The following is a 71,391-nucleotide window of genomic DNA, read 5'->3' on the forward strand; positions in this document are numbered from 1 at the left end:
CATAATTTTTTCCAGCAGAGCACAAGGTCAACCACTGTATGGTGCCCATGGAGATGAAAGGTATAAGGGCCATGCTCAAGGGCCCAACAGTGGCTGTGTGGCAGAGTTGGGTTTTTAACCATTTTTAACCCCTATACTCATATATAGTGTAAAATTACAATATACTTACATGCACTGAATAATAAAATACCAGTATACTCATATATACTGTAAAATTACAATATACTTCCATGTACTGAATAATGAAATACCAGTATACTCCTATATACTGTAAAATTACAATATACTTTCATGTACTGAATAATTAAACACCATTATACTCATATATACTGTAAAATTACAATATACTTCCATGTACTGAATAATGAAATACCAGTATACTCCTATATACTGTAAAATTACAATATACTTTCATGTACTGAATAATTAAACACCATTATACTCATATATACTGTAAAATTACAATATACTTCCATGTACTGAATAATGAAATACCAGTATACTCCTATATACTGTAAAGTTACAATATACTTTCATGTACTGAATAATTAAACACCATTATACTCATATATACTGTAAAATTACAATATACTTTCATGTACTGAATAATTAAACACCAGTATACTCATATATACTGTAAAATTACAATATACTTTCATGTACTGAATAATTAAACACCATTATACTCATATATACTGTAAAATTACAATATACTTTCATGTACTAAATAATTAAACACCAGTATACTTATATACACTGTAAAATAACAAAATACTTACATGTACTGAATAATTAAACACCAGTATCATCATATATACTGTAAACTTACAATATACTTACATGTACTGAATAATCAAACACCAGTATACTCATATACACTGTAAACTTACAATATACTTACATGTACTGAATATTTAAACACCAGTATACTCATATAATTATGCTGCTTATGGTAAGCTATGAATTTTTTTGCAGCAATTTCTATAAAAAATGAAGACAAACAAAAACAAAAATAATTGCTACAAACCACCAATTTTTCATTTCTGTCTTGTGTATTGTGCTGTTCTACATGGTCTACAGTTTAGTTACTACAAATCAGCCAATCCACTGTCCACCTCTGGCACTCTTTCAGTTTAGTTACTACTGATTAGCCAATCACAGTGTGGAATGTAGTTGACACATAGGTAAGTTAATGGCATTTCCAAATTAATATGAGGTTAGGAAATAGATCAGCAAACCGATGCAGTGTTAGACATGTCATTGCACAATGTATCCACAAAATATTGGCAGTGCATAGTCCACATACCACTAAGACTGAATCTTTTAAACTAATAGGTTGAGGACAGAAAAGCATTGTGATCATTTCCTTAAGAACATATATACTTTTGCTTGCTCAGTATCACTATTGACTATGAAAACACATTTTTTTCAGGAATGCTCTTGTAGAACATGTTGAGGCTAAGAAACAAATATTTTTGTAGAAAGGTAAAATGGAAGAGATTGAAATACATAAAGACTATAAGGCATGGCAACCAGAAGCCAGAGCTTAAGAAATAAAAACTCTAAATTTGTGAAAATGTAGAGTAACAAATATTATAATATATTATAATATATGCCCCTGAGAAGGGGTAGTGGTAGATCAGTGGTTAAGGTACTTGACCAGTGATCAGAAGGCCTCTGGTTCGCCCCCCTATACCAAGTTAATGTGGGTCCCTGAGTAAGGCTCTTAACCCTCAATTGCTGGCAATATATAAGTTGCAAATATAAGTTGCTTTTGATAAGTGTTTGTTAAATGTCTTACTACATTCAAACACTCATTGCTGTCTTGAAATTCAGCAATGAGTGCTACAAACTTACAGATACTTGGCAGTCATGACAGTATTAAAAATTGGTTGAGGCAGGACTGGCTATATTTTAATTGTATGCACCTGTCAGTAGTGTGTTGATAAAACAGCCTATTGGAGTACTGACATACATTTGTCTATTTAGTGTAGTGCATTGTAAAAATAAGTAGTTGTCTTTGAGAATTTAATGTACTGCATATGTAGCTACAAGCTAAATGTACTGATCTAAATGTACTGATCTAAATCACTCATGCTGTTTCGTGCCAGCCAGATATAATTAGAGATGTGAAAGCTTTGAGTCAAGTGAAACAACTGACATTTAGTTTCAAATCTAGATCAAATCAAGCACGTAATGCTTAGGTTGTTATTGTAAACACAATAGCTGTCTACTGTAGCATAAACAATAAAGCTGATATCATAAACTCAGGCATTTTTATTTTTTGAAGTTGTTTAAAGCTAATTTAAACAAAGCCAGACTCTGGTGACATGCGGTTGTATTGGTAACAGCAAGACTCACGTGTCACGTGTCACGGTGAATGCATGAATGCATGAATAGTACTACGTTTCCACAACTTTTGACACCCTGTATTTATATATACACATACAAAGGGCAATTGCTATGGAAACATCCTGTCAAAAAATCTACCCCATTGCTTATTATGTTGCCATGGTTGCCACCCCAGAATAGTCCTTCGTTGGCCCGTCCCTCCCGCGTGTTGGTGAGTCATAATCTGCAGGGGAAACCACAATTCAATCCATCTGACATTGTGTGTTCTTCTTTCATTTCATACTAAAACTTCAGACAGGCCTCTCTGAATCACAAGACCCTATAAGAGAATCACCCGACAGTAATAAACTCACAAAACACTGTGGCCATAGCAACTGCCAAGACTAATAAACACCTCTTCTAGGGGAAGCCTGGCTATACTACAGTATACTTGGCATCTTATATGGGTAGATATCACATGTTCGTTTTAAAGAATGTAGGTAACATAAAAGAAGCGGGTCAGCTTCTCTTGTGCAGAAAATGTGTGGCAAATGAGAATCATATCCACATACGCTTCTGTACTCCGCCTTTGTGTGCAAGAGAGAAAGAAAAGAAAAGAAAGGTACATTCCAGTGGTGTAGGAAGTACTGTTCTCTGAAGTAGTTCAACTGGAATGCTCTTTTAGATAAACTTGGGGCAAGCCCTGCAAACAGCACCTAAACAACTGTGAAACAGAGTTAAAATGGTAATGTGGGAAATGTTTACAATACGCAGTGTTGGTTTTTCATTGAGGCGACAGTTTAGACTATGGAGCATTTGTTAAACTGAAAAGTGCTCTTTGTGTGCTGTCATTTAATTGTTTGCTCTTATTTGTTCTTTTTAAGAAGCTTGTGATGGCAGTTCTTGATTCCACAGTTCTCCTTTTGTATTCAGTAAAAAAAACAGTAAATGAGGCTTGTAAGTGGCTTCAAAAATAGGATACAACACTGACCAAAAGCTTACATTAACAACTACGTTTCAGGGCACTGCCCGTGAGAAGTTTTTGCATGGGTTATCTCTCCCCTCCCTAAACCACACAGAATTTTATATTCCAATCTATATTTTTCAATCTAGATTACATACATAAGTGAGTGTGGTCCACCCTGTGATAACCTGGTGTTCTGTCCATGAAGTGAAGGAAGCAGTTAAACGTACGTGACTGTTAAACGTTAGCTAGAAACATGCAAATTTCTGTAACAACAAATACATCGTTGATTTACTGTCACAACAAGAAGTTTACCAGTTTATAAATTCACTGACTGCATTACTTTTGCAAGGAGAAGTGCATTTCCATTGTTTTTAGTGCCCACGTTTATCCACTTTGCATACAACAGGTGTGTCTAATACCAGGAAAGCTGCTCCTGGATTTACTTGTCGTTAATTTTTGCTTGATGACACTTAAATATATATATATATATATATATATATATATATATATAAAAATATATATACACACCAATCAGCCATAACATTGAAACCACCTCCTTGTTTCTACACTCACTGTCCATTTTAGCAGCTCCACTTACCAAATAGAAGCACTTTGTAGTTCTACAATTACTGACTGTGGTCCATCTGTTTCTCTGCATGCTTTGTTAGCCCCCTTTCATGCTGTTCCTCAATGGTCAACTACAGAGCAGGTATTATTTAGGTGGTGGATCATTCTCAGCACTGCAGTGACACTGACATGGTGGTGGTGTGTTAGTGTGTGTTGTGCTGGTATGAGTGGATAAAACACAGCAATGCTGATGGAGTTTTTAAACACCTCACTGTCACTGCTGGACTGAGAATAGTCCACGAACAAAAAATATATCCAGCCAACAGCGCCCTGTGGGCAGCGTCCTGTGACTACTGATGAAGGTCTAGAAGATGACCAACTCAAACAGCAGTAATAGATGAGTGATCGTCTCTGACTTTATGTCTACAAGGTGGACCAACTAGGTAGGAGTGTCTAACAGAGTGGACAGTGAGTGGACACGGTATTTAAAAACTCCAGCAGCGCTGCTGTGTCTGATCCACTCATACCAGCACAACACACTAACATACCACCACCATGTCAGTGTCACTGCAGTGCTGAGAATGAGAGAATGATCCACCACCTAAATAATACCTGCTCTGTATATATATATATATATATATATATACAGTATATATACTGTATATATATATATACTGTATATGCAGCTAGTACAGCCTAGTAAAATTTTTTGAGTGTTTCATTGGGAATTTGTGGCCAGGAACATGTCAGGACCCAATGTTGGACAAGAAGGTCTGGCTTACAAACAACATTCTAATTAATTCCAAAGATGTTTAGTGGGGTTGAGGTCTGGGCTCTGTGCAGGACACTGAAGCACAGTCATGCTGGAACAAGCTGTTAACACAAAGTTGCAGGCTTACATTGTATTTTATATAATGGATTTCATAGAATTGTTAGCAATAGGCTAAAACAAACATAATAATGAGAAGAGTGGACCTACTTTTGGCCAAAAAGTGTACTAGTTTATGTCTCACTTGAAAATTACAGTTGTTTGACTGTAATTAGTTTGAGCAGACTGTGTTTATCTATTATTATTACTATCTGAAGATCAAAGAACATTTTATGAGTTTTTATTAGCAAAAATCGAATTAATTCTAAATCAATCACAAGCTCTTTGGTGCAGCTGTAAACATGTGGGTGGTATGATTATGTTTTGGAAAAACTGTAAGCCTCCTAGCCTTGTAAGCGAACACATTACCCCATGATCTATCAAATGATTTGAAACAGCACCACATGCTTCTTTTCATGCAGCTACATTGACCTAAATGAATCATAAATACTGTTGATCGGATTAGAAATAATAAAGCTATTCAATTCAAACCTACACAACAGGTTTTTGTGTGCGCTTTTTGCAATGAATTATTGTTCGATTTTTTTATTTTTTAAGTTGTTCTTTATATCCTCTGAAGTTGATCCTGGGACACACCCGGCGAATTCAGCCTGCTCGGCCCCTCCTTGGTGTTTTCCTTTGCTTCGTTCGGTGTATGAGTGGCACGGCCTGTATTGTAGTCATATGAGATGACTCATCCTGACACACCAACGCTTTGCTGTAGTGCACACAAGCAGACACACCTATACTCTGCACACCAGGAAACACACCCGTTCCCATATCATATAGCATTTTTATAGCATATAGCATTTTTCCGAGTTAGAAAGCATTGTTTTTCATGAGGATTTTAGCTGCATGCAGTATACAGTAATTAAAAGGACAGCTGGGATTAATCTCTTTGCTTTTTGCAATGGATTTTGTAAACAGCCTTCATGCGGTTCTTCGAAAAGAGCACATATGTTTTGTTTTTGGGCAGCACAATGGCATAACTGCTAGAGTGGATACACCAAAACAACATAAGTCTTAAGAACCTGTGGTTTGATCCTCCTGGTCATCGACTAAGAAATGTTACATTTTATATCAATTGCTGTTTGGGTTTGGGTACTGATTTTTTACTACCTCTTCAAAACATGCAAAAAGTACATCGGCTTCTCTAAATTGCCCTTAGTGAGGGAGTGAGTGAGTAAGGGATTTTTTAAGGGTGTGTTGCATTGCAAGTGATTGACTCTTTGTTCTGGGCACATTTCTGCATTGCTCCCAGTGTTCCCTTGTGGTGTCGGCCCCACCTAAATCCTGATCAGGATGAAGCGATTACTAAAAATGAATGAATGAAATTCGTTCTGACCAGTTATCCTATATATTTGCAAATTCCCAAGCACTAAAAATGAGCAAAGTCATACTAGAATTTAATAAACTAGATTTTATAACATTGGTCATGTGGAATCTGGGGTGGCAAGGAGGCACAGCTGGTAGAATCGGTACTGCAAGGCAACATGGGTCAGTGAGACCTAGGTTAGAGTCTAATGATTGTGTGGATTTTTGCATGTTCCTATTGTGTCTACAAGGTTTCCTCTGTACTCTCTCATTTCCTCCCACCTGCCAAAAACATGCCCAAATTGTTACAGTTTTTTAGAATGGTGCTGGAGCCACCTTGACATTGACCAGAATAAAGCAGTTAGTGAAAATAAATGACTTAATCACATTAATAATGTCTCAACAGCTGCACAAGCTTTCTCTTTTCTTCTCCTATGTACAAAGAAACATAATGTATTTTCTTCTTTTATTCAGGCCTTTATGAATAATAACTGCGCCATGAGCATTTTTTTATTTTGTCCCATGTTAACCCATAGCTGCTTGCCACACCCTACCACTTTTTGAAAGACAGCCAGTTTAATAACTCCTTCTTTGTTTATTCAATTCATCTGCTGTTTGCTGTTTCTCTGTGTTGAATGTGGGTGTGGCGTGGATTTGTTGAAGGACTACCATTATGCCAGTCTCTTGCACACACAATGACACACATATACAAAAAGTGGTTTATACTGATGACTGTATGTCTCTGCATGTGTAAGCCTATGTCTGCCTGTAGCAACCACACTTATCAATTATTGAGTAATACAGGGTTTCCCAAAATGTTGTTGTGCAATTATTATGCAGTGCACTGTTATTTAGCACCCAAACTACTTTTATATTTCATTTTGAATGTAATGGTTTAAATATATTAAATTGTATTTCTCCAGTTAAAAATAAACAAATGATAAATTTCGTTTACCAACATTAAATTTTAAAATAGAAAAAATAATTGTAATTATTTTCTAATGAAGGATAGGCCATCTTTTTATGGGGTTTGTCAGTATGGCAAAGACTGTCCTTATTTGAAATTTAAAATAAAGTAAAAGCAGCATTTTGCACAGAGATATAGGGGGTTATTTCAAAGGCTCTTAACATACTAAATGGTCAGCTCAATCAATGATGAAGAAGTGAAGAATGTAAGAAACTACATGCTGCCTATGTCAGGCTGCTCTGTCTTAACCTAGTCAATAAACTAAAAGGGTACTTGTTAGAATGGCATCAGTGACACCAATGGTCACAAATTGTTGGCTATAGTAGCCTCATTTTAAATATGTATTCATACAGGTATACACTAATGTGATGGAGTGGACCTGTCCAGGGTGTTCCCTACCTTTCGCCCAGTGAATTGCACCCACCGCCACCATGACCATTATAAAGTGTTGTTAAAACTTACAGTGAATGATTGGTATGAAAGGTATGCACTACAGTACAGTATATAGCAAAATATATGTTTATGCCCCTACTAATTATTAAGTTTAGGTGTTTGCATGTTCCACCATGTCATTGTCACTGCAGTGCTGAGAATGATCCACCACCTAAATAATACCTGCTCTGTGGTGGTCCTGTGGTTAAACAGGTTAAAAAGATATGTAGAGAAACAGATGGACTACAGTCAGTAATTGTAGAACTACAAAGTGTTTCTATATGGTAAGTGGAGCTGATAAAATGGACAATGAGTGTAGAAAGGTTTTTGGCCTCTTCCCAATTTCCTCTATTTTTGCATATTTGTCACACTTTGGTGTTTCAGATCATCAAACTAAGTAATCATTAAAAACTTATTTAAAGCTTTCATTCATTCATGTAAAAATGCCATTCAGCCCTACTTGGTCCTATGTGAAAAAGTAATTTCCCCCCTTGCTACTAAATCTACCAGTTAATCAAATTCAATTGACAATTCATACTTAAATTAATTAGTTCCACCAAGGTGTGATTACTACCAGACCTGTTGATTTAAATATTACTTAAATAGAACCTGTCTGGCAATGTGAAGCAGGCTAGAAGGTCTCAAAAGTAGCACATGATGCCACATTCTAAACAGATTGAAATACAAATGAGAAACAACATCATTGAAATCTACCAGTCTAGAAGGAATTATAAAGCCATAACTAAGGCCGTGGGATGCCAGCAAACCCAGTAAGAGCCATAATTCACAAACAGAGAAAACCTGGATCAGTTCCCAGGAGTGGCCAGCCTAGATTCCACTAGGAACACATCTACGACTCATTCCGGAGGTCACAAAAGAACTCAGACAAACATCTAAATAACTGAAGGCTTCACTTACCTCAGTTAAGGTCAGTGTACACAATTCCACATTATAGAAGACACTGGGCAAAATGGCATACATGGGAGAACCTCAAGGCACAAACCACTGCTGACCAACACAACACAAAGTCTCGTCTAACATTTGCCAAATACATCTAAATGACCCCTCTATTAGAAAATCTAAACAAAAAGTCAGCCTGTCAGTTTGTAACTCAAGCTTGGGTTATGCAGCAGGACAATGGTCAAAAGCACATTAGCAAATCCCCCTATGAATAGCTCAAAGAAAACTAAATTCTGACTTGATCCTGACTTGAATCCCATTGAGATGTTGTGGCAAGATCTTAAACAGGAAGTTTGTCCTTAAACCCTCCAATGTAGCTGAAAGTTTTTATCTTATAATACACTGGTTGGGTGATCTAAAACATTGTGACAAATTAGCAAAAATGGAAGAAATCTTACTTTGGATTTTGTGACAGTTTGAGGTAGATCTGCTCCTTGATGGAGCCCCTGTGCACAGCAGTGAGGTCCTGAGATACATGGTTTTATGGGTTTGGTGTGAAGGACCTCCAGCACAGAGCCTTGTCCTTAACCCACTGAACACCTCTGAAATGAATTGAATGTACACCGGCTATTGGTGCTGGATTCTATAAAGTTGTTTTGAGACAATGTCCATTGTAAAAGCGCTATACAAATACATTTGATTGGAATTTTGACTTGATTGCAAGCCAGCATCAATGCTTGAGCTTACAAATTCTCTTTTTACATTTCCCCTCAGACACACTCCAAAATTTTGTGGACAGACTGAAATCTGTTATTGCCACAAAGTGAGAGGGGTGACTCCATGTTAATAGTCATGGTTTTGGAATGGGATGTTGAACAAGGGCAACCGTTTACATACTTTTTACTTTCACTTTTTGTCTTTTATAGTCAAATTTATACAAATCCAAGCCTGTGACAATCATCTAAGAAAGAAAGAGGCCACAACGTGTCTACCAGTAGCCGTTTAAGTTCACCTCAACTTCACCTTAATGCTGGATTACTCTTATCTAATCTGACACGAATGTACTTGTTGCTTTTAATAGTAGGCTGTGATACACTGCATTAGCATTTAGTCATTGTATTCAACTGCAAAAACTGTAATCAACACCCTGACACATTCTGACAAATTATGTTCGTTCAGTTCATAAAACATCGACTATGGTGTCAGACCTTGAAAACTTAAGGTCGTTTTAAAGCATACAAATGTTTGTGAACTCATTTAAACTGAAACTTAAAGTTCATGGTTGGCTGTACATATTACTCATAAAAGGTGAGATAATATTTATTCATGTTATAACAATACTAATAAATAACAAAACCAATCTGTCTAAACTCACTCACTCACTTTCTTAACCGCTTATCCAATTAGGGTCGCGGGGGAGGGGATGCTGGAGCTTATTCCAGCTTTTCAATGGGCGCAAGGCACACAGTAACACCCTGGATGGGGCACCAGTCCATCGCAGGCAGACACACATACACACACGTACACGCACCCACTTACCTATAGGGCAATTCAGTGTCTCCAATTAACCTGACTGTATGTTTTTGGACTGTGGGAGGAAACCGGAGCTCCCGGAGGAAAACCCCGCAGACATGCGGAGAACATGCAAACTCTACACAGAAAGGACACGGACCGCCTGGCCTGGGGATCGAACCCAGGACCTTCTTGCTGTGAGGCGACAGTGCTACCCACCGAGCCACCGTGCCGCCCTCTGTCTAAACTAATACTCAATTGTACATTACATGTATTTGCACCATTAATTGTTAAACCTTTAATAGTACAAGCTTAACATTTAAATGAATTATGTGGAATATAAGATGTTATTTGTGATTACATCTACAACACAACATGCAATAATAATAATGGGTTTATAATAATGGGTCTTTATAATGGGTTTATTGAACAAATCTAAATCCAAAAAAGTTAGGACAGTGGATAAAATGCAAATTAAAACAGAAAAAACTGTAAAATGTCTTTTACATGTACTTAACTGCAAACAAATTAAAAAGCTTCAACTTTATTGCTTTTTGTAGATAAAGGCTTATTTAGAATTTGATGCCTGCACCCCTTTACAAAAAAGTAGCCACAGAGATAATTAAAAACATTCATTCTTTCATTCAGTGTCTCTTTTACCACCACTTTATCTTTGTCAGAGTCGCAGTGGGTCTGATTCATTGGACAAAAGGCAGGAAGCACCCCACACAGGTCTCCAGTTGATCACAGGGTAGACACACACACACATTCACATTTAGGGTTATTTAAGTAGCGCTAATTGATCTGAATGCATGTGTTTGGACTTGCAGGAGAAAACCGAAGCAGCAGGAGGAAACCTACACAGGGAGACAGGGAGAAATGTGCCACTGTCCCGATTGAAACCAAGAACTTTAATCTAAGCAATCTAAGAATAAAAAAACACTAAAATGTCTAAAATAGATGATTCTGTCATGATTGGGTATAATAGCTTCAATACTGTGAACACACACTGTGCAAATTTCAGTTTCATGTAGCAATTACAGTTGAGACTGAATCTAATGCAAGCAATTGGGGGTTAAGAGCCTTGCTTAGAGTCCCAACAGTGGCAAATTGGAAGAGGTGGTTAAACCAGCAACCTTCTGATCACTAGTCCATTAGATTACCCAGTGAGCTACCATTGCGTAGTTTATAACTAAAGATTCAGTAAATTCTTAGAAGTCTATACAATAATAAATACCTATGATGATACTGCAGGGCGGCACGGTGGCTCAGTGGGTAGCACTGTTGCCTCACAGCAAGAAGGTCCTGGGTTCGATCCCCAGGCGGGGTGGTCCGGGTTCTTTTTGAAAATAATGGACACCATGTTCTATTTAAAACAACTGTCATAATATGGGTGTGTGTTAGTTTTAACAGTATGACTATCTTGCAAACATATCTATCCATGCAATGTTAAGCCAGACTGGTGTCTTTATGGTGAGCAAATGTGTAGTGTTACAAAGTGCAATATGTGACAATGGAGACTTACCCTGTAAGAGCAGCTAAAGTAATACATCAAGCAAGAACGCCAATTATTTTCACTTTCACAACAATGATTACACAAAACACTTAGAAAATGCAGTGTAACACAGGGTTAAACATACTCCCACAAAACTGTAGCTAAAACAAAATGTATTGCCTTTTTGCTGTTTTTAATTTGCAAATCATGACTGTCTGTTCCTTTACATATTGACTATTGGTTAAACTTTTTTGGAAATGGGGTTATAAGCAAATACACTAACCAAAATGATGTTTTAGAAGAACTGTTGAGCACCAGGAGTCTTGTACGCAAGAATGGAGAACAATTCCACTTGCAACAATTAGTGCTATTAGTTCCCAAACCATTAAAAAAAACTGTGAAAGGTGATGGAACACAGGGGTAAACATGTCACTGCCCTAACTTTTTTTTGAAGTGTGTTGCAGGAATCAAATTTAAAATGGGTTTATATTATATTTCTGAAAATGGGGTTTGTAGTTTTGTAGCAGTTTTTTAATGGGGTTTGTAGTTCTGGTTAATTTAAGTAATCACATGCAAGATGACCACAACCCAACGCGAGTCCAGACCTTTACCTACAGAATACGTTATTACTGTTATAAAAGTTATATTGGTTATTCAGTAAAAGGGTTTACACACTTTTTCCATGTAGTCATAAACTAATCATTAAAAAGGTTTTACTCCAGGTTTTTAAACATTTTATACGTATTAAAGAATTTATCTTAAATATGCAACATAAAACGAGCACACATTATTAACTTAGTTGTACAGCAGAGCAATACTCACATGATCTTGGAGAGCTTAAACAATGGAACATTCTGTGCAAGAAAGCAGCTCGAGGCCTTGCTGAGAAACTATTTTAATAGGCATAAATAACTCAGACAGCAGAAGCAGGGCTTAGAAACTGTACCAACCTTAAAAGTAGTCTATTTCTCGAAGTTAAATTACTTACAGAAAAACATGGATAACATGAAAAGCAATTTAAAACATTTTGATTAGCACTACAGTGTAAGTCAGATATTAAAAGTAGACTGTCTTGTTGCATGACATTTTCCAAAACATCTTTTATAATAATACTATGTACAATTTGCATGAGATCTTTTTCATTTTCATGTTTCATGTTTATTTGCAGCATCAATATATACAGCTGGATTTATTGTAATGTGACCTTGAAAGTTTTTTGTTATAAGCACAAAGCCAAAATGTACACAAGTAAATAACTAAAACTAAACTGCTGTTGCAGTTTAAATCTGGCTTTCAGTCTGCCAGACCTTCTGTCATAGTACGTGCCTTTTGATGGTCTTTGTAACTGCTTTTACTAACACCTTGGCTTTCTTGGCTCACCTTGTTTTTCTATAAAACTTTGACTTTTGAGGGTTACATCTGTCTGCCTGTCTTTTTTAGTGAATTGCCTTTTTCTTGTTATTACAGTAGTAATATACTGTAACAATATCATGTATTGGAATATTGTCAAAAGTCTGAACTGAAGAGTGTAGTAATGTTGTCTGTTTCAACACTGCTGTTAATATATATATACATATTATATATTAATGAAATTGATAAATATATAAAAAATTCAATCAATCTGTGTACCTTTTAGTTATGTTGAAAGTTGATCTGTGACGTCCAGAGTGAGAAGAAATATTAGTTCCACTACAATTTTCTCAGACTCCATCACCAACATCTTGATATGATGATTTATTGTAAACGGAATGCTAACCAGAAATATTATAGTACTTGGAGAAAATGTCAAATTCATCATCGTGCAGTTAGTTATTTGTGTATATTATATATTTACAAAACATGAGTGGTTTGTTAGTGCAGTAGGTAGTGTTGAAAAATGAGTTTGAGCCTTTGATCATTTCTTTGAGCTTGAGTTTGGTATTTTCTTTTTTGTACATGTAGTTGATTTAATATACTCTGGTTTCCTTCCACCTTTCTGTAACCTGCCCGTAGGCTTGTATATTTGCCTCTAGGTGTGCGTGAATGAGTAAATAGGGGTAATGTGTGATACCCCACTTCAGACTGCCCTATCCAGAATGTATTCCCACTCTGCAGCCAGTAATACTAAGCAGGGAATGGATCTACCATGAAAAAAATCATTCATTTAAATCTTACATGACACAGTGAATGTGAATTCGAATGCCTTATTTATATATTTAAACTGTGTTTAAAAATGCAGAGTCTACATTTAACTTCTCATAATATTAGTTGAGTGTTGGGGTCATATTTAAATGTTGGTGGTCATTTAAATTAAACTTTGCTAGATTTTGATCGTAGCTTGATTCCTTACCACATTTTCTCTATAGATACCATTTATACTGTACACTATATACAGTACAATTATTTACAGTTTTTGAATCACACACAAATTCTACCACTTCTGAATCAGATGCATCAATACCATTTATTTCAAACCATCCTTGTCAATTTAGCAAAGATCAATCATAGCAAAGGCCTTTGATAAACTAATAAAAAGGTTCAAACAATGCTGTCCATTAACAAAAGCAGTTTGTTGTTTACAACCTGAGAGGGGGCAGATACAGTGCTATAAACAACCCTCAGGGGTGCTAAACAGGGGGTGGACCTAGGGGAAATTCCAAGGTCCCTAAGCATACAAGAGCTCAAGAAGACCAAAATAAATTTGTCCTGGTAAATACAAATATTCTGAAATGGGAGACCTGATGCATAAGCTGACATGGTGCCCAAAATATATTTTGGACATGCCCGCTAACATTGCAACCAGATCTTTAGTTGTTTATTTACAGTTTATGAATTGTGGTATGTTGTGGTAACTCAAGAATGCTTTGTGATCATTGGGATTTGCACTGGGTTAATAGTAAGAATTGTAAATGTAATGTATATGCTTCGCCACCACAAATTTTTATTCCAATAATCTATTTCATTGCAAGAAGCCAAATCTATGAGACTATATTAGATCTGAAATACAACTCTAAATCAGAAAAAGTGGGGACAGTATGGAAAATGCAAATAAAATAAAAATGCAGTGTTTCTTACATTTACTTTGACTTTTATTTCATTGTAGACAGGATGAACCTGAGATATATTTAATGTTTTATCTGCTCAACTTTATTTCATTTATTAATAAACATCCATTCCTGCATTTCAGGCCTGCAACACATTCCAAAAAAAGTTGGGACAGTAAAGCATTTACCACTTTGTAATGTTGCTATTCCTTTTCACCACACTTAAAACACGTTTTGAGTGGCGGTTCATGATGCAGTGCCGTCAGAGGGATAGAAGATCACAGGCGTTCAGCTTAAGCTTAAGCTTAAGCCCTTGGCCTTTATGCACTGAAATTCCTCCAGATTCCTTGCTTGGTTTAGGGATATTATGCACTGTAGGGAGAAATATGCAAATCCCTTCCAATCTTACTTTGAGGTTCATTGTTTTTAAACATTTCAATCATTTTCTCACACATTTGTTGACAAACTGGAGATCCTCTGATCATCTTTGCTCATTAAAGACTCAGCCTTTCCTGGATGCTGCTTTTGTACCAAACCATGATTACAATCACCTGTTTGGAATCACAACATTATTTAGTTTTTTCATTACTCATTACTAGCCCTAAATTGCCCCTGTCCCAACTTTTTTTGGAATGTGTTGCAGGAATGGAGGTTTATTAACCAATTAAATGAAGTTGAGAAGAAGAAACATAAAATATCTTGGGTTCTAACTGTCTGCAATCAAATAAAAGTCAAAGTAAATGTAAGGAACACTGTGTTTTTATTTTATTTGCATTTTCCATACTGTCCCATCTTTTTCTAATTTGGGGTTGTAATTTCTCTTAAAACTTTTAATTGCAAAAACAGTTACAAGACTTTTTAAAGACATATGTAATGGCACTATTCTATGTGAGTTGGGGCTTTTTAACTCTCTAGTAGCACTACTTTTGAAATCCAGTGTAGGCCTACATCAGAGTAACAGTTATTCAGAAAATGCACTTAATAGTTATTAAAGCAATTTCATAATACAGGTTATTGTTTTCTTATATACTTTTTGACCACCACTTGCTCTGTAAAATGTTCCTTAAAGAATGTGTATGTTTATCTGACATATAGTTACTAAGGTGAAGTTAAACAATTTATGGAGGTGGGCTGTTTTTTTCTTGTTTTACAGAATGACAGTTTTAGTATGATAATGATAGTAAAGATGCCTTCTTAGGACAATCCCATTACAAGAGCAAATAAAAGGAAACATGCTAAAACCACTGAGCGGAATAAATCAATGGACCAAAAAACAACCAAAAAGAGTGGTGGGAAAAAGTCAATAAAGCTAGTCTTCACACAAAAAATAAGGTAAACAAAATAACTTTCCTTAACCTTATATAAACACAAAACATCTAGGGCCCTTGGGAAACTTAAAGGACCTAATGGTTTGGGGTTTGCTTTTTAAAAAACATCCACACAAAAATTTTAAAGCTGTTTATTAACAGTGCATTTGATGTATTGCATTTTTAAATAGCACTAGCATTTTTCTTAATTAACTTATGATTTGGGGTGCTAATATCTAAAGAGTGCAATATACAAACCAGCAAGAATGTGAATCGATTCATCAACCCCAGCAGCCTAAGAAAAACTGAGTGGGATATTGAATGTGTAAATGAATACAAATGACAGATAGGTACTAATTTGATGCTCTTTTTGCACCATGGTGGCAGTAACTCTGCAGTAACTCTGGCAAGTGTGAGACTACAAGTGTGAACATTGTGTCCTGCCATGATCTCTTGATCTTTCTGTTTTACACAGTATAGACACAGAGTAGATATTTATATATCCCAGTTTATATGTGACAATAATATACATAATTCTTCCTTTGTAATTCTATCAAATTTCAGATATTTAGTCCAGAAAAGCTGTATTATAGTCTTAACTGACATGCTATTACATGACCTGTCAGGGTGCCAAAAACTCACATTGACATGCCTACTAACTTTGTAACAGATCCCAGACAGACACTCAGTCTACAGTGTATATACTGTATGACTATATTGTAATAAGTAGGTATTTAAAGTTCTGTTGATTTTGTTAGTAGTATACACTGATCAGCCATAACATTAAAACCATCTCTGGTTTCTACACCCACTGTCCATTTTATTAGTTCCACTTACCATATAGGAGCACTTTGTAGTTCTACAATTACTGACAAAAAAACACCTGATATCAAAAGAAGCACAGAGCATATAATATACCCCACTTAAACTAATATACCCCACTCTATATTAATTGTCATTTATGCATGTATTTTTATAATAATTATAATAATTTAGTCCTTTCAGAGGCTAGACTGCAAGCACTTTTAACGTTAGTCCATTTGCCAGATCAGAATATCAGTGATTGTTTTGATTATTTTCACCATCTGTGATATGACGGTATTGAGATGTATTGGGATGTAAGTGATTTCTGCAACTCTTTTTTGTGATGGAATGACTGGAACACAAAAACACTTGCATACTTTAACTTAAAGAATAAGTTAAAATAAACCAAAGCTTGCTTAAGTTCATCATGAATATGCTGCACAGTCTTGTTGACCCAAACCATTACTGGCTTTCTTTTCTTAAGCATCAAAGGATTTAAACTCAGGAAAATCAATGTCTCTGAGGGGTTCAGTCCTCATCCTAACATCAAACATCTGAAGCAAAATTGTTATACCGCAATCACCAGTACTCCAACTACTCTAACTGAACATGAATTGGCCAGAATCACTGTGTTTCTGAGAATATATTAAGTCTGTAATTAATTCCTAAAACTATACAGTCTAAGCACATAAAATAATTCGACTTCAAACCATGTACCAACGTCTGTTTAGTCAGGATAACATTGAGGATAGATAAGTGATAAAATGTGTCATTGTTGTTGCAGAAACATTACCAACCTGTTAACAACAGGATGAGCTGTATGATTCAACATTTTGGGGGTGACTCGGTGGTGCAGCTGGTGGAGTAAGGAATGCAGTGCAACAGGTTTGATCCTGGTCACTGGTCACTGTGTGTGAAAGGTTAAGCCAGAGAGATCATGACCCTTTTTACAATGAAGAATTTATAAGTAAAGATGAATAAATGTAAATTTTTAATTGCCATATCTAATTATGTCTGAGAGACTTTGTACCCTTTTAGTCAAAAGTGCATTTGTGAGGTCAGACAGTGATGTTAGAGGAGAAGGTGTGGCTCATAGTAAGTGTTTCAGTTCGGTTTTGAATTAGGTTGAGGTCAGGGCTCTGAGCAAGCCACTGGAGTTCCTTTACACCCAAGTCTAAACCATGTCTTTATCAACCAACAGAAAAACAATGCTGGAAAAAAAAGTCTCTGCCAGTATGTTGCCTTTAAACAGGAAGCACATATTTTACAAACCCCATTTCCACTTTCTAAATATGCAATAAAAACTAAAAACTGCAATTTGTTAAATCACTTGTTCCTTTACCTGATAAAAGTGCAAAGTGTTTTCAGAGACAAGTCTTATTTGTAAATGCAATAAACAATAGAATGTGATGCCTGCAACACACTCAAAAAAGTTGAGACAGATGCAAAATTAGACTAAGGTTATACAAGTAACACTGTTCTGGAAGGTTCCACAATTAGTAGTTTTACAGGTGACAGGTGAGGCCATCAGAATTGAGTATAACAGAGCCTCCACCAAAGGCGTAGTCTTTACAGGCAAGGATGGGCTGTGGTTCACTATTTTGTGCCAAGGAGAATAAGAGAGTTGTCAGTCAGCTCAAACACAAAGTTTCTCAGCACGAGATGGCAAAGAATTTAGGTCTTTCACCATCTACAGTTCATAATATCCTTAAAAGATTTTTGGAGTAAGGGAAAATCTAAGTGCTTAAAGGCCAAGCAAAAACCGCTGATGAATGTGTGTGAAAAGCAAGCTCTTAGATAGTACTGTTTGAGAAACTGTGATGCTACCATGAGGGACATAGCCACATGGGCTTGGGAGTATTTTAAAAAATAAATGTCACTTAACACAGTCCACCTCTGCATCAAAAAAACTGAAACTGTATTATGCAAAAATAAGCCACATATTAATTTTGTGCAGAAACGCTGGCAAGTTCTCTGGGCCTAAAGTCATCTGAGATGGACTAACAGACAGTGGAAATGTGTTTTGTGGTAGGACAAGTCCATGTTTTAGCTTGTTTTTGGAAAACAAGACCATCCATACTGTTACCAACGAAATGTGCAAAAATCAACATCTGTGATGGTATGGGGGTGCATTAGTGCATACCACATGGGTGATCTGCATATATGTGAAGGTACCACTGATGACTTGGTATTTTGGAGAGATGTATGCTGCTGTCAAGTCATCTTCTTCCAGGAACTCCATGTCTATTTCAGCAGGACAAAGGCCTCATTCTGGATGAGATACATGAGTATGGCTTCTTAGACATAGAGTGCGTGTGCTTAACTGGCCTCTCTGCAATCCAGATCTGTGTCCTATTAAAAATGTATGGTGCATTATGAAGGAGAGAATTAGACGATAGCAACCACGGAGTGTAAACAGTGGTAAACATGCCTGTGTTCCAGTTTTCAAGTGTGTTGCAGGCATACATTTTTAAATTTGTTTATATTTAACAAGTTCATTATTAACACACTAAAAATATTTGTCCTTTTGTGTGTTAAATAAAGGTTCAAGTGAATTAACAAATTACAGATTTCAGTTTTTATTGCATTTTTAGAAAGTGTCCCAACCTGTTTGGAAATGGGTTTTGTAATTTATATAATGTTAGCAATGTGCGTGACACATTATTCAGAAATGCCACTTAAACTCGATATTTAAAAGGATTGCAGTCAGAGAAGAACACCAGCTCAGTCAAACAAAAATTGACAAGATTAATAACTCAGCACTTGCCAAAACCTGTAGCTGCAGAAAAATAATCAATAGTGTATAAAGGCTTTACAAACCAAACATTAACTGAGTCAGTCCCAAGAAATGACCGTGGAGTCTGAGAACCTGCAGGCCTTTGGTAACATATTCTCCTTCTAACTAATTAGTTTAAATTTCACAATGGCTCTGACATTGGTTTTGGCTATCATCATCTAAAAAACATTGTTTATTAATTACATTAATATTTTTCATAATTGTCATCATTATTGCACCATTATCTGTTATTTATTTATATATTTTTCTTGTGAATTGAAAGTATTCTAGTTTCCATTATTCCCAATTGAACACTTTGTTCCTAATAGATACTTTGTTTCTTCAAGTGGCATTGGTTTTGTTACATGAGGTTCATGCTATTCTCCTGTCAGTCTAATGACCATTTTTACTCACAGTCCCCAGCCACCCTTAGGATTTCCTTATTATATTACACTATTATTTAACATTTGTTAAAAACTGTCTTTAAAAAATGGTGGGCTGTTCCCTTTAACTTACTGATTATACTGTACATATGCATAACATTGCTAAATGTAATTGTTTCATCAATCAATTTTACTGCATAAAATACCCCACATGCATTTTTTTTAACCTCATCTATCATTTATCATTTACACTTGTCTCTAGTCTTGTCTCTCTATATCAGTTTTGCTTATTTTCACCATCTGTGATATGACAGTATTGAGATGTATTGGGATGTAAGTGATTTCTGCAACTCTTTTTTTGTGATGGAATGACTGGAACACAAAAAGACATGCATACTTTAACTTACAGAATAAGTTCAAATAAACCAAAGCTCACTTAAGTTCATCATGAATATGCTGCACAGTCTTGTTGACCCAAACCATCACTGGCTTTCTTTTCTTAATTCAAGATTCAGGAGTTAAAGGATTTAAAGTCAGGAAAATCGATGTCTCTGAGAGGTTCAGTCAAAGTCCTGATCCTAACATCAAACATCTGAATTAAAATCGTTTACTCAGTACCATGTACTGGCCAACACTACACTTGTCTCTAGTCTTGTCTCTCTTAATTACTTTTTTTTAAGAGTAGGAATGTCTTTTTGTATTTATTGCACTGTTGTTTATCTGCACTTTGTATATCGTATTGTCTTGATCTTTTTGTTCTATGTTGCACCCTGGTCCTGGAGGAACGTTGTTTTGTGTCAATATGTACTTATATACAGCTGACATGACAATAAAGCCTCTCTTGAACTCTTGAGCATGCCACATCATTTTGGTCGTAGTGTGTATAATAGTGTTGAGCTTTGCTAAAATTGAATTTAAACAGTTTTACCTCTAATAATTTAATTTGAATATCACTGCTTAAACTTGTCTAAAAGGCACTGCAATACCTTCGTGTTGGTGAACGGTGAGTGCGTGGCGACAGCAGGCCTGACAGAAAGTGTGGGTGGGTACGGAGCGACCACTCCCTGCTCCACGTTCCCTCCCTCCCTTCTTCCCTCCTTTCTAGTCAAGGTCTTTGGCGTGCCTCGTGTTCAGCCATTCTCCACAGCCTGAAGTTAGGAACCGGCAGCCAGCCTGAAGAGAGAAATATTCAGAGAGAGAGAGAGAGCACAAATAAACAGAACAGTAAAAGTGAGGAGAAGTTTGTTAAAAGTTGGACGGTGGGAGAAAACTTTTGCGGCTGTGGCAGAAAGGCATGAGCAGCGGAGGATGCTCATGCCGAGGTGGTGAAACTTTTTGGAAAGCACTGAGCTTCTCCAGGTAAAGAACATAAACTTTTATAAGTTTTGCGGGTTTGAGAATTTTAATGGTTTAAGTTTCTGTTGTATTTTAAAAAACTAGAGAGCGAGAGCGAGTGTTTGAGTGCAAAGTTTGGTCCGTCATTAATGCATTGCTAAGAAGTCTTGGAAGAGGTGCGACTGTTCGTGTTTGTAACTTATGGTCACGGTGTTCCGTAAATTCCCCCTCTCTTCTTTCACGCAGGATTTTTTTTAACTACACTTTGGTCTGTAAACATAGCATTTGGTCTATTTACCTCAAACGGAGTGTTTGTGTACTTTCAATTTATATAAAGCTAGTTTTCACGCTGTATAAAATACTGGTAGTGTTAACAGCATTCCATACAGCGGTCGAACTTTCTAATGTAAACGCTATACAGCTACTTTCATTGCTCATATACACTCCTAAAGCATTTACACGATAAAATGTATTATTTTTTTTAACTTGTATATTATAAAAAATTTGCAGCGGTGTTTATTTGGTGAACATATAATAATTTAAAACGTAATAATGTTTGTTAGTTGTGTAGAAAACGGACTGTATGGAATACTGTGACCTTGCGTTAGTGGGTGTGTTCCAGGTTGCACAATTGCCAGATGCGTTGCGTAGTATTAAACCCACGGCTTTTTATGCAGCTTATTATAGTTTTAAATTCTGATTTGTTTCCAGACAGTGTATATTATAAATTTATATGTATTTTAGGAATAGAGAAAGCGCCTAAGTTTGTTCCTAAAAGGTGATGAAATGCCAAAACATCCCCCCAAGCTTGTGCCAACTAATTGCAAGGGAAATTTTCTAATGCTTTGCATGGCATGCAAAGACTGTCCCCACACCCTGGAGTATAGAAAAAAAAAGTAGTAGTGTTGGGTCTGAATGGTTGTGCGATGCAAAAAGTTTGCCTGAAAAACGCAAAAAAGTGTGTGCAACCAGCAATATGACTCCCTTCTTTATACAAAAAGTGTTTTTTTTTTGCTTTTCTGGTTATCCTTTTTTCCTTAGTCTCTTGTACAGTTGACCAAATGTGGTCATAGCCTGTTGCACCTCAGTACAAAAGTTAGAACCAAGAGAATTGCATGTGCCTCACTTTTCTGAACTTTTTTTGCCTTAGACTTACTAAACACCTAGTGTTTGTGTTTTAGCACACATAAAACATCTAAAATGTATAGGCTTTTGCTATTTCTCCCTGTTTTCTGCCTTCATTATTCCTGACATTCGGTTGTAGGCAGGGTGTGGGAAGGGGGATGGAGCACTGAGGGTGGGTGATGGAATGTAGTGGTTTGGAAAGACTTACTAATTGAAACCAGGTTCAAGCCTAAGCGAGGAAAAGTAGGGCTTGCTTAAAGAAACATAAATGAGAGGTTTTATTCATCCGCCACTCTTACTTTAGATTACTTTAGGTAGATTTGACATGTCTAAGGTTTTAATGCTCTCTGTATATCCATTTAAAAGTTAAAAACCAGAGATAAACGAGGTGACTCCTTAACGTCAGGAAAAGCTTAAAATCAGTTAACATGGACTGTTTAGAATAGTAAAGCATTGTTTTCTTTGTGAAAAAAAAAAGTGGATCTGCTTGGATAAGGAACTGCATATTTTGATCCCATCCCCCACTAGTGCCACACCCTTCTTGTTTGTTCTGGCAGTGAAGTATGAATAGCAATGTGTGGGTTATATGATCACAAATGTACATATTTTGTTATATATATATATATATATATAAATCAACTGTACCCAAAAAGTTAAATCACACATGATGTACTGTTTAACATTTAAATGCCAAAATATCAATTATCATTTTGGTTAGTTTTGGCATAATATTTATACTTAAACATCATAGATCATAGCACAACCGGATGGAGTGCGTGACAGTTACATTCATGTGTGATTACTTGCCGCTTGCTAACTGTCAGGTTAATCTGAACACCTCTAATAATACAAAATGTATTTATTCATTTTGCAAATACACAAGTTGCTTGCAAGAACATTCTTCTGCTGGGTGGCATTCAAATCCTTACATACCGCAGCTTTTACATTGTTTCTTCTTTGTTAGTTAAAGAATAATTCCAATAATTTTTATTTACTAGTGCAATTCATTACAGTATCACATTTATAGAACGGCTAAGCATGAAGTTTGAAAATTATTTAAGCTGTTTTGTGTTGTTCTTAATATGTATTAACGGGCCGCTTGGGTGGCACGGCAGAAAATTAGGCTAGCCCACTTTCACTGAGATCCAGGGTTCAGACCCCCACCAGCAATATCGGCTGATTGGACGTCTAAATACAGACATGATTAACTGTGTCTGAGGAAGGGATGGCCGAGGCCCTGCCGTCCTGTCTGGGGTGTGTTATTGCATTGTGCCTGGTGATTCCGGGGTAACCGAACCCACCGCAACCCTGCCCAGAATAAAGCAGTAGATTAAAACATGAGAATGAAATAAGTAGTTTTAAAGGATGGATTGCATATATGTTAGCAGCATGGCCTTTTTGAGTTAGACATCCACCTGGTCACCACCTTGCATTAAAATGATAGACAAATTGTCAGAACGGAATGCATCATCATCTTGTTTGGAATTTTTATTACAGCTCATGTTTGTGTAGCTGCAGATGTTATATAAACGCAGAAATCCCCGGTTAGCTTTCTTTCCCCTAAACATTGTCTGATCATTGTGATGGGTCTTGAAACAACCTAAATATTAATCTAGAACTTTTGTCATGCAACATCATGCTCTTCTGTCTCCTGCTGTTTGATTGTGTATGCTGCACATGCATATGAGGTATTTATTACTAAGCTTTTTATTAAGTGAATTTAATAAACACATACTAGTCTTGTTAGTTGTCTAGTTAACAGAAAATATAATAGATTATTTTTTTTATGATTAACAATTTCTCATTATGTTCCTCATTGGAATAGATTACTCTGTAAGGTGTTTTCGTGTTGAGTTGCAGATTGAGCCACTTTTGTGCAATAGCGCAGAAAGCTTTTACATAGAGACCACCTTTTGTTTTTGATAGTGTAGATAGGAGGGGCACTTGTGAGGAGTTGTTTTTATATCAGCGTGAAACGGAAAGAGTTTGGACTCATGCACACTTCCTCTGTCATTTCCTTGCAGGCTTGTCGAGGGTTTGCCATATATAACAGAAGGACAGAAGTATAGGAGGAACAGGCTTGTTAACCACCAACTGTTAAATTGTTGTTTGCTTTATTTCTGATGTTTGTACTGCATGCGTTTGTAATCCTTTTGTAGTTTATTTAGAATATCCATTACGGGTAAACCCTCAAAAAAGCATTGAGACTTTAGAAGCTTAGAAAAGTCTGATGATCTCTGACTCATATTCAACTCATTTTTTTTTGTCTCCAAGAATATGAGATGTTTGCTGTTGTTACATCGCTATGGTTTAGCTTGTCTGAACTAAGCCATGGTTGAGAAATACTGACTCTGAATGTTAGGAACAGTTGAGCAAAGACCACAGCAGCATCTTGATGACTCAGAATTACATTTTCCATGAAGCTAGACTCTGTTGTAAACAGTAATCTAATGCCATGGAGCCCAAAGTAATTATAGTTTTGTTTCTTTTTTTCATATGTTTAAACAGTTTTCACATTTATTAGTAGATGAAATGCAATTAGCAGCTTTATTATCCATCATGCTTATGGCTAAAAAAAGAAGCCATAAAACCAGTTCATGTGCATTGCAAAACTGCCATAGAAATAAAGATTGACACCTTTGCTTTTAACTGTTAGTTATTAAAGGGTGTGGTAGCGTTATGAACAGCCTGAAATTGTGGATGCAATAACTGCAAGATTGAACTTGACTAAATGATCTGGTTGATCTTCTGCAGCCTCTTGTCATAGGTGCTTCTAAAAGCTTTGAAAGACAACCACATGTTTACAAACTGTTGTACTGATTTATGAACGTTTCATCCATAAAGTGTCATAGTGTATACAGACTTAAGTTATTGGAAAACCTTATTGTGTGTTATAAGTGCTGGTCAATATGACTTTGTTTCTGATGGTATAAGTGTGCTATATAAAGTATACAATATCCGTGCTTGCATAGATTAATTTCCAATTTCAAATCCATATATGATTTTAATTATATTGCCCAACTCTACTTTAAAGTATTGTGTAGTTTTTTGTAACTTGCTTTCGATTAAATGTAAGTATAATGCTAAAAATTAGTATTAGGGTTGCAGATGCTGCCAATACCTTTTATAGTTAACTAAAAAAACGACAAGCCCATAGTGTTCCATCAGAATTTAAAACACGTCATTGTTTTATATCAACAAATCACACATTTTACTGATTAAAAAAAGTGTAGCATAGCAAACGTGGCAGTAATGTAGAACAGTAAGATGAACACTATAATACACTACAAGCAAGGAGTTGAGCTTTCGGAATGTAGATTTTACACAGTGCATTACAAGCCCTAATCAAGCATGCTTATGAACTAATAAGGAAGCAGTACTTGTATTAAGACACTTGCTGACAGCATTAGTGTGGTTTTTATAAGAATTTCTACCTTCATGCTGGCTCATGGTACAAAATATCCACATCATTTTAGTACAAATCACAAAAACAAAGAGCTTTCACTGAGATCTGTGTTTGCAGAGTTTAACATGCAGTCAGGGTCAGGGGCTCAAAACAGCTTTAGCGTTTGTAATTTTGATATGTAATAGTTACATTCCTTATTTAAATTATGCAAATGCGTTAAAAAAATCCTTTCCGGATTAGTAACTCTGAACACGACCGTACACACAGCTGGCGCATACTCACTGAAGGTGGGTTTCAAATCAGAGCTCTTAATCTGTAGAGTTCTATAGCTGCATAGCTGCGCTCTCAATTATAATCAAGCACCAACTGTTGGAAACGAACAGTTAAATTGCATTTTTAACCATCATTAATCAAACTACTTTATTACCCACGTTCTTCAGACTTACATTTAGGTTAAAATAAGTAGGTAAAACATAATACAAATGCAATATTTGCATGATACAGCTATTTGCTATGATGAAATATTTTTCATTAGGACTTTATTACACCTAAATAATTGATCCGTTTTTGCAGGTACACACCCAAGATAGGCTGATTCATTACAGGGCAGCACTCCCTGACTCCATTTACTTACTTACTTAATTACACATTGTTACAATTCACAAGTTGTTACAGGTTTATTAGGTGTGAGCAAATTGGAGTACCTGGGGGTTTGTTTTATTCTCTAAAAAACAAGCTTATGTACTTTTATAAATTACAAAAAAGTGTCACTAAATTATTTTATTTTCATCAACTGCTTAATCCTGGTCAGAGCCGTGTCAGGTCTGGTACCACCAGGAAACTGTGAACGCAAGGCATAAATACCCTGGACAGGGGGCCAATTCATCACAGAACTTGCCCTCATACACGGCCAATTGTGTCTGTGTAGATGCCACTAAGATTCTAACCAGGATCTCGGTGGTGGTGAGCTAGTATAATAGACCATTGAACTACCTAAGTGCAGTGTCACTTACATTAATCATGCAATCATCAGTAAAACCTAACCAAATGGGTGTCCTGTTTTATTAGTGCCTATACTTAGGGGTTGAGCAGAGTGATTGGGCAAAAACATAAGACATTGCTTTAGGGTTAGTCATGGTAGGAGAGGCTGGGCTTTCTTCCAGCTGGCCTGACTGCTCTCTCAAGGAATGTGTAAGACTGGAGGCCAGGGTGGGGCCCTGAGCTCTGTGAGCTTTAGAGATGGTGTGCTCACGGCTGCTCGTATTCTCACCATAGGGTGTGTCCTGTACTTTAAATGCAGTGAATAAGGATATACCCTAGCAGTTTGAACATTTTGTGATGGAGCTGTTTGTCGCATTCTTTGAGGTTTTACCTTGTAACCTTTCCTTGTGATATTTGACACTAATTTATTGCCCCAATGATGTCCTTTTCAAATCAACATCAGATTTTTCACCATAAAGTACATACTGGCCCATTGCCTTGATTTACTTGCTTCAGCTATATCATGGTGCCGACAGAATCAAAAAGTAAGCAGAAGTCTCTTGCATGTCAGTCTTTGAAGTGTACACAGCTGCTCTGCCATGCGTTGTTCTGTGCAAACACTGTGACATGCTCACCCAGCCTGGCCTTTATCCCCATCTATCTGTATCTATTTCAGTCACGGCTTCAAAAAACTGTCTGGGTAATGCAACTATGCTTAATACTGTATAGTTTGTGTGGGACATTTTTAAAAGGCCTGTCTTGTCTGTATTGATAAACAATATGCTCTGTTGTTGCCAACAACTTTGACTCTTAAACCCTGCCCTTCTTAAAATACCTTTCGTAAATCTAGCTCATTATTGTGTAACGTGATCAGTTGTGTAACCTCACCTTCACATCAATAACCGTCTTTAATGACAGTCTTGGCTGCTTCTTGTACATGGGTCCATTTAATGTAGTACAGCTAACAAATTAAGCTTGTTCTCTTCAGAATCATTGCTGCTTTTGTTAACTTGCTTATAAAATTATTGTCACCTGTGTTGTGTAAATACATGAAGGTGCCACAATAGAAACAGGAAAGACTAAGTAAAAGGTGGGAACCTTTGATGCATCTTAACTTTTGACTTCCTGTTCATTTAAATCATCAGACCTTAAGGGTAGAATCTAAATACTTAGTTTTTTTCGGACCAATTGAAATAACCGGTGTTAAAAAGGTGATTGGTTCTTGACCCAGTAATGAGGTGTGCTATATGCACATGATAAAGATGTACAATATTAAAGTATATGTCTAATTAGTACCTTGACCCTCAGTATTTTGACCTTTATGGGTGTGGTGTGCAGATTGGGATTAAGCTATTCGATTAAGCCATGCCAAGAAGATGGACAGAAGTGCATTTACTTGCATTCTGAATTAACAATGTAAGTCAAATAGTGCAAATATAAAGAGAAAAAAAGAGTATCTAGCATTTCTGTTAATTGTATGCTCAGGTAATTGTACAGCTCTTTAATACAGAGTATGACTGCATGTGCAGTGTATTTATGCTCTTTCTGTAAATAGCCATTTATGTTGACTTGTGAGTGGTCATTAAAAGGTAAAGCTAAACCATGCTGGATATTCATAATTACTGTTCTTTTGCAACACTTGGGCAGGTCTCTACTGGCTAATACTTGTCGGTGCTAACTCCACCATTTGTGTTCAGTGTCATTAAATGAGATGGGAACCTTTTCCCCCCTTCAGTTGCCTGAGGAGTTTTAATAAAAACTGTTTTTATAAAGGAACTTGTAGAAACCTCTCCTTGGTATATATCTTTAATTTGCTTTAGTTGTTCCATCTTGTCTATTTAAATTTCAGACTGGCACAAAATACATAAAGTCTACCTTTTTTTGACAGTATGCTTTTGATTAAGACTAGAAAATACTTAATATCCGTCGACATATAATCTTATTTATATATATATATATATAATTTACATTTTACCAGAATTAACCATCTAACAGCCAATTTAGTGATAAAATTGTCTAAAAACAATCTAATATCGGTGTGCCTTTTAAAATGTACAAATGTTTTAAAAATGAAAGATCTGAAGGTCTAAGTATGCTTCAGAGAGACTACCTGTGTGTGTGTGTGTGGGGGGGGGTAATGATCTGTATTTCCTTTAAAAAGTGTAACATTTTATGTAAGTCTAATGTCGTGATATCTTGATGCCTTTTCCTTTGCAACTACTGAAGTATTACATGAATGCTTGTTGACTTGGTAGTTGCTCATCAGATAAATAGGCATCATATTTTAAATTTTATTATTTGATTGCGTGCAAATACATATTTTTTTTATAGTTACACATATTAATCACTTACTATGACTTAACATGGTGCTTACAGCAAAGGGAGTTAATTCGCAGCTACACCTTGGCACCACTTTGTTTAGGTAATGTGTGTTCAGTGTACTGATAAGTCATCTATTGATGGGCGAAGTGGCACAGTTGCAGTAAAAGAGTCTTTCAGCTGATAAGCTTTGCTTTGACTAGCTGCTGATATTGGCATTGGTTTTAAGACATGAACACCGAGCACTAAAGCAAACACTCAACTATAGTGCACTTGTTTAAAAGCATTGTGTACACAAGCCATCCTCATGGACCCCATATGGTCAACATTTTGCTCACTTCACCTCAGAACATGCCTTTGTTCAGTATTTAGGGGTTATTTTCGTAGTTGGGGGTACAGTTTAAGAGCTGTAGGACAAGAAATGTGGATAATCTTGGTGTCATGACCTGGTTTGTGACACAATTAGAGATAAAACTAAAATAACTGGACTGTTGTTGAAGATCGTGTTTGATGAAACACGTTTCATGATGAACATAGGAAAAACGGACGTTTATATGCAGATTTGCTTGATGTTTGCTGTTTTGCATGCTGATCAGGCTTCACATGGCAAATAAGTGTCAGCATGTTTGTTGGTCTCCAACTTCACTTTAAAATATAATTATAAATTATAAATCTGATGGAAATTTCCATGACCAGGTTTTAATAAGCAAACGCAAGAAATGTTTTGCAACATGCTTTTCTTTCATCGTTATTTATTTTATTGTTTTTTAATGCTCTAGATAAGAGTTGGATCAGATCCAACGCAGTATGTGCATGTGTTTATTTTATGGGAGTATTTCAGATTCTATTTACCCTGCTTAATAATTAATCCATTCAATTGAACACATGGAAATTAAACAGTTGTTGAATTAGTTCTGTTTAGTTAATAACTAAAACATTGGAATGGAGGAACGTTTGGGTGTGTTCAGGCTCAGATAAACCCCATGGTTCAGGCTTGTGTAAAGGAATGCTGTTTGTATTGTGTTAGTGCAGAATCTGGTTCAGTCACTGTCGCCCTCTGAGGGCAAAGCAGAGAAAGTGGAAAGTAAAGGGTGGGGCCCTGTTTTAAAGGAAAAGGGGGAAAAAGGAGTTTCCTACGCTGTTCCAGTAGCCTAAAGCACGAAAGATAAAGGAAAGGCAAGGTCTGTTACAAATATAACAAGTAATATTAGTCATCACTTCAATGTGTGCTCACATGATCAGATCGGGGTGCAAAAAAGCTTTTTTAAAACATAAGTTATGTATTTCATGTCATGCTAATGTGTTTTTCCTTTATTTTCTTTAGGAAACAGTAAGACAGGAGTGGCATTCAGCGTGTCCGACTGTTCTTGAGCACTCGGTAGGTTTTGTTTTCTTTAAAAGCACAATTTTTTTTACTAGATTTGTTGCATAGAAATCTTTTGTGTGTGTGAAATGGTTGTGAAAATGGAAACTGTTTAAATAAAGGGCATCTGATTCATCCATTTTTATGTATCAAAAATGTAGTCTTCGAAAATAAAGCATTGCTTATTTATTCATTTATTTAAAAAAATTATGTTGCTTTAAATATATAAAATGCCAATTAAATAAAAACAAACTTTTTAAACTTAGTCTAGCATTTGTCTAGAAGTTATAGTTGTTTAAAATCTTATGTCAACCATAATGATTGAACATTTGTTTATTTTTGTTTAGTCTTGATTAGTTCTAATATCTATTTGCATTATTCATTTGGCCTGCACAAAAAAAATGGTTATTTTGTTATTAGAATATCTTTACTTATAAAAAGGGACTTTAAACCCTACTCATTGAGAAATTATTTGAAAACTGTTATTTTACATTTTAGTTATTGTGTTAATACATTATTGGAAAATTTTGCTTTTAAATCATTTTGCTCTAAGGAAATCAAAGCTTAAAATGAGGGGAAAAACCTGCAAATATGGTTACAAACATCTGATACTAATTAAATGAAATGTGTTAAATGTAAACATGAAATACAGCCCATTTTTTTATTTAAGAGTATTGGCAGAGTGCTTGTGAACTAAATCTGAACTACAAAACAAATGTGGGATGTTTGCCATGCCTGACCACAGTAATGCCCATAGTAAAATATCTCCACTGGGAAATTTGACACCTAATACCCACCCTTTTTGGCCCCACATTTTATGACTTGACCACCTGCTCACAATGCCCATTTGGACACAACACTGCTGGTATGGTGTTTTATACATTTAGCCACAGTGCATTCCTATTTTTAAAAAAATGTTTTGTTTTTAAGTTGGATACGACCAGTGGTGTATAAAGTACCTGAAGGCCGTACTTGAGTAAAAGTACAAGTATCTTACCAGAAATTTACTTAGATAGAAGTAAAAGTCACCTTTTAGAATATTACTTGAGAAAGTCTAAAAGTATCTGATGTTTAATGTATTTAAGTATCAAAAGTAATTTGATATAAAATGTACTTAAGTATTAAAAGTAGAAGTAAAAGTAAATGCTGTTAGTATAAACTGAAGCGGTCATTTTGAAAAATATGAAGATTGGTCTTTTAAGCCTGTAAACCACCTTAACAACCTTTTTTCTTTCTTCCATCTGAACATGATTTGTGCCAATTCATGATTATAATCAGCTGTTGACATTACCTGTTTAAAATCACATAGATTTTTAGTTTTTTTTTAGAGGAAATATTTGTCGGCAGGTGAGTTTTAAAAAATGATGGACACGTCTTCATGTCTGCACTGAATTAATTTCAAACAAATGTAGTGAAACGTTTTATTTGTGGTTCTAATGTAATCGAAAATGGTAGCTCGATATCTGAACAATCTCAATGCTAATAATTAGAAATATTATTACATGCTGTGGTTTTACTTTATTAATCATTCTTAACTTACATCAGTGTGTTTGGTGAGGTTGGACGGGGAGCTTCTGATATGCCGGTATTTCCATGTCTTTGGGTGAACAGAGCGTCGCGCTTCACTCAGAACGCGAATGTTTGTTTGCACATGCGCAATAATGTGTTTATAACCGCCGATCTAACTTAAAGTGCAGATTCGCCAAACATGCATGTCACACATCTCACATCATTTAGCTAAAAGCAATTCCTGTCGTTTTATTTTGAAGTAACGAGTAACGAATTTACATACGTGAAATGTATCGGAGTAAAAGTACACATTCTCTTTAGGAGATGTAGTGGAGTGAAAGTAAAAGTTGCCGAAAATTTTTATACTCCAGTAAAGTACAGATACTCCAAAAAACTACTTAAGTACTGTAACGAAGTATTATTACTTCGTTACTATACACCACTGGATACGACCACTGAAAGAAAGGTCTGTAGGAGATATTGCAGAACAATGTTTTGCTTGTATTTGTATTTATTTGAAAAACATAAAGCATACATAAGTTTTCTCCTCCCTCCCACTCATTGTCCCTGGGCTTGTGGCCAGGGATCTGTTGGAGTTGAAGGACTGTTGTGGCATCTTGATAAAACATTCTTGGGATGGGAGAGTAATAACAGACCATCCCTAAACCTTGTTGGGACAACACAACACAGCACTGTTAGTTTTCCCCTCCTGCTGCTTTTGATCAGCCTGACTGTAGTAGTTTATTTTCCTTTTCTTTAATGTAACCTGTGATATCTGAAGAGGATTGTGATGGTCAAATAGGTGCTTCAGATGGATTAGCAGAAGTTTAATAAAGGCCCTGAAAGATCTGCCCACAGGCCAGTATAGACATCTAACAGTACTTGTAGGAACTTCTGTATTTTGCTGAGATGAGTAAAGATCACTGTCTTTCCACATGACTCATGTTGTCCTGAACTGGAAAATATACATTTTGCTAATATAATACAGCACTGATCTTGAATTACCTTTTTAAATACAGTATGTGGTAGGAAAGAGAATTTTTGGTCCTTTTGACGGCTTCAGTATCTGACTGAAATCAAATGAGTGCATATTCAAGTACCCCAGAAGTCGAGGTAGGGAGTTGTTAGAAGCAGATTATACAGTGCACCTTGACCACACATCTGTGTCATTGTGGTCAAACACACCTCTAATGAAGTTGGTGTGTGTATACAAATGCACTGTAGATATTATTAGAGGTTAATTAAACTTCAAGAAATTCTGGAAATTCTTGGGACGTGGGCCATTAACTCTCATTAACAATGTTGGGTAACACGGAACATAAGTTATACACACAGGTCTTGTGCAATTAGGGGAGTGCATATAGTGTGGATACTGATCAAAACCAGCACTCATGTAGAAGAAATCATGTAGAAAACCTTCCCAAAAGATTAAGTGCTTTTAAGACTCCAAATTGGGGGCCTACTTGATGTTAATAGTCATTGTTTTTAATTAGATCATCCGACAAGCTCATGGTCAGGTGTCTTTACATTTTGGAAAAAAAAATGTTTTAACCAACAACCATTTCCAGGGAAGTTGGGACACTACAAATGCAATGCAATCTGTAATTTGTTCATTCACTTGAACCTTTATTTAACAGACAACATCTGACCACAGAACACATTTCTACTGTCTTTTGGTATTTCAGTGCAGAATTGATATATATATATATATATATATATATAGCTTTCCTTTGCATAACACAGTTTCAGGTTACATTTCTTGATGTAGCGGTTGACTGTATTAAGTGATTTTCCGAAGTACTCCCGAGTCCATGTGGCTATGTTCGTCACGGTAGCATGATGATTTCTCCAACAATACCCCCTGAGGTCTTTGCCCTTTTCGCCGAGATTTCCCCTGACTCCTTGAATCTTTTTATGATAATATAAACTGTAGATGGTAACAGACCTATTTTTTTGTTGTCTTTGAACTGACTGACAGTTCTCTCACAGGTTTGCAAAAAGGGAATGATGTCCCGTGCTTGCTTGCAAAGACTAGGCCATTGGTGGATGATTCTTTTATCATTTTTGGCAGTTTTGATGACCTCAGTTTTAGTTTTAATCTGTAACTGTGCAACATTCCAAAACGGTGTTACTTGTATAACCCTATTTTGCCTCGGTTCCAACTCTTGAGTCTTTCTCAAGCATCACATTCTATTGATTTTATATTTGCAAAATACAGTTAAGTCAGAAAAAACAGTGAAATACAGATTTGAGTTATTTATTGCATGTATGTATCAGGTTATGTACATAGACACAGTCAGTATAATTTAAATGGTGTCTGTGTCTAGGGATTGGTTTTGTGAGTTATTGTGCCCATAGCTTATAAAGTGGTGCATTATTCTTTTAATATCCCAGAGACTGCATGTAAAACACGCTAACATTTGTCCTCACCTTTCACTATTGGCTGTAGTCTACCTAGCTGTGTGTGTTTTCGGGTGGGGACTTGGCAGACTTGCATTTACTTCTGCTTGTCTGTCAAGCATACCCATGATGCTTATTTGAATACAATTGCACTTGCTTAGTTGTATTTTGATTGAGAAAAAGTATGTACAAGTTCATTTAAATAAGCCAATCATATCATCCTAAACATGTTTCATGTACAAAGTATAAAAAATGTCAAGTAAATGATCCCTTTTTTTTATTTCTATGCCTTTTAGTTAGTTATTGTATTATTGTCACATTAGAAAATTCTACCTTACAGGCATTAAAATGCTTTGTTGACGTTAAGCTGGTTTAAACATGAAGCACAGTCATTTCATAACAATATACAGTACTTCAGGTAAAAGTGGGCTGCCCCCTGTTGGTAGAAGTGGCATTGCTATAGGCAAGTAATACCTTTATCTGGAAAGCATTAAACCAAAATTTTATTTTTTAACAGCTTATATTTTATATTTGATCTTTTTGCTTTAAATAATTAATTTAATCAAAATGTATATTTTAGTTAGGTAATAAAATATGGGCAGCATTTTGTAACAGTCATAAGATCTATTTGAAATTGCGTTGGACATTGTGCAGGACAGTTTTTTCCTGATAACTAATCTGCACGTTCTTCAGTCAGTTCAGCTGCAATGAAAAACTCCCATCAACCTTCCCGAACTATTTGGGTCTGGTTAACTGAACCCTTAAATTTGACTTTAATTGACTATAAGTGATCAGGGATCAACTTCATCTAATCATGTGTACAATGACAGAACAGGGTCAAAGCAAGTACAACTATATTTAAATGAGCGTCATGGTCTTGCTTCACAGACATGCAGAAGTAAATGCAGTATGATAGAATGGTAGCATAGGTGACTTGAATATGTGTGAAGGTAGTGTTGACGCTGAGGCATATATTAGAATTTTAGAGAGACACTTGCTGCCATCAAGGTGATGGCTTTTTTTCAGGAAGTCTGTTTTTTCTAGCAAATCAATGCCAGGCCACTTTTTTAAATAAACAAATGAGTAAATCTGCCTTGTGAAATGTGAAACCAATTGGTTTGCTTAAGGCCCACTGTAGTTATATGATTCAAGCCTCTTAAATCAGCTTCATTGTTTTGTATGTTGACAGCTTTTACCACTTTGTAAATATTTTCTGCTGTTTTGCAAGAATGGTCAATAAGTTTTTTGAATGTCTTTATTGATGTATATTTACATATATAAATACTTAAAGTGATCTAGGTTGATGTAGATTTATGTTGTTTAAATTAGTAACCAGTGTAAAGGGGGCACACTAGGGGGCTAGTGCATATTAATCTTTTTTGACTCCATCCCCAGGTTTGCATTTAATGATTAAGTAATAATTTAGTGGTTTTGTTCTGTTTCAGGTGAAGGTTTAGGAAAAAGAATGAAGATATAAGATTTATTTATTATAACTTTAAAAATTTGTCACCGTTTCAGGAGGAATGTGCTTCAAGAAAAAAAAAATTATTGTCCTATGACAGATTATGCAACCAAGTACTACTTCATTAATGCACACTTTATAGTCCAGCTCAGTTTTTGAGATTTTAATCAAACACACTGTGTAATTATTGAGTAATTTGATTGTGTAAGTTTTATACATTAAAGTCAGGACAAGCGTGATTACACTGTTGTATAAAATATGCATGTAGGTGTATTCATTTCTCATCAAAAGGTCTCGTGTAGCTACTAGCCGAGTGGACGCATGAGGGGGCGGTACTGTTGAAACAAGGAGCTGTCTGTGTTTGAAGCTGGAATGACAGACCCACATGTTTACCAGACATCCAAGCAGAAATAATAGTCAAACAGGCTGCCTCATATTACAATTGTTTTATTTTATCTGACTGCTCCAAGTGTTTAAAGAATATAAAGAATAATTGTGAAACAGTCTAATTTCAACAAAGAATGACCACAATAATGTAACTATAAAACACGAGAGCAAGTTTGGCTTTCGGCATGGTCTGACCTAATCTAGCTTGTAAATATTGGCAAAACGTAAAGGTGGATTAATGCTGTTAAATAGCACTGGGCTTCGTTCTTAACCATACCAAAATGACGGTTTGTGGTTTTTTGGAGTGAAATGTTTAGTTCAATTTTTCCATGTTTTGCTCCCCACACGTCTTTATATCCTAGCCCTTTCATTGCTGAACATAAACCTTATTTCCTAGTTTAAACTGAAGATCTGATATTTAATACATTCACACTATTTCAGTGGCCTGTTTTTCAGCTTGTTCTCTTTTTCACAACATTTTTGATGGTAAATGCTAGATTAAAAAAAATAATAGCTTTTTCAGCCATTACTAATAACCAAAGTTTACTGTTATAGGTTTTTACAGTCTATTCTGAATGGACATTTCAATGCCATCTAGTGGTATATAATTATGTTGCTTTTTCAGTTCTTCCTGGAAGGCTGATAATGATTTGCAAATATTATATTGTTAAAGTAAACCATTAGACATGTTAACAAGCTGTTTACAGTTTTTATTTTGTGTAATTTCAGAGGGAAATACCAGGGCTGTCCACCCAGTCCACAGTCCAACCCAGTGGATGCTCAAGACAAAAAAGGACTTAAAGTAATATTTTGGAATACATTTTGCGATACCTCTAAAGTACGAAAAATACCATGCTTTAAATTTGAGCTCTTTTGTCAACCATGAAAAGCCACATTTATACTAGAATATAATAGCCACTAACTTATAAGTCTTTGGTCTTTAACAAGCATTTTTTTTATGCTTTCCCCCCGAAGATGGCTGATGAAGATCAGCCGAAGATGGCTGATGAAGAGGACACAAGGGAAGTGCTCTTCCCACAGTGGATGGGCCCTGATAAACATGGGCTCACGTTAGAGCAAAAGGCTCATGGAGAGATTTTTGTCACAGAAGTGAAAGAAGAAAGCCCTGCAGCTCACACTGGAAGAGTATTTGAAGGTACATAACAGGCTCATCATTTATCAAAAAATTTGATAAAATCTGTAACATTTCCTCTTTTTAAATTTGTTTCCAATAAAATGCATTGCTCCTATTTTTACAGGTGATCAAATTGTGGGTGCCACAATTTACTTTGAGAACATGAGCTCAGAAGAAACATCTGACTTGTTGAAGACTCTTAATCGACACAAGGTTGGACTAAAACTACAACACAAGACAGGAGACAAATCACCTTGTCGCTCTCCCGTGGGCACATTGTCATGGGAGGGACGAGGTGGATTTGGTGCATCTAGTCCTGAAGTCCTCCTAGTAAGATTTTCCTTTTTGTTTTTTAGTGCTTTACAAAAACTCTAAAGTTATTGTTCTGAGTGTTAATTTTCTTCGAAGTTAAAAAAAAAAAGTTGCTTAAAAGCTGTCCTGGTAAATTATACCAGCTTTTTAGTCATTATTTATTTGAGAGGAAATGCTGTAAGACCATTAATACAGTCACTGTATTTACAGTTAATTGAGTGAGGTTGGTGTTTTTATTCAGAAAATGTTTTTAAATGTAAATTAGGTTGTCGTGGTTGAACAATACAGCAAACGAACAAAGACAATGAGTGATGTATTTTTAACACTTCCATGTTACAATATTTCAAATATTATGTAATATTGCCGAGCTTTAAAACTACTGCATGTTTGAATGACCAACCTGATTAAACCATTGAAAACTCAATAATGACCCTTAATTGGCTTGAGCTGTAATGTGTTCTATAAACACCACCCAGAGATGTTTTCAGTTTGTATTGCAACCATTGTGAAAACTAAGCAGTTGTCAAAAAAGCTGAAAGGGGAGATAATTGTATTGCACCAAAAGGACAATTGGTATAACATTTCCTTGAACATTTTTAGGGGCTCCATTGGGAATACTGTGCAGAAGTTCTATAATTAAAGCACAACAGCAAACCTTCATTTCCATTTGAAAAAGTTCACAATTTTGTTCAGAAACCATAGCACACAGCCTTATTAGGACAACAATAATGAAAAAACCTTGGATAGAACTGGACTTCTAATCAAAACAGTGATCCAAAGCACACTTTCAAGTCGATTATTTTTTCACTTATGAGTGTACTGTTTTTATTCTATTCCATTCCATTCTATTTACATCATCATAATACTTTTTAACCCTTTGATGCACAAGCTAAGCAAACCCCTTCTAATGCACAACATGGGTCAAAAATGACCCATATTCATCCATTCAAGAATATTTTCATATGCACATTTGTCAGTTATTCATGTATTTGCTGTCTTAGCTATACTAGAATATGTAAACAGCTAGCAAGCAAATAGTATTGGACATATTCAAGATTCAAGAGCCTAATCTTTGGTTGTCTTTCAAAAGATCAGTAATTATGTTTTTGACTACAAACACTTACAAATGTCAAATTCTGTCAAATTTCATAGTAAATACATAAGGGTCCTTTTTGACCCATGTTGTGCATTAGAAGGGTAGTGATACAAAAATGATTTTTATTAAAAAAGTAAAAAATATAAAAGAAATAAGGATTTGTGATTATCAAAAATAAGTTAATTGAGGAACTCATGGAAGCTTGAATGACAAAATTAATTTATTGCAAAGATGTAGAAAATAAAAACTCAGTTGGGTCACTTTTGACCCAGGTTGTGCATCAAAGGGTTAAAGTGAGGGGGTTGAATATTTCCGATTGCAACTGTATACGGCCAGTAAGAATGGTTCTCACTTGACTTCCCCAGGCTTAAAATTGCCATTGAAAGTCATTTGAACATGAATTTTGTTAAAAAAAAAAAAAAAAGAAGTTAAGCATTAATCTTGACTATATTTTTCTTTGCTTTTTGTTCTAGAGCGGGGATGATGATGAGTACAGACGAATCTACACCAAAAAGATTAAGCCCAGACTGAAGTCTGAGGACCTTGCAGAGGGAGTTGATGTACGTACAGAACGACACAGCAGCACCAGCAGTGATGGCAGCACCATTACAACCATTACTCGTCGCATCACTACCTACACTGTGGACATACCTGAAGGATATGCCAATCAACAGATTGATATTTCAAACCCAGAATTTAAGATTACTTCTGATGGAAGCTCTCAGATCAGGTTGCCTCATGAAAGCATTATAAGCAGAGTTGGTGCACCAGAGGGTATAGATTTGGGTGAAGGTAGAATAAGTGAATCAGGGGACACTGGTTCTTCTGAGAAGCACTGGACTACATCACATGTCAAAACGTCTTTAGTAACAAAAGGAACCGAAGTAAGTGGAAAGGAGTTTAGAATGAATATGTCTGACACTGGACTGGTAGGTAAAAATGCACAAGGAGACGTGAAAATAGGGGTAGACAAGGATAGAAGTCAGGTAAGCATTACTCCTCATTTAAAAGAGCATGAAGTTGTTTTTACACAGGATAGTGAAACTGGGGTAAAAGGTTCAAATGTTAAAGTATTCAAACAGATAGATTCAAGTAATTGGAGTATCAAAGGCCCAAAGCTGACAGGGGATGTTGCAGAGCTTTACATTGCAAAGGGGCAGGGGGGAAATGTCAGGGGTCCAGAATTCGAGACAACATCTATGTCTATGTCTGATAAAGACAAAGAACTGAAAATGAAAGGTGAAGTCAGCTTTTTGGTTCAAAAACCTGAGTTAAATATTAGAGACCCTAAAGTGGAAATTGTAGGTCCAGAAGTTTACACTGAGGAAGTCGAAAGTGGATTTAAGATGCCAAAAATAAAAATGACATCCCATGCCATGAAGTCCGATTTAAAAGGTACACAAATTGACATTGGGGCCCCAGAGATAAAGGGAGACAGTGAGGTTTTAATACGCAAAGGTGAGGTAAACATAAAGGCCCCAAATGTATATGTAAGTGGCACAGCTCTGAATGCAAATTTAAGCAAAGGCGATGCTGTCATAAAAGGTCCAACATTCAATGTCAGTATGCCATCCATCACTGGTCCAAAGATCTCTAAACCTGAGGGAGACCTTATTGTGAAGGGTCAAAAGTTAAAAGGAGGAATTGACCTTTCAGTTTCAGAAATTGAAGGGGACGTGGATGTTAATCTTCCCAAAGCTGAATTTGACATAAAAGCACCAGCCATAGATATTACCACTTCAGATGTAACCATTGAAGGACCTGAGGGAAAAGTGAAGGGTCAGAAATTCAAGATGCCATCCATTTCTGGTCCAAAAGTCTCTATGCCTGATGTGGATTTCAACCTGAAAGGCTCAAAATTAAAAGGTGATGTTGATGTGTCGGTTTCAAAGATTAAAGGGGACATTACAGCACCAAAGGTAGAACTTGAGGGCCCAGATGTCAATATTGAAGGGCCCGAAGGAGGATTCAAAATGCCAAAGATCAAAATGCCATCATTTGGAATTAAGGGGCCAAAGATTGAGGGTCCTGAAGTGGATCTAAATCTCCCCAAAGCTGATATTGACATTAAAGCACCAGCCATAGATGTAAAAGCTCCAGAAGTTGACATTGAGGGACCTGAGGGAAAAGTGAAAGGTTCAAAATTCAAAATGCCATCCATTTCTGGTCCAAAAGTCCCGATGCCTGATGTGGATTTCAACCTGAAAGGCCCTAAAGTAAAGGGTGATGTCGATGTGTCAGTTCCAACGATGAAAGGGCACATTAAGACACAGAAGGTAGAACTCGAAGGCCCAGATGTAAATATTGAAGGGCCTGAAGGAGGATTTAAAATGCCAAAGATCAAAATGCCATCATTTGGTATTAAGGGGCCAAAAATTGAGGGTTCTGAAATGGATGTAAATCTTCCCAAAGCTGATATTGACATAAAAGCACCAGCCATAGATATAAAGCCACCAGAAGTTAATATTGAGGGACCTGAGGGAAAACTGAGGGGTGCGAAAATCAAGATACCATCTATTTCTGGTCCAAAGATCTCTATGCCTGATGTAAATTTTAACCTGAAAGGCCCTAAAGTAAAGGGTGATGTTGATGTGTCTGTTCCAAAGATCGAAGGAGACATTACAGCACCAAAGGTAGAACTCGAGGGTTCAGAGGTCAATATTGAAGGGCCTGAAGGAGGATTCAAGATGCCAAAGATCAAAATGCCATCATTTGGAGTTAGGGGTCCAAAGGTTGAGGGTCCTGAAGTGGATGTAAATCTCCCCAAAGCTGATATTGACATGAAAGCACCAGAAGTTTACATTGAGGGACCTGAGGGAAAAGTGAAGGGTCTGAAATTCAAGATGCCATCCATTTCTGGTCCTAAGATCTCTATGCCAGATGTGGATTTAAATCTTAAAGGCCCTAAAGTAAAGGGTGATGTTGATGTGTCGGTTTCAAAAATTGAGGGAGACATTAAGGTTCCTGAAGTTGACATTGAGGGACCTGAAGGAAAAGTGAAAGGTTCAAAATTCAAAATGCCATCCATTTCTGGTCCAAAGATCTCTATGCCAGATGTTGATTTCAACCTGAAAGGCCCTAAAGTAAAGGGTGATGTTGACATTAATGTTCCAGAAGTTGACATTGAGGGACCTGAGGGAAAAGTGAAGGGTTCGAAATTCAAGATGCCATCCATTTCTGGTCCAAAGATCTCTATGCCTGATGTGGATTTCAACCTGAAAGGCCCTAAAGTAAAGGGTGATGTTGACATTAATGTTCCAGAAGTTGACATTGAGGGACCTGAGGGAAAGGTAAAGGGTTCGAAATTCAAGATGCCATCCATTTCTGGTCCAAAGATCTCTATGCCAGATGTTGACTTCAACCTAAAAGGCCCTAAAATAAAGGGTGATGTTGATGTGTCTGTTCCTAAGATTGAAGGGGATCTTAAGTCACCAAAAGTAGGAATTGAGGGACCAGAGGTCGATATTGAGGGTCCTGAAGGAGGATTCAAGATGCCAAAGATCAAAATGCCATCATTTGGAATTAAGGGGCCAAAGGTTGAGGGTCCTGAAGTGGATGTAAATCTCCCCAAAGCTGATATTGACATAAAAGCACCAGAAATTGACATTGAGGGACCTGAGGGAAAATTAAAGGGTCTGAAATTCAAGATGCCATCTATTTCTGGTCCGAAGATCTCTATGCCTGATGTGGATTTCAACCTGAAAGGCCCTAAAGTAAAGGGTGATGTTGACATTAATGTTCCAGAAGTTGACATTGAGGGAACTGAGGGAAAAGTGAAGGGTCCGAAATTCAAGATGCCATCCATTTCTGGTCCAAATATCTCAATGCCAGATGTGGATTTCAACCTGAAAGGCCCTAAACTGAAGGGCGATGTTGATGTGTCTGTTCCAAAGATTGAAGGAGATATTAAAGCACCAAAAGTAGACCTTGAAGGACCAGAGGTCGATATTGAGGGTCCAGAAGGAGGATTCAAGATGCCAAAGATCAAAATGCCATCATTTGGAATGAAGGGGCCAAAGGTTGGTGGTCCTGAAGTGGATGTAAATCTCCCCAAAGCTGATATTGACATCAAAGCACCAGAAATTGACATTGAGGGACCTGAGGGAAAAGTGAAGGGTCCGAAATTTAAGATGCCATCCATTTCTGGTCCAAAGATCTCTATGCCTGATGTGGATTTCAACCTGAAAGGCCCTAAAGTAAAGGGTAATGTTGACATTAATGTTCAAGAAGTTGACATTGAGGGACCTGAGGGAAAAGTGAAGGGTCCGAAATTCAAGATGCCATCCATTTCTGGTCCAAAGATCTCTATGCCAGATGTTGACTTCAACCTGAAAGGCCCCAAACTGAAGGGTGATGTTGATGTGTCTGTTCCTAAAATTGAAGGGGATCTGAAGTCACCAAAAGTAGGAATTGAGGGACCAGAGGTCGATATTGAGGGTCCTGAAGGAGGATTCAAAATGCCAAAGATCAAAATGCCATCATTTGGAATTAAGGGGCCAAGGGTTGAGGGTCCTGAAGTGGATGTAAATCTTCCCAAAGCTGATATTAACATAAAAGCACCAGAAATTGACATTGGGGGACCTGAGGGAAAAGTGAAGGGTCCGAAATTCAAGATGCCATCTATTTCTGGTCCAAAGATCTCTATGCCTGATGGGGATTTCAATCTGAAAGGCCCTAAAGTAAAGGGTGATGTTGACATTAATGTTCCAGAAGTTGACATTGAGGGACCTGAAGGAAAGGTGAAGGGTTCGAAATTCAAGATGCCATCCATTTCTGGTCCCAAGATCTCTATGCCAGATGTTGACTTCAACCTGAAAGGCCCTAAACTGAAGGGTGATGTTGATGTGTCTGTTTCAAAGATTGAAGGAGATCTAAAAGCACAGAAAGTAGACCTTGAAGGACCGGAGGTCAATATTGAAGGGCCTGAAGGAGGATTCAAGATGCCAAAGATCAAAATGCCATCATTTGGAATAAAGGGGCCAAAGATTGAGGGTCCTGAAGTGGATGTAAATCTTCCCAAAGCTGATATTGACATAAATGCACCAGAAATTGACACTGAGGGACCTGAGGGAAAAGTGAAAGGTCCGAAATTCAAGATGCCATCCATTTCTGGTCCAAAGATCTCTATGCCTGATGTGGATTTCAACCTGAAAGGCCCTAAAGTAAAGGGTGATGTTGACATCAAAGCACCAGAAATTGACATTGAGGGACCTGAGGGAAAAGTAAAGGGTCCAAAATTCAAGATGCCATCCATTTCTGGTCCAAAGATCTCTATGCCAGATGTTGACTTCAACCTGAAAGGCCCTAAACTGAAGGGTGACGTTGATTTGTCTGTTCCTAAGATTGAAGGGGATCTTAAGTCACCGAAGGTAGGAATTGAGGGACCCGAGGTCGATATTGAGGGTCCTGAAGGAGGATTCAAGATGCCAAAAATCAAAATGCCATCATTTGGAATGAAGGGGCCAAAGGTTGGTGGTCTTGAAGTGGATGTAAATCTCCCCAAAGCTGATATTGACATCAAAGCACCAGAAATTGACATTGAGGGACCTGAGGGAAAAGTGAAGGGTCCGAAATTCAAGATGCCATCCATTTCTGGTCCAAAGATCTCTATGCCTGATGTGGATTTCAACCTGAAAGGCCCTAAAGTAAAGGGTGATGTTGATGTGTCTGTTCCAAAGATTGAAGGAGATATTAAAGCACCGAAAGTAGACCTTGAAGGACCAGAGGTCAATATTGAAGGGCCTGAAGGAGGATTCAAAATGCCAAAGATCAAAATGCCATCATTTGGAATAAAGGGGCCAAAGATTGAGGGTCCTGAAGTGGATGTAAATCTCCCCAAAGCTGATATTGACATAAATGCACCAGAAATTGACACTGAGGGAAAAGTGAAAGGTCCGAAATTCAAGATGCCATCCATTTCTGGTCCAAAGATCTCTATGCCTGATGTGGATTTCAACCTGAAAGGCCCTAAAGTAAAGGGTGATGTTGACATCAAAGCACCAGAAATTGACATTGAGGGACCTGAGGGAAAAGTAAAGGGTCCAAAATTCAAGATGCCATCCATTTCTGGTCCAAAGATCTCTATGCCAGATGTTGACTTCAACCTGAAAGGCCCTAAACTGAAGGGTGACGTTGATTTGTCTGTTCCTAAGATTGAAGGGGATCTTAAGTCACCGAAAGTAGGAATTGAGGGACCCGAGGTCGATATTGAGGGTCCTGAAGGAGGATTCAAGATGCCAAAAATCAAAATGCCATCATTTGGAATGAAGGGGCCAAAGGTTGGTGGTCCTGAAGTGGATGTAAATCTCCCCAAAGCTGATATTGACATCAAAGCACCAGAAATTGACATTGAGGGACCTGAGGGAAAAGTGAAGGGTCCGAAATTCAAGATGCCATCCATTTCTGGTCCAAAGATCTCTATGCCTGATGTGGATTTCAACCTGAAAGGCCCTAAAGTAAAGGGTGATGTTGACATTAATGTTCCAGAAGTTGACATTGAGGGACCTGAGGGAAAAGTGAAGGGTCCGAAATTCAAGATGCCATCCATTTCTGGTCCAAAGATCTCTATGCCTGATGTGGATTTCAACCTGAAAGGCCCTAAACTGAAGGGTGATGTTGATGTGTCTGTTCCAAAGATTGAAGGAGATGTTAAAGCACCGAAAGTAGACCTTGAAGGACCGGAGGTCAATATTGAAGGGCCTGAAGGAGGATTCAAGATGCCAAAGATCAAAATGCCATCATTTGGAATGAAGGGGCCAAAGGTTGGGGGTCCAGAAGTGGATATAAATCTCCCCAAAGCTGATATTGACATCAAAGCACCAGAAATTGACATTGAGGGACCTGAGGGAAAAGTAAAGGGTCCGAAATTCAAGATGCCATCTATTTCTGGTCCGAAGATCTCTATGCCTGATGTTGACTTCAACATGAAAGGCCCTAAACTGAAGGGTGACGTTGATTTGTCTGTTCCTAAGATTGAAGGGGATCTTAAGTCACCGAAAGTAGGAATTGAGGGTCCCGAGGTCGATATTGAGGGTCCTGAAGGAGGATTCAAGATGCCAAAATTCAAAATGCCATCATTTGGAATAAAGGGGCCAAAGGTTGGTGGTCCTGAAGTGGATGTAAATCTCCCCAAAGCTGATATTGACATCAGAGCACCAGAAATTGACATTGAGGGACCTGAGGGAAAAGTGAAGGGTCCGAAATTCAAGATGCCATCCATTTCTGGTCCAAAGATCTCTATGCCTGATGTGGATTTCAACCTGAAAGGCCCTAAAGTAAAGGGTGATGTTGACATTAATGTTCCAGAAGTTGACATTGAGGGACCTGAGGGAAAAGTGAAGGGTCCGAAATTCAAGATGCCATCCATTTCTGGTCCAAAGATCTCTATGCCTGATGTGGATTTCAACCTGAAAGGCCCTAAACTGAAGGGTGATGTTGATGTGTCTGTTCCAAAGATTGAAGGAGATGTTAAAGCACCGAAAGTAGACCTTGAAGGACCGGAGGTCAATATTGAAGGGCCTGAAGGAGGATTCAAGATGCCAAAGATCAAAATGCCATCATTTGGAATGAAGGGGCCAAAGGTTGGGGGTCCAGAAGTGGATATAAATCTCCCCAAAGCTGATATTGACATCAAAGCACCAGAAATTGACATTGAGGGACCTGAGGGAAAAGTAAAGGGTCCGAAATTCAAGATGCCATCTATTTCTGGTCCGAAGATCTCTATGCCTGATGTTGACTTCAACATGAAAGGCCCTAAACTGAAGGGTGACGTTGATTTGTCTGTTCCTAAGATTGAAGGGGATCTTAAGTCACCGAAAGTAGGAATTGAGGGTCCCGAGGTCGATATTGAGGGTCCTGAAGGAGGATTCAAGATGCCAAAATTCAAAATGCCATCATTTGGAATGAAGGGGCCAAAGGTTGGTGGTCCTGAAGTGGATGTAAATCTCCCCAAAGCTGATATTGACATCAGAGCACCAGAAATTGACATTGAGGGACCTGAGGGAAAAGTGAAGGGTCCGAAATTCAAGATGCCATCCATTTCTGGTCCAAAGATCTCTATGCCTGATGTGGATTTCAACCTGAAAGGCCCTAAAGTAAAGGGTGATGTTGACATTAATGTTCCAGAAGTTGACATTGAGGGACCTGAGGGAAAAGTGAAGGGTCCGAAATTCATGATGCCATCTATTTCTGGTCCAAAGATCTCTATGCCTGATGTGGATTTCAACCTGAAAGGCCCTAAACTGAAGGGTGATGTTGATGTGTCTGTTCCAAAGATTGAAGGAGATGTTAAAGCACCAAAAGTAGACCTTGAAGGATCGGAGGTCAATATTGAAGGGCCTGAAGGAGGATTCAAGATGCCAAAGATCAAAATGCCATCATTTGGAATGAAGGGGCCAAAGGTTGGGGGTCCAGAAGTGGATATAAATCTCCCCAAAGCTGATATTGACATCAAAGCACCAGAAATTGACATTGAGGGACCTGAGGGAAAAGTAAAGGGTCCGAAATTCAAGATGCCATCTATTTCTGGTCCGAAGATCTCTATGCCTGATGTTGACTTCAACATGAAAGGCCCTAAACTGAAGGGTGACGTTGATTTGTCTGTTCCTAAGATTGAAGGGGATCTTAAGTCACCGAAAGTAGGAATTGAGGGTCCCGAGGTCGATATTGAGGGTCCTGAAGGAGGATTCAAGATGCCAAAATTCAAAATGCCATCATTTGGAATAAAGGGGCCAAAGGTTGGTGGTCCTGAAGTGGATGTAAATCTCCCCAAAGCTGATATTGACATCAGAGCACCAGAAATTGACATTGAGGGACCTGAGGGAAAAGTGAAGGGTCCGAAATTCAAGATGCCATCTATTTCTGGTCCGAAGATCTCTATGCCTGATGTGGATTTCAACCTGAAAGGCCCTAAAGTAAAGGGTGATGTTGACATTAATGTTCCAGAAGTTGACATTGAGGGACCTGAGGGAAAAGTGAAGGGTCCGAAATTCAAGATGCCATCCATTTCTGGTCCAAAGATCTCTATGCCAGATGTTGACTTCAACCTGAAAGGCCCTAAACTGAAGGGTGATGTTGATGTGTCTGTTCCTAAGATTGAAGGGGATCTTAAGTCACCGAAAGTACGAATTGAGGGACCCGAGGTCGATATTGAGGGTCCTGAAGGAGGATTCAAGATGCCAAAAATCAAAATGCCATCATTTGGAATGAAGGGGCCAAAGGTTGGTGGTCCTGAAGTGGATGTAAATCTCCCCAAAGCTGATATTGACATCAAAGCACCAGAAATTGACATTGAGGGACCTGAGGGAAAAGTGAAGGGTCCGAAATTCAAGATGCCATCCATTTCTGGTCCAAAGATATCTATGCCTGATGTGGATTTCAACCTGAAAGGCCCTAAAGTAAAGGGTGATGTTGACATTAATGTTCCAGAAGTTGACATTGAGGGACCTGAGGGAAAAGTGAAGGGTCCGAAATTCAAGATGCCATCCATTTCTGGTCCAAAGATCTCTATGCCTGATGTGGATTTCAACCTGAAAGGCCCTAAACTGAAGGGTGATGTAGATGTGTCTGTTCCAAAATTTGAAGGAGATATTAAAGCACCGAAAGTAGACCTTGAAGGACCGGAGGTCAATATTGAAGGGCCTGAAGGAGGATTCAAGATGCCAAAGATCAAAATGCCATCATTTGGAATTAAGGGGCCAAAGTTTGAGGGTCCTGAAGTGGATGTAAATCTCCCCAAAGCTGATATTGACATCAAAGCACCAGAAATTTACATTGAGGGACCTGAGGGAAAAGTAAAGGGTCCAAAATTCAAGATGCCATCCATTTCTGGTCCAAAGATCTCTATGCCTGATGTGGATTTCAACCTGAAAGGCCCTAAAGTAAAGGGTGATGTTGACATTAATGTTCCAGAAGTTGAGATTGAGGGACCTGAGGGAAAACTGAAGAGTCCAAAATTCAAGATGCCATCTATTTCTGGTCCGAAGATCTCTATGCCTGATGTGGATTTCAACCTGAAAGGCCCTAAAGTAAAGGGTGATGTTGACATTAATGTTCCAGAAGTTGACATTGAGGGACCTGAGGGAAAAGTGAAGGGTCCAAAATTCAAGATGCCATCCATTTCTGGTCCAAAGATCTCTATGCCTGATGTGGATTTCAACCTGAAAGGCCCTAAACTGAAGGGTGATGTTGATGTGTCTGTTCCAAAGATTGAAGGGGATATTAAGTCACCAAAAGTAGAAATTGAGGGACCAGAGGTCGATATTGAAGGGCCTGAAGGAAAATTCAAGATGCCAAAGATCAAAATGCCATCATTTGGAATAAAGGGGCCAAAGGTTGAGGGCCCTGAAGTGGATGTTAATCTCCCCAAAGCTGATATTGACATAAAAGCACCAGAAATTGAAATTAAAAGTCCTGAAGGAAAAGTGAAGGGTCCGAAATTCAAGATGCCATCCATTTCTGGTCCAAAGATCTCTATGCCTAATGTGGATTTCAACCTGAAATCACCTAAAATTAAGGGGGATGTTGATGTGTCCATTCCAAAAATTGAGGGAGACATTAAGGTTCCAGAAGTGGACATGGAAAGTCCTAAGGGAAAAGTAAAGGGTCCAAAATTCAAGATGCCATCTATTTCTGGTCCAAAGATCTCTATGCCTGATGTGGATTTCAACCTGAAAGGCCCTAAAGTAAAAGGTGATGTTGACATTAATGTTCCGGAAGTTGACATTGAAGGTCCTGAGGGAAAACTGAAGAGTCCAAAATTCAAGATGCCATCCATTTCTGGTCCAAAGATCTCTATGCCTGATGTGGATTTCAACCTGAAAGGCCCTAAACTGAAGGGTGATGTTGATGTGTCTGTTCCAAAGATTGAAGGGGATATTAAGTCACCAAAAGTAGGAATTGAAGGACCAGAGGTCAATATTGAGGGGCGTGAAGGAGGATTCAAGATGCCAAAGATCAAAATGCCATCATTTGGAATTAAGGGGCCAAAGTTTGAGGGTCCTGAAGTGGATGTAAATCTCCCCAAAGCTGATATTGACATAAAGGCACCAGAAATTGACATTGAGGGACCTGAGGGAAAAGTGAAGGGTCCAAAATTCAAGATGCCATCTATTTCTGGTCCAAAGATCTCTATGCCTGATATGGATTTCAACCTGAAAGGCCCTAAACTGAAGGGTGATGTTGACATTAATGTTCCAGAAGTTGACATTGAAGGTCCTGAGGGAAAAGTGAAGGGTCCAAAATTCAAAATGCCATCCATTTCTGGTCCAAAGATCTCTATGCCTGATATTGATTTCAACCTGAAAGGCCCTAAAGTAAAGGGTGATGTTGACATTAATGTTCCAGAAGTTGAGCTTGAGGGACCTGAGGGAAAAGTGAAGGGTCCAAAATTCAAGATGCCATCTATTTCTGGTCCAAAGATCTCTATGCCTGATATGGATTTCAACCTTAAAGGCCCTAAAGTAAAGGGTGATGTTGACATTAATGTTCCAGAAGTTGAGATTGAGGGACCTGAGGGAAAACTGAAGAGTCCAAAATTCAAGATGCCATCCATTTCTGGTCCAAAGATCTCTATGCCTGATATGGATTTCAACCTGAAAGGCCCCAAAGTAAAGGGTGATGTTGACATTAATGTTCCAGAAGTTGACATTGAAGGTCCTGAGGGAAAAGTGAAGGGTCCAAAATTCAAAATGCCATCCATTTCTGGTCCAAAGATCTCTATGCCTGATATGGATTTCAACCTGAAAGGCCCTAAAGTAAAGGGTGATGTTGACATTAATGTTCCAGAAGTTGACATTGAGGGACCTGAGGGAAAAGTGAAGGGTCCAAAATTCAAGATGCCATCTATTTCTGGTCCGAAGATCTCTATGCCTGATGTGGATTTCAACCTGAAAGGCCCTAAAGTAAAGGGTGATGTTGACATTAATGTTCCAGAAGTTGACATTGAGGGACCTGAGGGAAAAGTGAAGGGTCCAAAATTTAAGATGCCATCTATTTCTGGTCCGAAGATCTCTTTGCCTGATATGGATTTCAACCTGAAAGGCCCTAAACTGAAGGGTGATGTTGATGTGTCTATTCCAAAGATTGAAGGGGATATTAAGTCACCAAAAGTAGGAATTGAAGGACCAGCGGTCAATATTGAGGGGCGTGAAGGAGGATTCAAGATGCCAAAGATCAAAATGCCATCATTTGGAATTAAGGGGCCAAAGTTTGAGGGTCCCGAAGTGGATGTAAATCTCCCCAAAGCTGATATTGACATAAAGGCACCAGAAATTGACATTGAGGGACCTGAGGGAAAAGTGAAGGGTCCAAAATTCAAGATGCCATCCATTTCTGGTCCAAAGATCTCTATGCCTGATATGGATTTCAACCTGAAAGGCCCTAAAGTAAAGGGTGATGTTGACATTAATGTTCCAGAAGTTGACATTGAGGGACCTGAGGGAAAAGTGAAGGGTCCAAAATTTAAGATGCCATCTATTTCTGGTCCAAAGATCTCTATGCCTGATATGGATTTCAACCTTAAAGGCCCTAAAGTAAAGGGTGATGTTGACATTAATGTTCCAGAAGTTGACATTGAAGGTCCTGAGGGAAAAGTGAAGGGTCCAAAATTCAAAATGCCATCCATTTCTGGTCCAAAGATCTCTATGCCTGATATGGATTTCAACCTGAAAGGCCCTAAAGTAAAGGGTGATGTTGACATTAATGTTCCAGAAGTTGACATTGAGGGACCTGAGGGAAAAGTGAAGGGTCCAAAATTCAAGATGCCATCTATTTCTGGTCCGAAGATCTCTATGCCTGATGTGGATTTCAACCTTAAAGGCCCTAAAGTAAAGGGTGATGTTGACATTAATGTTCCAGAAGTTGAGCTTGAGGGACCTGAGGGAAAAGTGAAGGGTCCAAAATTCAAGATGCCATCTATTTCTGGTCCAAAGATCTCTATGCCTGATATGGATTTCAACCTGAAAGGCCCCAAAGTAAAGGGTGATGTTGACATTAATGTTCCAGAAGTTGACATTGAAGGTCCTGAGGGAAAAGTGAAGGGTCCAAAATTCAAAATGCCATCCATTTCTGGTCCAAAGATCTCTATGCCTGATATGGATTTCAACCTGAAAGGCCCTAAAGTAAAGGGTGATGTTGACATTATTGTTCCAGAAGTTGACATTGAGGGACCTGAGGGAAAAGTGAAGGGTCCAAAATTCAAGATGCCATCCATTTCTGGTCCAAAGATCTCTATGCCTGATGTGGATTTCAACCTGAAAGGCCCTAAAGTAAAGGGTGATGTTGACATTAATGTTCCAGAAGTTGACATTGAGGGACCTGAGGGAAAAGTGAAGGGTCCAAAATTTAAGATGCCATCTATTTCTGGTCCGAAGATCTCTTTGCCTGATATGGATTTCAACCTGAAAGGCCCTAAACTGAAGGGTGATGTTGATGTGTCTGTTCCAAAGATTGAAGGGGATATTAAGTCACCAAAAGTAAGAATTGAAAGACCAGAGGTCAATATTGAGGGGCCTGAAGGAGGATTCAAGATGCCAAAGATCAAAATGCCATCATTTGGAATTAAGGGGCCAAAGTTTGAGGGTCCTGAAGTGGATGTAAATCTCCCCAAAGCTGATATTGACATAAAGGCACCAGAAATTGACATTGAGGGACCTGAGGGAAAAGTGAAGGGTCCAAAATTTAAGATGCCATCCATTTCTGGTCCAAAGATCTCTATGCCTGATGTGGATTTCAACCTGAAAGGCCCCAAAGTAAAGGGTGATGTTGACATTAATGTTCCAGAAGTTGACATTGAAGGTCCTGAGGGAAAAGTGAAGGGTCCAAAATTCAAGATGCCATCTATTTCTGGTCCGAAGATCTCTATGCCTGATGTGGATTTCAATCTTAAAGGCCCTAAAGTAAAGGGTGATGTTGACATTAATGTTCCAGAAGTTGACATTGAGGGACCTGAGGGAAAACTGAAGAGTCCAAAATTCAAGATGCCATCCATTTCTGGTCCAAAGATCTCTATGCCTGATGTGGATTTCAACCTGAAAGGCCCCAAAGTAAAGGGTGATGTTGACATTAATGTTCCAGAAGTTGACATTGAAGGTCCTGAGGGAAAAGTGAAGGGTCCAAAATTCAAGATGCCATCTATTTCTGGTCCGAAGATCTCTATGCCTGATGTGGATTTCAATCTTAAAGGCCCTAAAGTAAAGGGTGATGTTGACATTAATGTTCCAGAAGTTGACATTGAGGGACCTGAGGGAAAACTGAAGAGTCCAAAATTCAAGATGCCATCCATTTCTGGTCCAAAGATCTCTATGCCTGATGTGGATTTCAACCTGAAAGGCCCCAAAGTAAAGGGTGATGTTGACATTAATGTTCCAGAAGTTGACATTGAAGGTCCTGAGGGAAAACTGAAGAGTCCAAAATTCAAGATGCCATCCATTTCTGGTCCAAAGATCTCTATGCCTGATGTGGATTTCAACCTGAAAGGCCCTAAAGTAAAGGGTGATGTTGATGTTTCTGTTCCAAAGATTGAAGGAGACATTAGTGGCCCCAAAGTTGAAATTGAAGGTCCAAAAGTTGACCTAGATTTGCCAGAAGCTGGATCAAAAAAATCGAAGTTTAAAATGCCAAAATTCAAAATGCCTAAATTTGGATTCAAGTCACCTAAAATAGATGGACCAAGTGTTGATATCGGAGATGTTGATGTCAACTTAAAAAGCCCATCACTTGACATTGAGGGACCAGAGGGCAAGATAAAAGGACCTAAATTTAAAATGCCATCTGTGTCAGGGCCAAATATCACTTTGCCTGATGTGGATCTTAAAGTGGAGGGACCAAAAGTCAAAGGGCCAAAACTGGAAGGCCCTGATGTGGAAATCAATTTGCCTAAAGGAGATATTGACATCAAAAGTCCCAAGGTTGATTTGAAAAGCCCAAATATTGATGTGGAGGGACCCGAAGGGAAAATTAAAGGTCCCAAATTCAAAATGCCTTCGATATCTGGTCCAAAGATTTCCATGCCAGATGTTGACTTCAATCTAAAAGGCCCTAAATTGAAGGGTGACGTGGATGTCTCAGTTCCTAAGATTGAAGGTGATCTTAAAGCACCAAAAGTAAACATTGAGGGTCCAGAGCTTGACATTGAAGGGCCAGAAGGGAAAATTAAAGGTCCCAAATTCAAAATACCTTCGATATCTGGTCCAAAGATTTCCATGCCAAATATGGACTTTAATCTGAAAGGCCCTAAATTGAAGGGTGACGTGGATGTCTCAGTTCCTAAGATTGAAGGTGACATTAAAGTCCCGAAAGTAGACATTGAAGGTCCAGATATGGAGTTAGAAGGCTCTGGAGGAGGATTCAAGATGCCTAAAATCAAAATGCCATCATTCGGAATCAAGGGACCGAAAGTTGATGCCCCTGATGTTGAAGTAAATTTACCAAAAGCAGATATTGACATCAAAGGTCCCAAGTTTGATATGAAAAGTCCAGATGTTGACATTGAAGGGCCAGAAGGAAAAATCAAAGGTCCCAAGTTTAAAATGCCTTCTATATCCGGTCCAAAAATTTCCATGCCAGATATGGACTTCAATCTAAAAGGCCCTAAATTGAAGGGTGACATGGATGTCTCAGTTCCCAGCATTGAAGGTGATCTTAAAGCACCAAAAGTAAACATTGAAGGTCCAGAGCTTGACATTGAAGGGCCAGAAGGGAAAATTAAAGGTCCCAAATTCAAAATGCCTTCGATATCTGGTCCAAAGATTTCCATGCCAGATATGGACTTTAATCTGAAAGGCCCTAAATTGAAGGGTGACGTGGATGTCTCAGTTCCTAAGATTGAAGGTGATATTAAAGTCCCGAAAGTAGACATTAAAGGTCCAGATATGGAGTTAGAAGGCTCTGGAGGAGGATTCAAGATGCCTAAAATCAAAATGCCATCATTCGGAATCAAGGGACCAAAATTCGACGCCCCTGATGTTGAAGTAAATCTACCAAAAGCAGATATTGACATCAAAGGTCCCAAGTTTGATATGAAAAGTCCAGATGTTGACATTGAAGGGCCAGAAGGAAAAATCAAAGGTCCCAAGTTTAAAATGCCTTCTATATCCGGTCCAAAGATTTCCATGCCAGATATGGACTTCAATCTAAAAGGCCCTAAATTGAAGGGTGACATGGATGTCTCAGTTCCCAGCATTGAAGGTGATCTTAAAGCACCAAAAGTAAACATTGAAGGTCCAGAGCTTGACATTGAAGGGCCAGAAGGAAAAATTAAAGGTCCCAAATTCAAAATGCCTTCGATATCAGGTCCAAAGATTTCCATGCCAGATATGGACTTCAATCTGAAAGGCCCTAAATTGAAGGGTGACATGGATGTCTCAGTTCCTAAGATTGAAGGTGATATTAAAGTCCCTAAAGTAGACATTGAAGGTCCAGATATGGAGTTAGAAGGCTCTGGAGGAGGATTCAAGATGCCTAAAATCAAAATGCCATCATTCGGAATCAAGGGACCAAAAGTCGACGCCCCTGATGTTGAAGTAAATCTACCAAAAGCAGATATTGACATCAAAGGTCCCAAGTTTGATATGAAAAGTCCAGATGTTGACATTGAAGGGCCAGGAGGAAAAATCAAAGGCTCCAAGTTTAAAATGCCTTCTATATCCGGTCCAAAGATTTCCATGCCAGATATGGACTTCAATCTAAAAGGCCCTAAATTGAAGGGTGACATGGATGTCTCAGTTCCCAGCATTGAAGGTGATCTTAAAGCACCAAAAGTAAACATTGAAGGTCCAGAGCTTGACATTGAAGGGCCAGAAGGGAAAATTAAAGGTCCCAAATTCAAAATGCCTTCGATATCTGGTCCAAAGATTTCCATGCCAGATATGGACTTCAATCTGAAAGGCCCTAAATTGAAGGGCGACGTGGATGTCTCAGTTCCTAAGATTGAAGGTGATATTAAAGTCCCTAAAGTAGACATTGAAGGTCCAGATATGGAGTTAGAAGGCTCTGGAGGAGGATTCAAGATGCCTAAAATCAAAATGCCATCATTTGGAATCAAGGGATCAAAAGTCGACACCCCTGATGTTGAAGTAAATCTACCGAAGGCAGATATTGATATCAAAGGTCCCAAGATTGATATGAAAAGCCCAGATATTGATATAGAGGGACCCGAAGGGAAAATTAAAGGTCCCAAATTCAAAATGCCTTCTATTTCTGGTCCAAAGATTTCCATGCCAGATATGGACTTCAATCTGAAAGGCCCTAAATTGAAGGGTGATGTGGATGTCTCAGTTCCCAGCATTAAAGGTGATCTTAAAGCACCAAAAGTAAACATTGAAGGTCCAGAGCTTGACATTGAGGGACCAGAGGGTGGTCTGAAAATGCCTAAAATCAAAATGCCATCATTTGGATTAAAAGGACCTAAAGTGGAGGGTCCTGAAGTTGAAGTGAATCTAGCAAAGGCAGACATGGACATCAAAGGTCCCAAGATTGATATGAAAAGCCCAGATATTGATCTAGAGGGACCAGAAGGGAAAATTAAAGGTCCCAAATTCAAAATGCCTTCGATATCTGGTCCAAAGATTTCCATGCCAGATATGGACTTTAATCTGAAAGGCCCTAAATTGAAGGGTGACGTGGATGTCTCAGTTCCTAAGATTGAAGGTGATATTAAAGTCCCTAAAGTAGACATTGAAGGTCCAGATATGGAGTTAGAAGGCTCTGGAGGAGGATTCAAGATGCCTAAAATCAAAATGCCATCATTCGGAATCAAGGGACCAAAAGTTGACGCCCCAGATGTTGAAGTAAATCTACCAAAGGCAGATATTGATATCAAAGGTCCCAGGTTTGATATGAAAAGTCCAGATGTTGACATTGAAGGGCCAGAAGGAAAAATCAAAGGTCCCAAGTTTAAAATGCCTTCTATATCCGGTCCAAAGATTTCCATGCCAGATATGGACTTCAATCTAAAAGGCCATAAATTGAAGGGGGATGTGGATGTCTCAGTTCCCAGCATTGAAGGTGATCTTAAAGCACCAAAAGTAAACATTGAAGGTCCAGAGCTTGACATTGAAGGGCCAGAAGGGAAAATTAAAGGTCCCAAATTCAAAATGCCTTCGATATCTGGTCCAAAGATTTCCATGCCAGATATGGACTTCAATCTGAAAGGTCCTAAATTGAAGGGTGACGTGGATGTCTCAGTTCCTAAGATTGAAGGTGATATTAAAGCACCAAAAGTAAACATTGAATGTCCAGAGCTTGACATTGAAGGGCCAGAAGGGAAAATTAAAGGTCCCAAATTCAAAATGCCTTCAATATCAGGTCCAAAGATTTCCATGCCAGATATGGATTTCAATCTGAAAGGCCCTAAATTAAAGGGTGACATGGATGTCTCAGTTCCCAAGGTTGAAGGTGATATTAAAGTCCCGAAAGTAGACATTGAAGGTCCAGATGTGGAGTTAGAAGGCGTCGGAGGAGGAATCAAGATGCCTAAAATCAAAATGCCGTCATTTGGATTTAAAGGGCCTAAAGTGGAGGGTCCTGAAGTTGAAATGAATCTACCAAAGGCAGATATTGACATCAAAGGTCCCAAGTTTGATATGAAAAGCCCAGATATTGATATGGAGGGACCCGAAGGGAAAATTAAAGGTCCCAAATTCAAAATGCCTACCATATCTGGTCCAAAAATTTCCATGCCTGATGTTGACTTTAATCTGAAGGGCCCTAAATTGAAGGGTGATGTGGATGTCTCAGTTCCTAAGATTGAAGGTGATATTAAAGTCCCAAAAGTAGACAGTGAAGGTCCATATGTCAATGTTGAAGGAACAGAAGGTGCTTTTAGAATTCCCAAAATAAAGATACCATCCTTTGGAGTCAAGAGTCCTGGGGTCGAGGGTCCTGACCTTAAAGGAACAGTAGGTGACATCAAGATGAAGAGCCCCAACATTGATGTTAGTGCAGAAGTTCCTAATGTAGATATTAATCTGAAAGGTAAAAAAGGCAAAGTAAAAATGCCAAAGACTAAAGCAAAGATAAAAACAGATCTTAGTGTAGATACTGAATTGGCTGTAGACTCGCCCGATGTTCATGTCAAAGGACCTAAAGTAAAAAAGCCATTGTTTGGAAAGTTACATTTTCCTGATGTGGAACTGGACCTCAAATCCCCAAAGGTTAAAGGTGGTGTCTCGGGTTCTGGAAATCTAAAATCTGCTGATTTGGATTTATCACCTACTGTCGGCTTTGAGGGTCCAGACGTCAAGGCTAAAAAATCTAAGATCAAAATGCCCAAGTTTAGTATGTCTGGACCTAAGGTTCAGACAACTGAATTAAGTATGAACGTGGATGCTCCCGAGGCAAGAATGGAAGGGCATGGATTAAAAGTTACGGGTGGTTTGAAGGACCCAGAAATAAAAGGGAGCCTTGGAGGTCAAGTAAAAAGTCACACAATTGATATAGGAAGTGTTAAAGCTGAAGGAGGAATTCAGGATGTAGGACTAAAGATGCCAACTGTAATGGTCAAAGTACCTCAAGGGGGTTCGGTAGATCTAAAAACAGGAGAAATGGGTGTGAAAACTGATGCTGGAGCATCGGGTGACTTTGAATATTCTGGGGGAAATGTCACATTTCCTAAAATTAAAGTACCAGCGTTTGGAATTGCTTTACCCCAGGTGCAAGGAAGGGAGATGGGTGTAGATGTAGGGTCAGGAGAATTGAGTGCTAGTGGTCATGCTGGCTCAGCAGGTTTGGAACTGCAGGGTCCAGATCTGAAAAGCAGCGGTGCAAAAGTCAAAGTAAAGAAACTCTTTGGCAAGTCTAAAGCCAAGGGTGGAAGTGCAGCTGATCTTACCGTTCAAGGACCTGAAATTGAAGTTACGAGTGAAAGGGGTGTCAAAGGATCTAAGGAAATGAGTATGAGTTCTGGTCATCTGATTGGTGGAAAAATGGAGGGAGGTTCTGGCTTTAAGATTTCACCTAAGAGTAAATCTGCTTCACTTGATCTTTACAAAAAGTCCAGGCATCGTTCCTCTTCATTCAGTGATGAGGGTGAACTTGCTTCTCCATCCGCAGTTGAAGGGCATTTTGAGGGTGGTGAGATTTCACTTGATGTCGGAGAGGCTAAAGAGAAAGGGAAAAAAGGAAGGTTGAAGTTTGGCACATTTGGTGGATTTGGCTCAAAAACCAAGGGTTCATATGAGGTGACACTTGGGGATGATAGTGAAGCAGGGGTAGAGGGTGCAGGAGGAGTTGTTGTTCACTCAAAGAAATCAAGAGTGTCATCCACTTCCAGCGGTGATAGTGGGTCAAAGGCTGGATTTCGCTTACCACGGGTTGAACTTTCTGTTTCACCAAAGAAATAAGGCATCATAATAAAGGCACTAATGTTCTTGCCATTATTCATGCTATTTTTTGACATACACTTGTTTTTACACTAGATGGCTATTTTCCAAGACTCATTTAACTGCAGTGTGCTGTCAAATGTAGACATTGTTCATTTTCTCTTTAGCATTCCAAAGTCTTCTTGTTTTACTGGGGTACATGTCTATTAACTGTAAATAAGAGCAATCTGTATTGTAAGTTTCAATATAATTTGTAAATAGCAAAAAAAAAAAAAACGAGTGTACCATCTTTTTATACCCACTATTACAACACAGTTCAGATGAATTATGTGCATCTAGTTTTAACACTTTTGTGATTGATTATATTTTTGTACTTGTTAACCATAATGGGAAATGGTTTAGCAAACATCTGTCATATATAACGCTTTGGTTGTCATTTGCCAAGTTTGAATGTAATGTTCACATTGATATTTACATGACAGTTTTAAAGCTTGAGCTTAATCTGTGCTGTATAATACTTAAAAATAAATAATAATTTTCCGATTTGGATATGTAAAAATGTAAATACATGCCTGATACAATTTAATGCATAGATGGGACATCCTTTTATTCCCAAGTAATGTAAACAGCACATTTTGAAATGTGATCTTCCAAGCAGTGCACATTCCTGAAAGCATGTATAACTGAGATTTTCATAATCCTCAGATCAGTTAGTTACATATACACTCGGATGCAAAATCAAACCATTCTAAAACTCATTTTAATAGCAACAATTTTTTTCCATTTAAGCCGACACTGTTTTTCTCTCTCTCAAAATGTTTTTCTCAGTGAAAGGCTGTGCTGGAATTGTTTTAATGAATTGCTACTTATTTTTGTTATCTGACAGCTGCAAAACCAAATAAAGTGTTCAATTATCAACATTTGTCTGTATTTAATTTGTACACAACTCATGCAACAGTATGTAGTAATTCTCAAGTTTTACATTTGAAACAGTTGTAATATGAGCATATTCTATTATATGGCAGTGGTCCCCAACCTTTGCACCACTGACAGGTTTCATATAAAATATAATTTCACGGGCCGGCGGGGGTGGGAGGATTTAAAATAGAATAAATACACTGCTCACACATGAGCTTTTTTCGCTGCAACGAGACGCTGCTTCCACCTGCGGATGATACGAGACGATAAACACCCCGTGTATTGGAAATGGAAGCAGTGTTTTCCTTGCTGATGTATCTCTAATTCAGGGGTGGGCAATTACATTTTTCAAGGGGCCACATAAGAAACTGTTACTGTTGTAGAGGGCCGGACCAATAGGGTAAACTTCATTCTGCTAAATATTAATAAGATTTCTTTTTATTGCCTAGATTTTACAGTTCTGATAAGCTGTTACTGTTAAGAGTAGATGTTACATTTAGAAAATGAAAACATGAAACATTATTTCACTATTTAATCACATTTCTTGAAAACAAATGTGAACAAAATGTGCATTGACTTTACACAGTGCTGTTGCTATTTGGATATCACAAAGCTGATCTTAACTGCTCCAGTCCTGGATGTGTAAAACTTTATAAAAAGCCTGTGTTGGTTTGCAGTTTAGTTAGCAAAGCTTCAGATGTGACGCTCTGCATCGTTCAGGTTCTTGTATTTCTCCGTGTATAGTACCGTAACGGGTATATAAACCCTAGATTTAAATTGTGATCCTTAAACAGCTGTACACCTGACTTTTGAAGTTCATGTCTTGTTAAAAACTCTATCGTACCTGTCAGTCGCACTCAGTTCTGTTCGCCGACACATGGTGAAGCTGGATACACTCGTCTCGTACACATGTAAATCCAAACTTGTGGAAATATAAAGAAATAGCGCTCCTGTCAAAATAAAAACAATCCTGTTATGGCATGTGTGATGTACATTTATTTACATCTGATTTTTAGTTGCCACTGACCTCATGCGGGCCGGTTTGGGATGGCCCGCGGGCCGTACAATGCCCCAGGTCTGGACTACATTATTTAATTTTTCTGTGTGGCCCGGTGGTTGGGGACCACTGTTATATGGTATTTAAAAATATAATCAATTACATTTAAAATCTACACTTATTCACCCACATTAATTAAAAAAAATTATCTAAAAGTGCTTAAAAACTAATTAGTGTATTCAGACCCTTTGCTGTGGCACTCCAAATTGTGGTCAGGTGCATCTTGTTTCTTTAATTACTATTGTGATGTGTCTAGAACTTAAATTAATTCCACGTGCTGCATTTTGAATTGATTGGACAGTTTGGAAAATGCACAAAATGAGTCTGTAAGTGTCCTCAGTTTCCACTGCATTGTCAGCACGAGTCTAAGTGACGAAGTCTAGTGACTGACTGACTGTGAAGCTTCATGATCAAATTGTGGCAAAGCATAGATCAGTGCAACTTAATAAAACAAATTTAAACATTTAAATTTTAAATCTAAAGTTGAATAAGCTTGGCGCAACCTTGAACCTTCCATGCGTTGGCCATTTGGCCAAATTAGGCAGCTCAGAGATGTACAGTGGTATTAAAAAAAAAATAGTGATTTTAAAAAAGTGAATAAAGCGCAAAATCATTATAATATCTTTTATTTGCATAAATGCAAATGCACTGAAAATACTACACTTTCAATTCTAAATCAAAACATTAACAAAATGTTAACAAAAAGCCAGTTTGTGTTAATCCTTTACAGAAAGTTAAGAAAAATGAATATTAGGCTGTTCAAAAAAATAGCAGTGCAGCATTTTTCTTTGATAACTTAAATGTATCTATAACATGAAAATTTTTTTTAAGTTTCACTTTACTTTAAATTACTGAACTAATATTTAGTGGCATAACAATTGTTTCCGAGATCTGTGTTGCATGGAGTCGACCAACTTCTGGCACCTCTGAACAGGTATCCAGTCCAGGATGATTAGACTACATTCCACAGTTCTTCTGCAATTTTGGGTTTTGCCTCAAAAAAACACGTTTCAGATATCAGCCCACAAGTTCTCTATGGGATTGAAGTCAGGGGATTGGGCTGGCCACTCCATTACCTCAATCTTGTTTGTCTGTAACCAAGATGTTTTGGGTCATTGTCATGTTGAAACACCCATTTTAAGGACATTTCTTCTTCAACATAGGGCATATATTTAAACTGATCCATGATCCCTCGTATGTGATAAATAGGCGTAACACCATGGTATGAGAAACATCCCCATATCATCATTTTGTACCACCGTGCTTTACTACCTTCACAGTGTACTGTGGCTTGAATTCAGTGCTCGGGGGGTCGTCTGGCATACTGTCTACGGCCACTAGACCCAAAAAGAAGAATTTTGCTTTCATCAGTTCACAAAATGTTGAGCCATTTCTTTTTGGACCAGTCAATGTGTTCTTTGGCAAATGTTAACCCATTCAGGACACGTCTTTTTCTTAACAACGGAACTTTGCAAGGAGTTCTTGCTGGTAAATTGGCTTCATTTAATCATCTTCTGTACTCACTGGTAACTTCAGATGTTCCTTGATCTTTCTGGAGGTGATCACTGGCTGAGCCTTTGCTATTTTGGCTATTCATCAATCCATTTGAACAGTAGTTCCACGCTTCCTTCTGCGTCTTTCAGGTTTTGGTTTTCACTTTAAGGCATTTGAGATCATTTTAGCTGAGCAGCCAATACTTTGCTGCACTTCTCTGTATGTTTTTTCCCTCTACAATCAACTTTTTAATCAAAGTACGCTGTTCATCAGAACAATGTCTGGAACAACACATTTTACCCAGTATTTCAAAAGGAAATGCGCTATGACCAACCTGTGCAACATTTGCCACCTTCCTACCTTAAATAAGGGCCAAAATTGACACCCGTTCTTCTGCAGAATGAATGACTTCACCAATTGAACTCCTCACTGCTATTATTTTGAACAACCCCCTTTCAATCAATGCTTCGATTACTCAGAATGAGTGGCATGCATGTCCTAATTGTTGGGTTTGTTTTGTTTTCATTACTCTACTACACTTTCAAGTCAATTTTTTGCAATGTAGAAATATATTTTCTACTAAAAACAGTGATTTATCAGGTTAATGGTGCTGGACTGCTATTTTTTTGAACACCACTGTAAGAAATACCCAAATGGACACTCTTCAAGAGCTCCCAAAGTCCTGTGCAGTGATTGGAGAACCTGTAGGATAGACAACAATTTCTGTAGTACTCCATAGATTCTTTTCTGATGAGATAAAAATGTAACTTTGGGCAGAATTCTTTCTGTGTGGAGTTTGCATGTTCTCTTTGTGTTTGACATGTGTCCAAAGACATGCAAGTGAGGTTAATAATTGGAGATACAAATTTGGCCTTGACTGTGTTCAATATAACCTTGTGAACTGATGAATCTTGACGTTAAAATCCTAATAAACAAAATAAATAAATATATAGAACAAACTTCTGCACATTGTAATGCCCAAATACTGTTATTTCACAGTATTTTATGTAACATGCAGTGTTTTTGAACAAGTAGAAATTGTGCATTAAAATATGTTTAATAATGACAGTCATGTTGTTTCCTCGAAGGGAAAATGTTAACTTTTTATTTGGAGAAAACATGAGATTTTACCAGGGTTGCATTAGTATCAACTAGACATTATTATAAGACAGGGTGTGAAAGAAATAACATGCAGGTTTCTCACAGACAGTGGTCAGAGGCAGTGATTACCCTATACTGCCATAGGTGATAGTGTTTGTGTATGATGTCATAAAATTGGCATTCTGTATTCTTGTGTGTGTGTACAAATCTCATTCAAGGGCCCAACAGCAGTAACCCGGATGCTACCACCCCAAATCAGGGATAAAAGAGTTGGGATGAGGGCAGTTTAGTAATGAGGTAAAAAACTAAATAATAAAATGATTTCAAACAGGTAATAGTTATTATAATGAGGTACAAAAGCAGTATTCATGAAAGAGTTTTTGAGAAGCAAAGCTGGGCATAGCATCTCCAGTTTGGCAACACATTTTTTTTTTTAAAACAATGTTCATCAAAGTAAGATTGGAGGAGATTTGCATTTTTCTCCCTCAGCAGTGCATGTCATTTTGAAGTGATTCAAGGAATCTGGAAATATTCCAGTGAGTACAAGAACGCAAGCCTAGGCTAAACACCTGTTATCTCTGATCCCTCAAATGGCACTGCATTAAGAACTGTTATTCATCAATAGCTGATATAACCACATGGGCAAGGAATTACTTTAGCAAACCTTTGTCAAGCACTACAATACAGAGTTACTTGCACAAATGCCTCTTACTGTGCAAAATAGAAGCCTTATGTTAACCATGTCCAGAAGCAGCGTTGAGTTGTAACCAGAAAAAATAAACAACACTGCTGCACCTGATACACTAATAAGACTCTCTCTATTTGGGTGGTGGACTGCAGTGGCATTAATGTCATCATACCATGGTAGTGTGTGTTTAACTGGTGTGATTGTAAAACTAGCTCTAGTCTCCAAATGTGTTCCGACAAACAGTGCTAACAGAGTATGTGTTTCTAATAAGAAGCCAATATGTTTGCACAGTATTTACTGTTAGTGTCATTGCAGTGCTGAGAATGGTCTACCAACCAAACATTATCTCGTCAGTGGGGGTCCTATGGAGGTCAGTATTTTACAACCCCAAATCAGAAAAAGTTGGGACAGCATGGAAAATGCAAATAATAAAAAACACAGAGTTTCTTACATTTACTTTGACTTTATCGAAGATCACGGGCGTTCAGCTTAAGCTTGCGCCCTTGGCCTTTATGCACTGAAAATCCTCCCGATTCCTTAAATCGTTTAATGATATTATGCACTTTAGAGGGAAAAATATGCAAATCCCTTCCAATCTTTCTTTGAGGTTCATTGTTTTTAAACATTTCAATAATTCTCTCTTGCATTTGTTGACAAACTGGAGATCATCTGATCATCTTTGCTCATCAAAGACAGCCTTTTCTGGATGCTGCTTTTGTACCAAACCATGATTACAATCACCTGTTGACATCACCTGTTTAGTTTTTTCACCTCATTATAAGCCCTAAATTGCCCCGTCCCAACTTTCTTGGGAATGTGTTGCAGGCCTGACATGCAGGAATGGATGTTTATTAACAAATGAAATGAAGTTGAGCAGATAAAACATGAAATATCTTGGGTTCAAACTGTCTGCAATCAAATAAAAGTCAAAGTAAATGTAAGGAACACTGCATTTTTATTTTATTTACATTTTTCATACTGTCCCAACTTTTTCTGATTTGGGGTTGTAAGACTTATTTAAGAACAAAATCTTTCCATTGAATTTTCTTTATAAAAACTTTTTTTTTGAATTAAAGTACTTTTGATTTATTATCATTTTTTAAAATTTTATATGAGCCTAAAAAGCCAGAAAAACAGGAAGTGATGCTGGGTATCCTTATTGTTCATTCTCAACCAATAGGGATAGTGTGGAGGAAAAAAAAGCATTAGGAAAGACCTGAAAGGAAGGAGCAGTTTATTTAGTGTGTGTTTGTGACTGGTGCAGGGATATGAAGAACAATGAAGGGAAACCTGTCTGGATTTCTTTAAAGCAAAGAACAGTTAGTAGTTAGATACACAGTCAGTACTATCAACAGAAAGACAGACATACTGTTCCTGCCTGGTAACACTTAAAAGGTAAGACTTATTTTTACTTATTTGCAGAGATTTCCTTTATTTGGAGGCATTTCAGATTTTCAATCATTGCTTTTTTAAGTACTGGTGCAACAGAACGATAAAATGACGAAAGAAAAATAACATCTGTTTTTGAAGCATGATAAACAGCTGTATGTTAGGTTCTCTTCATCGACCTTTACGGACAGTGTAAAGTTACTTTTTTGTTTTTTTTCCTTTAATATTAAACTGATGTGTCGTGTTAAATTCTAACTTTCAAATACACTGGTGTAATAAAACAGGATGCACAAATATAAAACATTACACTAATAGTGATTGTAATAAACAGTTTATGTAAATAGAATAGAAACAGCCTATAGAACGGCACACATGCAAGTCAACATGAAATAATGCCAGACAACATTTAACAATTTAAATGTTACATGTTAAATATAGGGCAGCACGCTTGCTCAGTGGGTAGCACTGTTGCTTCACAGCAAGAAGGTCCTGGGTTTGATCCCCAGGTGTGGAGTTTGCATGTTCTCCCCATGTCTGCATGGGTTTCCTCCGCAAGCTCTGGTTTCCTCCTACATTCCAAAAACATGCAAGTGTGGTGAACGCTAGATACATAATTTTCCATGACTGTGTTTGACATTAAACTTGTAAGCTGATGAATCTTGTGTAATGAGTAACTACCGTTTCTGTCATGAATGTAACCAAAGTGTGTAAAACATGACGTTAAAATCCTAATAAATAACATGTTAAATACAGTATTAAACAAAAATCATTGTTATGGTGATGGTTATGATGAAAAAAATGCATGCAACTCATAGTTATTTTAAAATAAATGTAAATCAACATGCAATATCATTACTATTTTTGAACCTTAAATAATGATTTATCCATTGAGGAGAATATAACTTTTACCCAACTCCGGTTTAATTTCTTCTAATTTTGATTTGATTAATTGTAAGATGGAGTCACAAAAGTTACACATTTCAGTATGTCAGCTAGTTAGCCTACAATACCAGACTGAAATGACTAGTGTTTAGTCAGAGTTATCTAGTAATTAAGCATACTAACAATATATGTCAGTCAGGCCATCCCTCTACACACAAATCAAAGTGGTCTGGTTAGAATGGCACCAGCTCATGAAGTCACAAGTCTCCAGAGTGCCAAAAGTGAAACTTCTCAGCCTGAATTCTAAGCAGCATGTGTGGCATCAATGGAATTAGGCAGACGGGCCATGAATTGGCAGTTAGAGTAAACAAAATGAAAAGGGCTGCTGTAAAACATACAAATTCCAGGTTGTGTCTGTTTATGTGTAAATATGGGCAGTTGTAGACTAGCGGTCAGGGTACTGGAGTAGTAATCAAAAGGTCGCTGGTTCAAGTCCCACCACTGCCAGGTTGCCACTGTTGGGCCCTTGAGCAAGAACCTTAACCTTTAATTGCTTAGACAATATACTGTCACAGTCAGGCACGTGCACAGACATTTTTTTGGGCAATTGCTCAAGCCAAAATTATAAAAAAAAAAAAAAAAAAAACACAGTAGGATACTTAACTTATATATTTATTTTTGTTAACACCATCAATACACATCTAATCAAATAACTCAAATGATCAAATTGCATAAATAAATGAAAAACAGGCAAAAACAAGGCCATATTGTGTGCGCTTTTTAATAACCAAACAACTGATACTGATACATCTCCATCATTTGCTTGACTGCTAGATGGCCTAATCCAGGATAAAAGAGAGCTGCTACCCTGAGCTGCTTACTGTAGTTCCTTTTCTTTCTGCTTTTGTAACCTTTCTTTTCTTGGCATTACGCTGCAAAATTTGTAAATGACTTACTGAATCTCTATAAAGGGGAGAACACAGTATACATAATTTTACTGTTTTCTGACAGAGTTGAAGTATTACACTAATAATACACCATTACTAGTATCAATTTACCTCACCAGACTGTCATGTAGCTCAACTTAAGACCTACCTTTAATTTCAAATCAGAAACCCACTTTGGGTAGTTAATGTTAACAATGGGCCTATTATTATGCCAATAAAATCAAATAGACAGCTAAATAACATTTTCCTATTTATTCATCATTTTTTGTATGCTGTTCTATATCATAGCACATTATATTTAGCCTTCTACATATATTAATTTGTAATGTTAATTACCTAGCAAAATTATCCTCATTTGTAAACCTCAACTGTTGAAGTATAAATGCTTGCATGAAAATAACTCCTTGACTAAAGGTGACTTTTCCTACACAGGGTTTTGGCCAGGATGCTGTCATTATAAAATATTGTATGTTTGTATCTATTTTGAACACTTTACTGTGAGAGCTACTTGACATTCTACTGCAAAATGTTTGTGCTCATGATTTTTTTTTTCTTCAGGCTTTCACATCAAAATAAGTAAGATTTTAAATGAAACAAAACTAGTGAACTAGTGCCTGGCGCTCAGCACTGCATGAGTGCTAACCAGAGGAGGGAGGGGCAGGGCACGGATCAGATCGGGGCAGAATTCTCACAAGAACTCAAATAAATGCTCGTCAGATATCAAAACTCTTTTGGGGGGAATTGATGACAGAGAGGGTAATTTTTATTTTTAAATATTGATGAATGTAGAAAAAAAATGGGCTCCAGCAGAAAGGGCACTTTTCTCATCCAGGGCAAAAGGGCAGGTGCTTGAGCACCACTAGGGGTCTATCTGTGCACGTGCCTGGTCACAGTACTGTTAGTTGCTTGGATAAAAGCATCTGCTAATTGCTTACAATGTAAAATGAAAAAGGGTTTTGTGGGAGGGGGGGTGGTTACACTAGGCATTGCATTATTAGGCATTACTAGGCATTGCATTATTTTATTACATTAAAATTGTTCTTATTTTTGATGTTTCAAACCAGGTATTAAGGCTTAATGTTTCTGTTTAGTTTCACTCAATTTTTGACCCATTATTTATTGTTCTCCTCTACTTTAACTGGTTTCTGACTGGCACAAAAGTGTTTATACAGTTTTTACCTTAACATATGAAATATATTTTTAATAAATGGTTCCGTTTACTTTAGACAGTTTGTTCTTTTAGTCAAACCCCTACGGTGGCCCAGAAGGGTCAACGCAATAAATAAAGCCATTTGTGTTGTGGCTTATTTTTATTTGCGTTGTGACTTTTTTATTTGCGTTGTGACTTTTTTATTTGCATTGTGGCTTAATTTATTGCGTTGACCCTTCTGGGCCACCGTACAAACCTGACCAATTATAGAGAATAAGTGTCGTTATAAAATACAGGAAAGAAGTCACTGTGTGTTTCCGTCTTACACACAATCTTAATTTCAACCCAATCTGACCATCTACCTTGGTTTAGTTTTCTACAGCAGCGGTTCTCAACCATTTTTTTTTCTTGTATTCCCCAAGTAATCATAAACATTTTCTGAGACCAAAACAGAAAATATTATAATTACACTTTCAGCAAAGGATGACAAAAGGTATTTTTTTTCTTGCTCATGGGCATTTTGATAGATTCATAATAAAGGTATAAATCTTCTTGATAATTCTTAATATTCTTAATCAAATGCAACTCCCCTCTAGGCTCACTGAGGCCCCCTGGTTGAGAACCACTGCTCTACAGCAACTAGGCAAGGGGTTGCTCAAGCAATGTAGTGCAACAAAAGTAGTGCTTTTATATTAAAAAAATGCTTTATATGGGTTCATGCCACAACAGATTACAACATTTTACATGCACACAGTCATCAGTCATATATATTCAAAAGGAATATATAACAAATATATATACCTATACCATTATAAGTTGGTAATTTTTTGCAGATGTCTTACTCATCCAGATTTTAAAAGACAAACGACTGATAACGTTAGTTAGAAGAATGCTTAATATAATGCATGTTAATCGACTTATGTTGGTTTGTATATTAGAGTTTTGTTTTATTTTCAATGCCCAACTTGTGTCTGTATTTAGTTTAATTATGCTAGTCAGGGCAGATAACCTCCTCTTGCAATTGTAACTTGTTGCAACCTGCATTAACCCTAACACCTCAATTTGCTTGATTAGTGCACACAACTGTATCTAAAATGTTGGCAGATATAAACATAAATATCAATGATCTGCTTTTAACAGTTTACATGAAGCTTTCTTGTTTAGGGATCGGTAAGTGAAATGCAGTAGTGGCAGTGGACGGATGGTTAACAAGGTTGTTTGTGCTTTGTGTTTTGGGGAAATATCCAGATAGCTGTGAGGCACCTCATCAAAGTGTGTCCAAAAAATATTTTACCTTACATGGTTACATTTATTTAAAGTTAATTAAATCAGAATTCTTTGATGTATTTCTGTCACCACTGGGCATACCTCTGTGTACATATTTTAGTTTGGCAAATACGACCACATAATCATAGCAATGTGTGTAAAAATGTGTAAAACACTAATAGATACACAACAAATTCTTCCTTTGTATACTGGGGGATGCTGGGGTCAGCCATATTACGGCGTCCCTGGAGCAGAGAGGGTTAAGGGCCTTGCTCAAGGGCCCAAAAGTGGCTGCATGGCAGAGCTGGATTCCAAACTCTCAGCCTTTTAATTAATTGTCCAAAGCTTTACCCACTAGGCTACCACTGTCCCTACATGCATTATTATTATTATTATTATTATTAATATTATTATGCATGAATGTGTATTATTGAATAATTAATAATAATTTGTTTAATAACTTATGCTTTTATGTAAGAATTTTAGTTCATTAATGTGATCTTTGGTGGCCATGTGGTATTAAAAAAAGGGGGGGAAATGTTTGCTTAAATATGTTATGCTATTGATAAACATTGGTCAGTCAGTCATTGGTCAGTTTCTTGTGTTGTAATGTCCTGTATTGATGGAAATGTAAAAAATAAGCTTACTCTTTTAATGATTTGCAGTTACAAATTGAATTGTAATGCTATGGGTTTTCATTTTGTACTACATGCATAAAGTGAAGCTATTCATTTCTAGCATTTGCATATTAATGTTCTGGCTTGTTTGTTGCTTAGATTGTGTAGAGTCATCTTTATTTTAGAATATTGTTGTTAATTACTTTCCTGAGGGCTTATCGGATAAACTTCAATTAGCAATTGATTTGAAAGCATATTTTTAGGACAAACATTTTAGTAAGGCTGTACAACACTGAATAAAACGGAAAAGCAAACAACATCTTTTGTTTTTGTAGCATGCTAAATTAGTACATGAAATGTAGCATGGTTAACCAAGCATAAGCAATGCTTTTTCATGATATACTTTCATAAATAGTAAATAATTACTTTATTTTCAGATTTTCTCAGAAAACAGGCTCATTAGACACTTTCTGTGTGCAAGTAGTATGGGTGCTGTGCAGCAAGCAACATGATTTAAGTTTACACGGTTAAGTTTTACATGCTCTCGTCGTGTCCACACAAAGAGCATTAGTGAGACCAGGCACTGATGTTGAACGAAGTCTGGCTTAAAATGACATTTTTATTCATCCCAAAGTTCAGTAGGATTGTTGATAGGACTCTGCAGAAAACTGAATTTCCCCTAAATCAGGGTGTAACTGATCTGTCATTCTCACAAGTATAGTTTCATTTTAAATACAAATAAACAGATTTTTGCAATTATACCCTGTGCCCCCAAGTTGTTTAAAACTATTTATTCTAAATCTGACAGATTTATTAGCCAGTTGTTTGTTTTTTTTATCAAGTAATGTCTTCACATAATAATTCCATAGTAATAATAATAATAATAATAAAAATAATAATATTTTATAATAATAATAATATAGTAATATGTTTGATGTTACATATAGTTAATATGTGAAAAAAAGCTCTCTCTCTCTCTCTCTCTCTCTCTCTCTCTCTCTCTCTCTCTGTCTATATATATATATATATATATATATATATATATATATATATACACACACACACATATATATATATATATATATATA

At 37.5% G+C, this 71,391-nt stretch overlaps 1 protein-coding gene across 1 annotated transcript; it reads left to right on the forward strand.

The window, feature by feature from the left end:
• The first annotated feature begins 20,777 nt into the window (after nucleotides 1-20,777).
• Nucleotides 20,778-59,712, forward strand: ahnak (AHNAK nucleoprotein). Its single transcript, XM_063000626.1, has 8 exons — nucleotides 20,778-21,005; nucleotides 30,137-30,190; nucleotides 36,663-36,735; nucleotides 36,909-37,089; nucleotides 37,193-37,398; nucleotides 38,950-42,592; nucleotides 42,707-47,791; nucleotides 47,906-59,712. Exons 4-8 carry the CDS (start codon nucleotides 36,909-36,911, stop codon nucleotides 58,813-58,815), a joined length of 20,025 nt encoding a protein of 6,674 aa, XP_062856696.1. The 5' UTR covers nucleotides 20,778-21,005; nucleotides 30,137-30,190; nucleotides 36,663-36,735; the 3' UTR covers nucleotides 58,816-59,712.
• Nucleotides 59,713-71,391: the final 11,679 nt, after the last annotated feature.

Source organism: Trichomycterus rosablanca, chromosome 8 (assembly GCF_030014385.1).
Source record: "Trichomycterus rosablanca isolate fTriRos1 chromosome 8, fTriRos1.hap1, whole genome shotgun sequence".
In the NCBI taxonomy this organism is placed as follows: domain Eukaryota; kingdom Metazoa; phylum Chordata; class Actinopteri; order Siluriformes; family Trichomycteridae; genus Trichomycterus; species Trichomycterus rosablanca.

Excerpts from the sequence above, each read along its gene's own strand:
- ahnak (XM_063000626.1), top strand. The coding sequence starts at position 36,909 with ATGGCTGATGAAGATCAGCCGAAGATGGCTGATGAAGAGGACACAAGG. Across the intron at positions 42,593-42,706 it reads ACCTGAGGGAAAAGTGAAGG|TTGACATTGAGGGACCTGAG; the intron begins GTCCGAAATTTA and ends ATGTTCAAGAAG. Across the intron at positions 47,792-47,905 it reads ACCTGAGGGAAAAGTGAAGG|TTGACATTGAGGGACCTGAG; the intron begins GTCCGAAATTCA and ends ATGTTCCAGAAG.